Below are 72089 nucleotides of genomic sequence, written 5' to 3'. Positions count from 1 at the left end.
TTATAAAATAATTCTGTGGCATCGAACAGGAAACCAGAGGTGTTGGAAGTCAACCCAATGAACTCAATCAAAGGAAACCAAATTTTGATGTCCAGTGGTCTACAAACGTAAGAAATAGTAACTTAAGTGTTTCTTCCTTGTTGACACTTCCAAAAATATTCTTGACTTTGGTACCTTTTCCGCGGTTGAACCTGAGTCGATCAAACAAGCAGTTTCCTAGTTCAAGGCCAGGCCTGGCTTCATGGATGTGCAGACCATCCAGTAGCCCAGGGCCCATGTTCAAAAGGGTCCCTTGTTTGGCTTAATCCTGTATTGTTGCGTCTTGAAATGTTTAATCATGCTATCTTTGAACTTGTGTTTTGCAAGTGAAATGTGATGGGACAGTGGAGCACACGTGTGAACAGAGAAGTTACATGCTATATGCACATGCACTGCAACTCTTTGTAGGCCTATTTACAAATAGAATGGATGACATTCAACGAGCAAAGAATTCTGGTGGATCCACAAGGCATGGCAGTTCAGTGACTCAGTACAAGTACCAGGCAAGTAAGTTGGGTCTTATAGCTGGGTATGAAGGGTCATTGACAACCCCTTTAGGCCATGCTTTCTGTTTAAAACAGAACTTGCTTCAGACCCGGAGGAAGACAATGACACTCTAATGACCACTAATGAACAAGGAACCCTATCAAGGAACCCATTCTTTACTTGTGTTACTTTCTTGAGTCGGCCAATAATACTGAAAATGGTGACCCAGAAAGAAAGGAAAAGATAGGGTAATGGTTTATTTTCTGTTCAGTCTTTCCTTACTCTTCAGTAAGCTGAAAATAGAGTTGGTAGAATGTGTGCTGTGAAAAGCAGAGTTGCTTTTGTGCAGTGTTTCCACTGTTGGCAATAAAACCACAATAGACATGCAGCTTTGAAATTTGGCTTGTGTAATTTTGAGTATGCTACCTGAGAGACGAATGCTCTTATATTTTCATTTAAAACTAGTATTGCACCCTATAAAGAACAATGGTACATTTCCTGCTAATCACCTAAATATGTTGATTTTTCTGGGGGCGCCTGGGTGGCTCAGTCAGTTGAGCCTCCGACTTCGGCTCAGGTCATGATCTCACGGCTTGTGAGTTCAAGCCTCACGTCGGGCTCTGTGCAGACAGCGTGGAGCCTGGAACCTGCTTCAGATTCTGTCTCCCTCTCTCTCTGACCCTCTCCCACTCACACTTTGTCTCTGTCTCTCTCTCAAAAATAAATAAACATTAAAAAAATTTAAAAATTAAAATGTTGAATTTTTTCTGATTTAGAATGACATTAAATAGCAAAAACCAAATCAAACCAAAACAAACAAAAAAAAAAGAAAAAAACAAACCTAATTACCATGATAAATCAAAAGGAGACTTCAGAAGAAAGGAAAAAGCCTTATGTTTTAATACTTTTTTTTTTTTTTTTAAAGAGAGAAGAGAGAGTGCAAACGGGGAGGAGAGGGGCTGAGGGAGACAGACTCTTAAGCAGGCTCCAGGCTCAGGGTGGAGCCTGACCCCACGACCTTGGGATCAAGACCTGAGACAAAATCAAGTCAGTCGCTCAACCGGCTGAGCCACTCAGGGGCTCCTATTTTATTGCCTTTAAAGGCATTTTCTCTCCTACTTTTTCTTTCTTTTTTTATGGAACGCTTCACGAATTTGCGTGTCATCCTTGTGCAGGTTCCGTGCTAATCTTCTCTGTATGGCTCCAATTTTAATATACAAGCTACCAAAACAAGCCCTCTCTTACTTTTTAAAAAAGAAGCCCCACATTTTCATTCTGTAATGAACCCTGCAAATTATATAGCTGACCCTGCTCAAGGCCTCATACATGCACAGGTCTGTTGTGCAAAACAGAGACTGCTGTAAATGTCTACTCTGGGTGACAATGTCAGAAAAGGACACTGCTCAAGGGCTCAGCCTTCAAAGGGCCAGTGGCTGTAGCCACGGGGTGCACGCATGGTAAGAAGGCTTTCCCGGAGCTGCTCTGTGGTCATAACTGCTCTGCAGAGTTGCTTCTCAGGAGGAGAAGCTTCTAGCACTGGCCTCGGTCTTCACAGGCTCCCACCCTGCTCTGTCCATATGGGAGTCACTGTAGCATGAACACGCTAAAGCATAGCGTGTTGGAAAGTGGTGATGACCGAATGGCAATATTTTCTTTTCAAATAAATATACAATAAAATTACCAAACGTGTCTGTGCTGCTGAAGCGAGCACTGGGTGTATTTATTCAAAGAATATCCCTTGGAGATTTTGGCGATCTGGTCGCCCCTAGTTAGAAATAAAATAAAACAGAAAGGTCAGCTCTGGAGACTCAAAAGGCTTGTAAAACCACAGGACCAGTGATTGGTATGTTTGATGTGGACAGGTGGGTTAGGGAGGACGGCAAAGGCCAGGCACAGACCACTTTTGAAGATGGGATCGAGAGAGGGTGAGTCATCTGTTCTCAAGGTGCAGACTAACAAAACGGAGCATTCCTCAATTACCCCTGGACAGTGTTGAGGATTTCACAAGCATCTGGGTACGGTTTAACTCACAATTGGGATGAAAGCAGGATTTACAGTTAAAGGGGATTAAAACTGTTTTTGCAATTTAACCAGATATCAATCTGGCATAATTAGGAAGGGAGGAACAAGAAATAGCTTAATGATGTCACCTGGCCATCGTACATCAGTGCACATAGCAGAAGGGGCTGACTCCCGAGGACTGTCTGTGGCAAGTTGGAGAAAGAAAGAAACGGCTTCTTTGGCTAAATCACTTGCGTTTTTATTCTTTTCTGAACATGAGCGCTAAGATGAGCCACTCTAAGATTAAACACGATGCTGTCTTCACATCCCATTCCATTTCAACCTCCTCTTATTCACCAGCAGCCCATCCATCATGGACATGAGTGTGTCTGGCTTACTGTTCATCAGGCCCGGGCCAGCTGGAAACTGTTTGGGGTTTCTCACTCAAACCAGATTTCAACTCTGATTTTTCGAAGGTTAACAGGTTAGTACAGTGGTCTGTTGTGTCAACAAGGCCCTAGAAAAAAATTAATCGTGAAAGCAATATCAAAAGGTCAAATGGGAGAAATTGAAAATGCTATCATAAAAAAATTACATAACCCTTTTGTATGTGTTTCTGGGGCATTTAAATTCAAATGCAGAAGCATGACAAAGAAAATAAGATGATGTTGCTCAATGTGGTTGCCGCCAGGGGCAAGTGACATAAGACACTAGCAGGGGAGGGAAAAGAATTTCAACAGCTCATAATGGCCTAATGTTCTCTAAAGAGTCTAGTGAAACAGGAGAAATCCTAACAGAGGTAGGAAGGGAATGGAATCTCTGGTAACAAATTACTTCTTTAGTGTTAGGTGAAGTTAACGCAATCACCATCGGCTGCTATAGAACTTGCAAACGACCGTTACTTTAGCACTGAAGAATTTGAATCTCTGAACTTCCTTTAGAGTGTTAAGTGTGGTTGATGTTCCCTTCACATGGTGAATGGAAAAACGTGGGGATACGGAAGGTATCACCATGCTAAGGAAGAGCGGTGCTGGGACAATTTTCTTCTATTTGCTTCAAACTCTCCATCCTGCGCTGGCTGTTGGTAGCGCCACGGAGGCTCACAAAAGCCACGCATTGCATTATGGGTACCTCAGCAAAGGAGAGAGCATGAAGGTAGGTCTATATGGTGAGCGTCTGTGTGTGTGCACAAGTGGGTGGGAGGAGTTAAGTCTTAGACGTAAAGACAAAGGTAATGTTTGTGTGATATGCTCGTATAGTTAAGCTTCCTTTTCCTGGCGAGAGACTTGGAACAGCCTCCTGAATAAAACAAGAAGATGGCTTAATAAGCCATGGGATTCCAGCCCAATGTTCTTTCCATCACTTCAGAGGTCCAAAGAAGAAAACAAAGAAATAAAACCTGAACCACAAAAGTAAACACTGGAGGATGAAAATCTGAACAAATAATCAAAATATAATATACGCTTAAACATAATGGTATGTAACTAATATAAGACATGTGAAAGGTTAAATATTTAAAGTAACAACAGCAAGCTGGTTCCTTTCAACGAATAGTTTCCTGGGATATCCCCTTTACCTAGTAGAAATTTACTGATAAGATGATTGAACTAGGGGTGCCTGCGTGGCTCAGTCAGTGAAGAGTCTGACTCTTGATTTCAGCTCAGGTCATGATCTCCCAGGTCATGAGTTCAAGCCCCACATCAACGCAGAGTCTGCTTGGGATTCTCTCTTCTTCTCTCTCTCTGCCCCTCCCCTGTTCATCCTCTCTCTCTCTCTCTTAAAAATAAACTAAATAAACATGTTTTAAAAAGATATTTGAACTAAATACCTGCTCAACAGAAAAACTAGTGGATAATTAGGTGTTCTACACATTTGAAATAGCTTTTATTAAACTTCCTTACTCAACCACTTTTAAAAACAATTTTTTTACGTTTATTTATTTTTGAGAGCTAGAGAGACAGAGCACGAGTGGGGAGAAGCAGAGAGAGAGAGGGAGACACAGAATCCAAAGCAAACTCCAGGCTCTGAGCTGTCAGCACAGAGCCTGACGCAGGGCTAGAACTCACGGACCACAAGATCATGACCTGAGCTGAAGTCTGGTGCTTAACCAACTGAACTGTTCAGGCACCCCTCTACTCAACCACTCTTAATGGTTCCCCATTTGTTGTGTAATCAGATATATAGGTACAAATGCATACGCTAAAATGCACAGATTTTAAGTGTACAGTTTAGTAAGTTTGAGCAATGTATTTAGCTCAGTAACCAACACCTTAGTCAAGATACAGGATATTTCCATCAACCTAGAATGTTTTTAGTTGTCCATTCTGGCTAATTCTCCTCCCCTCCCCAAAACAACTATTATTCTAACTTTTATCCTCATAGATTTTTTTTCTTCTCTTCTCTTCTCTTCTTTCTTTGCTTTTCTTTTTTTTTTTTTTTTTTTTTTTTTTGCTTGATGTCAATGTCAATGGAATCACGATGGCATTATACAGAGTGGGTCTCTTCATTTCTGGCTTCTTTTGCTCAACGTAACATTTTTGACATTCACCCACGGTTGCCATCAGCATTCTTTAAAAGTTTTGAAGTGTCTACTTCAAAAATGTATAGTCAAGCTTCAGAAGTGAATCAACTCTGTGCAGTGTGTTTACCTGGAGAACTTTAAAAAAACAAACAAACAAAACAGTACTCATGCCCAACTTCAGAGTTACTGATTTAATTGGTCTGGGGTAGGAGAAAAGTATTGATGTTTCTGAAAGCTCCCCAGCTAATGCCAGTGTTGAAAACCTCTGGATGAGCCTCAGAAATGTTGGCATTTCCTCTTGAGTTCACACAGATCTTCCCCTACCCTCTTTTCTATTTCAGAGGCATTGGTGGCCCTTCCCCTTTCCGTTTGTGCTCTTGACTTAACAATAGCTGCTATTTTATGACAGCTTACACCATGCTAATGACTTCTATATATTACCTCATTTAGGTCTTAGAACAATCATGTTTTATCCCAGTTTGACATATGAACAAAATGAGGTTTAAAGAGAGAATTTGCGCAGCTTGTAAAAGTAGGAGCCAGGAGTCAAACACGGCTATTGTCATACGTCCCCCCTGTGATCCTATCTCCCGTCCATTAATTATCTCTTTCCAATCTTTTCTTCCTTTGGCTTTTAATTTTTTCCTCAGTCTACACGAATGCTTAGGTTATCTTTATCCTAAATAAGGAATAAATAGAGACTTCGCCCTTAAACATGTCAGCCTTCAAACTACACCCTTATTTCTTTCTTTGTGTTTTACTCTTCTGCTCACTTCACAAACTAGCGGCAGCCTCTAGCACATGACTGCAGTGGCTCTCTGGTCACCAGTGATTTCTTATCCCTCCATTCAATCTTTCAATCTCTCCCTATGTTCTTTTTTAAAAATTTTTTTTTAATGTTTATTTATTTTTGACACAGAGAGAGAGAGACAGAGCATGAGCGGGGGAGGGGCAGAGAGAGAGGGAGACACAGTATCTGAAACAGGCTCCAGGCTCCGAGCTGTCAGCACAGAGCCCGACGCGGGCTCGAACTCACGGACCATGAGATCATGACCTGAGCAGAAGTTGGACGCTCAACCGACTGAGCCACCCAGGCGCCCCTCCCTATGTTCTTTTCATACGCTCAACTGATTGGACAGACGCCAGTGGGAAACTGCTTGGTGTCAACGTGTAACCGGAAACCTAAAGAACTTGGTATTAATTAAGGTCAAAAGAGGAATCAGATCCATGGTTATAGTAATAACTGCCCAAACAACAGGCAATTGTCATTGCTTGCTATGTATCTATGTAACATGCTGCTTAAGATCCAAAGAGGAGATATAAGCTCCTCTCCCCTGAAATGGAGAAATCCGGTTGACCCAAGCGAGACTCAAGTTAGTAAAACTATTATAGTTAATAAAATTGTTAAACAATTTAAAAGTGAATAAATGCTGGATAAAATGGTATGGTTTACAAGTACAGCAAGTATCCAGAAAAGAAAAAAGTACTTATGGGTAAAGAGACTCATAAAGTAGTTAGTATTTTATTAGGATGTATCACATCTCTAAGTCTTATATTGTCTTTCTGAGTCACAGAGTAGTTGGTAGGGTCAGAAAACTGGGAGGCAGGGACACTACACCAGTAGAGGCAAAGAGCTCAATTCCTTGATGATGATGCCTTTCTTTCTCTGCTGGCTTTTTTTTTTTTAAAGAGTATTTATTTTAAGAGAGAGAGAGAGAGAGAGAGCATAAGTGGGGAAGGGGCAGAGAGAGAGGGAGAGAGAGAATCCCAACCAGGCTCTGTGCTGTCAAGGCAGAGCCCAATGTGAGGCTTGAACCCACAAAACTATGAGATCATGACCTGAGCTGAAATTGAGAGTTAGACACTTAAAATCAACTGAGCCATCCAGGTGCCCCTTCTCTGGCTTTTCTCTACACCTTTTTTGTACCATATTTTCTTTGTCTATAATCTCCATTTCTCCCTGCTTCCATGGGTCACCATACCTCACATTAAAACTCCTCCTGAGCAGAGTGGCAATCCCATCCTTGGCTGTGGCCAGCAGCCGACCTGTACTAACTGCCTGGCTCTTTATCTTCCCAGAAGACCCTAACCATCTTCCAACTGTTACTGGGATTGAATCTAAAGAGACAATCTAGTCAGTCTCTTTCCCAAGAGTCTCAAATTTCTCAAATTTCCCAGAAAAACCTCTTTTTCAAAGAATCATCAAGATAACGTTCACATAGAAGCATAGCAAATGACTCACATTGGTGCAGCAACATCATACCTACTTTTCTAAGAAACAAAGCTTTGAGCTTCCCCTAGGTTTTCACAACTAAGACCCCTTTAATCTGGAACGGGCCATAGAGAATGTCTTGTCCAAACTCTGCTTTTCCTAGATGGAAACCTACGAAGGGAATGTCTTTTTTCAGCTAACGGAGTTGCTTTCCAAACACTAAAGTTCAGGCTTTAAATGTCTGGGCTTCTCTCCACTCTACCATAATGTCTTCTTCATTGAAGAAACATTGCAGGAATCTGGAAGGCATCACAACAATTCAATTCGTTGGCGAGTAGAGCATAGATCAAAAACTTGCTTTATTTAATAAGTGCATTTTCACTGAGCAATCCATTTTAAAGGCATTAGAAAACAAGTTAATCATTTTCTTTTAAATCAAGACAATTAATCTTATGAGAATACTGCTATCATATCAAGAGATATATCGTGGCTGAAATTACAAAAAAGTCTGACAAGGCTATAAATGGTGTGTCAAAACATAGGTTTGTTATTATTCAAGTATGGCGAGGTCAACAGATCAGGAGATGATTGCCATTGAAAAGACAGTTTGTTATGTTCACAGATCCCAGGAGGAGGGAGCACCCCACACCATGGATGGGGACACACAGGCATGCACTGGGATTGGCCAGGAGGCAGAAGGAAAGGAGGAACTTGATTACAGTTTCTGTGGGAAGGAACAGACAAGGCAGGGGAAGCAGACTTAGGACTGGCTAGTTTGAATAATTTCAGTGGGCTCTGGGGCACAGGCGCTGTCCCTATTTGTCTGGTGACTGGCCTTGGGATGATTAGAGCAGATGGATGGTGGTCCAGAGTGTGACAGTCTGAAAAAGGAGGTGGTTGGGGATAGGAGCTCTGGATTGCTTGGCCTGCATTTGAAAGTACACTCTCTGGTGGGTTTACTATCTCTAGAAATTGGCTAACCCCGAGAAAGGCAGTCTCTCCCAGGTCAGCAAAGTCCCAAACGTCAAAGCATCCGAATATAGACATACAAATGGTCAGCAATGATAACTTCAGCTATAGTTGAGACTATGACCTGGAAACATGATCATTTGACGTTTGCGTCAGGATAATCAGGGGAGAAAGAAATAGAATGGTTCTGCACAGTCACCAACCATTTGTCCCTTTCTCACTCAACTGAGTAAGAGCTAAGACTAGTATTAATATGTTATTCCTTCCCCCCTGCCAGCCCCCAACTCAGTAATTAACGGCTTTCTGGAGAATGCTACTTGAATCTGCCTTCTCTGCAAAGTTTCACGGAGCTTTTTGGAGCAGGAGGCTTTAAGATGTCAGTGCCTCTTTAAAAAATTTTTTTTAATGTTTATTTATTTTTGAGAGAGAGAGAGACAGAGACAGAGACAGAGACAGAGAGTGAGCAGGGGAGGGGCAGAGAGAGAGGGAGACACAGAATCCGAAACAGGTTCCAGGCTCTGAGCGGTCAGCACAGAGCCTGACACGGGGCTCAAACCCATGAATCGTGAGATCATGACCTGAGCTGAAGTTGGATGCTTAAGCGACTGAGCCACCCAGGTGCCCCAAAATTGGAGAATTTCTGAGTATCCAGATTATCCTGGAGATTACCCCATCCTCTGCTTCAAAGGCCCAATTGCAGCACATTGCAGGTGGCACCTGTGTTGCTCAAATAGCTGTGAAAGTAAGTGCTGGAATCCTGTTCTATCGAGTGTTCATTTAAAAGAAGAAAGTGCATTTCTGAATCTGGGCAGGAGACCAATTTTAAATGGAAGTTGAATTTTACCCTATAGGTCTTTGACTTGTGTTGCTAGAAGACCTAAATCTGAAGTTTAAACATAGTCTAAATTATGGACATCATTCGCTAATGCAAGGTTGTTTTAAAGATATAAAAATTGTATCATTCTTTCTATTCAGAGAATGATTAAGGTCTATATTGGTTAGTATTTTTTTTCCTGCAAATGACTACTTCATAGGTGAGAATTTTGAATTGTAGTAAGAAGTTATATTTACAAGTAAACATGAAAAAACAAGATAGTTAGCTCATAATAATCATCTTGTTGAGAGAGCCAATATTGAGTGTCAGATTATAACACATTGTTTTCTGATAAAGTGATGGCTTCAATCAAGTGGCCAGTCACGCCATAGCGCGGAGAGGTAAGAACAGAGGCATTGGCTTCACAGAGACCTTCCTGGCACTCACCTCCGTCTTGTCTCTTGGAGCTCTAGAATTCTCAGTGTCCTCCTGTGTAAAGGGAGGCCATAGGACTCGATGTTCAAATCAAAGTTTTAAAAAATTGTGGTAAGATACATAGAACGTAAAATTTTACTATCCCAACTATCTTTAGTGTACCTTCAGCGGCATTCGGTATATTCATACTGTTATGCAAATCATCATCATCCATCACCAGGACTCTTCGGCTTGTAAAATTGAAACTCTGTATCCACGAAACACACACCGCATTCCTCTCACTCCCAGCCCTGGGGCAACTGCCATTCTACTTTCTGTCTCCGAGAATTTGACTACTCTAAGTATCTCATATAAGCAGAACCATAACTGACTTTTCACTTACCATCGTGTCCTCAAGGTTCATCCATGTTGTAGCACGCGTCAGAAGCTCCTTCCTTTCTAAAGCTGAATAATACTCCATTACCTGTATATACCACATTCGGGTGGCTGCCACATTGTGGTTATTGTGAATGATGTTGCTATGAACACAGGCGTACAAATATCTCTTTGGATCTCTACTTTCAATTCTTTTGGGTGTTTACCCAGAAGGAGAATGGCTGGATCACATAGTAATCTATTTTTAATTTTGGGGGGAATGATTACACCCTTTTTTTACAGTGGCTGCATCATTTTACATTTCTAGAACTGGGTATCTTAAAATGTCTTTTGCACATTTATGATTCTAGGACCTAACGCTTGTCCTTAAATCATTTCTTTCAGCCATTTCCTCTTCACCTGGAAATCCTGCTCATTATGGAAAAATGGTCAAAAGTCTTTTTACTCCAGGAAGCTTTTTCTGACCTCTCTTTCCCTTACACTTGGATCAGGCACCTTATAGTACCCTAACTTACCAGTGTCAACACGAATCACTTTTCAAATCAATAGTTTATTGTTTTCCAGGACATGAGTTCTTAAAAGGCAGAGATCATGCCTTATTCCTCCTTATCTCCTCAGTGCCTGATACAGAATAATCAAGCAGCAAATGTCTGCTGAATGAATGTGGGTGGATTTGCACAAAATAGGGTCAAATACCTCCAAATGAGGGATTGAGGAAGTGATTAAAAACAGTAACACCGGAGAATACTTTTTCTCCTAATGCAGAGTATTTCCCTGGAAAGGCTGGGACTCAAATAATAATAATGAGAAGCATAAAATTTAAAGACCTCTTAATAGTGCTGTCCAACCATCACCTAGGGGGGAATCTTCTCACTTGGGTTCTGGAAAGCCTGGTTCGGCATTCTTGCTGTCGCAGGCCTGCGTGCCAGAGGATGAACTGGTGGTTTTACTGCCCACCAAGACGGAAGTGCAACCAGGGATTCTAGGCTCATCCACAGCAGAACGTGGAGGGGGCTTTCTCTGCTCACCTCTGTTAGACAATACAGAAAACTCGTCTCTAATGCTGGAAGGGACCTTAGAGTCCCATGATTCAGAGCCCTGTTATCTTGGATGGTGTAGCTGAGCTTCAGGGAAAGGAAGAGGCTGTTCGCAAGTCCTATGGCAAGAGGGCTTCACCCTAGATCCGGAGATCCAGACAAATGCTCTTCGCACACCGTTACAAACTATTTTTAAACGACTTTGCAGAGCGGTGGAGGACAGGCCTGTAACTGGATACAGTGAAAAGACACTTCAGTGGAAGTCTTCAATTTAGAGGGTCAGACTGAAGTTGCTTCCATTCCAAGCTAGATGAAAGGCCCTGAACCGTGGGCAAGCAGGTGATAGTTCTGGAGCCAGACAACAGGACCTCAACCCTCCTGGGGCAAGAGGCCACCTCTGCAAATACTCCCTTTGTGCAGTCTTGGGACCAGCCGGCAAGGAGGATGTCCAGAGATCCCTGGGAGTGTAAGCGGCTGTTCCGGGTAGGCCTCCAAAGTGGGCGAGGGAGGACGCTGTCTGCTGTCTGCCAGGGCGGGACGCTGAGCACGCACCTGCTCCGGCCTGGGAGGGGGGAGGGCTGGGAGGGGCAGGGGCGGCGCACCGGCCTCTGCTCCTAGTGTCCCGCCACCAGGGCGCAGCCGCGCTCCGAGGGCCACGCGGGGCGCACGGCAGCCGCATACCCGGTGCCAGGTGAGCGGAGACCGGATCCGGGAGCGGCCCGAGGGCCGGAGGGAGCCGGGTGCGGGGGTCCCGCGCCGATCCGGGAGGGACGCGGGGCGCCCTGAGCCTGGGGAACAGAGCCCCGGCAAGTCCCTGTGACAGGACAGGGGCGGACAGAGCGGGGTCCCTGACTTCTCTCAGCAGCAGCAGGCGTACCCCGCACCCTGGCAGCGAAGACGAAAGCCTAAGATGGCCAGAGGTTTATCTCAGGGGAGCCTGAATAGGTTCCGGACTGTCAATCCCATCTTGTGCCTTTTTCACGACCAAGCGACCAAGCGTAGGTGTCTATGGGGGGTATTTTGGGGGCAGAGAGTTCATCTCTGACACTGTTTGATTTCGCTTTCTGGGTGCGTTCTCGGCCCCTTGCTGCCTCTTCCCGGGGTCAGCAAAGTCCAAAGACATTGCCCCACAGCCTCCCCAAGTAAAGGAACAAAACCTTACCCTCTCCCCAAAATGCCTTTCTTTACCGTCTTATCTTATGTTTTCTTGTTGTTGTTGTTGTTGTTGTTGCTATGGATTTAATGAACAAGTTTGCTACTGTCTCTAAATATCCAAACTGTATGTAAAATTTCTGTGTGCCCATATTTGCACATTTCCCAGGAGAGATATCCATAGATTGTATTTGAAGATCAAATAGCTAAAATCCTAGTTTTGAGCCCCATCGACTGGGCCAGTGCTAACAGTCTTTAGCAACAGAATTGCAGATTCTTTTTTTTTTTAAGTTTATTTATCTTGAGAGAAAGAGAGAGAGAGAGAGAGAGAGAGAATGAACAGGGGAGGGACAGAGAGAGAGGGAGAGAGAATCCGCAGCAGACTCTTCACTGTCAGCTCAAAGCCCGACGTGGGGCTCTAACTCATAAACCTGAAATCAAGAGCCCTACCCTTAATGGACTGAGCCACCCAGGCATCCCCCCCACCCTGAGTTGCAGATTCTTTCTTTTTCTTAATTTTTTAACGTTTATTTATTATTGAGAGACAGAGAAAGACAGAGCATGAGCATGGGAGGGGCAGAGAGAGGGGGAGATGCAGAATCCGAAGCAGGCTCCAGGCTCTGAGCTGTCAGCACAGAGCCCGATGCAGGGCTCGAACCCACAAACTGTAAGATCATGACATGAGCTGAAGTTGGATGCTTAACGGACTGAGCCAGCCAGGTGCCATGAGTTGCAGATTCTTAACTGAAAGCTGGAATTGAGGGAAAGGTTGGGGAGAAGGAGTCCTTCAAACTCAGGAAGGACAGCATTCATGCATCTCTCAAATTTGCCTGGATGAAGAACTGGTCTGTTTTCAACTAGTACCAAGTCAAATTAGTTTACAGATATGTAGAGGAAGAAAGGAAAATGAATCTTTGTGAGTAAAATGTCTACCCATGGTTCCTCTTGGTACAACCCCAGCCATAGTTTCCAAGGACTCTGAAGGAATGTGAGAGGCACAGGGTTACAAGTTTATGCCTCCCCGGTCCACTGGCAGCTTGAGAAGAGGAAAGAATGAATGTTAACTCAGCTTTGGAACAGCACCAGAAAAACCCAGGGTGTGTGTGGAGGGAAGGGAACTCTAACGGGGTGGGGTGGGGTATTGTTGGATTAAGAGTTTACTACAAAATTAGCAGATACCCTAGAAAAATCACATTTCATCATGAATCCTACTTGTTTCCCCCCTCCCCCCACCCCCCGGCAGGCAAGAGGGTGCCATGGACATAAAATAGTTTATGCTGCCATTTTTTGGTCCTGTCTTCCATATCAGAAGCTTGGAATCCTTGTCTATGAGGTTCATTGGCAAATTGACATTTAGGATAGCGGTTCTCAAACTGCTTGTTTCCAAAACACTGATAGCCTGCAGCTAGCCTCAAAGAATCACAATCTCTTCCCCATTTCTGAGAAAAAAAAATGAGCCAAAATGATGTGATTTTTTTCCTTTGTAAAAATATCCCCAAATCTTTGGTGTTTGCTTTTATTTGTGTGTTATCTAGTTTAGTTCAAACATATGCATCTGTTTATGTTGAAACTTAATAGATCATTATTTCTAGTTTGTAAAGAGTCTGTTAGTTCTAGGTAGTCTATAACCTCCCTTTGATTGAGGTCCGCTGTTGGAGCAAAATGTAGGGAGCATGTCATATCATTCTTGAGTGTCCCCTGAATGTAAATGAGTCCTTTGTGGACATCTGGCTCTCGGGATAGTAGCAGTGAATTGCACGAGATTGTGGGACGACTGAGGAAAGAAACCTGACCTCACATCCCTGACCGGTTTTGTCTGTTGTTCTAAACCTGACACATATTTTGTAAACTCAAACCATTCTTTTGCTGAGGTTTGTGGAAGAGGGGTTAAACTTCTTGGCCAACCCCTCCTCCCTTCCAGTTGGTCTGTCAGTCTTCATTAAATCCCCAGTTGAACTGTTGTTTTTCAAAACAATAAAGTGGTTGTTTCTACCTACAACCTGTCTTTTCCTGATATGATTATTGTTTAAAATGGCCCCATGACATGGCCAGGGGTTCATTTGGCAATGACAGAAATTATAATTTTGCTTCTTACTGTATTTATTTTGTTTAAAATTTTTTTAATGTTTATTTATTTTTGAGACAGAGAGAGACAGAGCATGAACAGAGGAGGGTCAGAGAGAGAGGGAGACACAGAATCCGAAGCAGGCTCCAGGCTCTGAGCTGTCAGCACAGAGCCTGATGCGGGGCTCGAACTCACAGACCGCGAGATCATGACCTGAGCCAAAGTCGGAAGCTCAACCCACTGAGCCACCCAGGAGCCCCACTTCTTACTTTAAAAGTCGTTAAAGAAGCAAACTTAAAAAACGAACAAAAAAAAGTTGCCATTTCATTAACCCTTCAGCCCCAGATAAAATTTTGCTGAAATTACTCATTGTTCTTTTCTTCAGCAAATATGTATTGAGAACCTTCGCTGTGTTGGCCCTTAGGGTATGAGGTGATTCCGTGTTTCTGGTTTCAGGGAGTTGACAGATAAGCAGTGTGGACCTGACTAAGTAAGGACTTGCTACGAACTGGCTTCTGGAAGTGCTGCCTCAGGGACTCTTTGACCGTGACCATTTTCTTTCAGGTACAAATTACTGCTCCCATCTGGGCATGAGCCCATTTAAAGAGTCTGGCCAAGGAAAAAGCTGTCTGCTGTAGTTTCCTGGCCTCAGAGAACCCTTGCTGGTCAGCAGTACCTGACTCAGATCACCTTCACTGCTGTGTAGGTAATAGTTCTAGGAATAGTGTGTCCAGCGAGAGTAAATTAACTTGACAAGGAAGGAAACATTTGCTCTCCATCTGTGATACACGGTCCCAAGGAGCACTGGCGTCTCCCCTGGAGGATCCTAACAGCTGCCCAGTGGCATGCTTCACATCCCGAGGCTAGTCTTTCCCCAATTCGTATGGAATAGAAGTCATAAATGTTTAAGGCCATCCTGATCTGCACCCTAAGTGAGATCCGGAAGAGTATATTCAAGGCCAATGAACTGGGGAGGAGTCTACTAGTTTCGATTAGTTAAGCTGGGCCAGTCTGAAATCTACCTCTTTCCTGCACTGGGGGAAAGCTTGAAAGTGTCGATTTTAGTATCAGATAATAGTAATAATGATGGCAGACGATGATATAACACGTATGTCTTTCAAAACACATACATAAAGTATGTTTCAAAATGTACTTAACTCATTTAACCTCTCTCAACCCAAAGAGGTGGATGCCGTTACTGTTGACAGGTTAGCCCTGGATCACACAATTTAGGATGTTTGATATACTTAGCCCATCTGGGATACAGTCTAATTCAACCTTGTTATTTTAGAGCATTTATTTGCCTCTTGCCTACTCACTGTGAGAGGCATCCCAGCTCTGCAGACTGACTGCCCTAGTCCGCATCTTATGGCTCACTACTAACTAGCAGTGTGACCTTGAGCAACTCATTGTCTTCTTGGTGCCTCAGTTTCCTCTGTAAAATGGGCATGATCACAGAGCTACCTTGCCAGACTGCTGGGAGGATAAAATGAATGCATACTAGAGTAGTAGTGCTTTGTACCTAGGACGCGCTATTATTTTTATTATCAGCTATTATTTTCTTTCCAGCTTCATCTCCCACTGGTCCTTAATATAGCAGCCATGTTGAGCAGAGCTCCCTTGAATATCTCCGTCTGTCATATCTCAGTGCCTTTGCACATGCTATTCCTTTTGCCTAGAATGCCTTTCCCTTCCTCTCGCTACTTTCCGCTTAAATGTTCCTTCCTAATGACCTTGCTTCGTGCCCTCCCCTGTTCTCCAGGCAACTGTTCCCTTCCTTCTCATGCCATTCATCTATCAAAGGACTTAGTGATTAACAACTACCCAACATTTATTGAGCACTTATTATGTGCCCAATAGTGTTCCAAGTGTTTTTCCTGCCTTTTTAAAAAAATATATTGACAGCTCCATGTGGTAGGGTTACATTTCTTCAAAATTATGTCCATGTCTATCTCCCCCAGTAGACTGTGATAGTGGCTTGTACATCTGTGTGTGTTATTCATTTTGTATCTCTAGGAGCTGGCAGACTGCCTAATTAATACACAGTGGGCATTCCATAAATGTGTAAGTGGATACATTTTACCAACATCTATTTACATCTGAATAATAAGCTAATTGTAAGTGATTCTTCTTTTAAATAATCTTCATGCTTTTCTCGTTGCAGAAATTCACTGTCAAAATTTTAGAAAACCCTGATAAGTAAGAAGAAGGAAATTAAAACGCCACTGCTCCCAGTCCTGGAGAGCTTCAGCAACGTGCTTAGGGACACACAAGTGTTCTCAATAGCCAAACTGAGAATCAAGGTCAGGCAAGCTGGCGACAGAGCGCAAAGCTTTAACGCTGCATGAATCTGCTCTTCCTTCTCCCCTGGCAAACACACACACACACACCCTCCCGTGAACAAATTATATTAGCTATTAAAATAGGTTGGAAGAGCCGACATTGGAAAATGAAATCTACCGTATGTATGATGGTGCAACATGTGAAATCTACATTTAAAAAACGGGCAGTATTCTGTCTTTTCATGCCTTCACACTTCCTGTTCCACCACGTACGTGGGGGAATCTGGACTGGGAGGCAGCGTAGTGAGGGAAGCAAGAATCGAGGATGGCCTCTAAATCAGAGAGACACAGGTTCGAGCCCCGGCTGTGCCACCAGATGCCTTCCAGGGACGTGTTGCAAAACCTCCCTCAGTCTTTATTTCTCCTGTAAAATAGAGATAATAAGAAACACTTCACAGCGTCTTGTGAAGTTTAGAGGTTACATGATGGTGAAGTGCCTTGCGCTTGATTAATGGTAGGTCTTGTTAAGTCTCTAATGGTGACGTTCTGTGGCTTCCCCAAACAGCAACCTTGCCAACTTGATGTCCACTGCCACTACATGTATTTGTTTATTTGCAATCCTTCGTTTTCATTCTGGTGGTAACTTAACTTTCATATTATTATTAGATGCCTTGCCTCACAATCGTTTTCTTAGAAATTCAATCTCTTCTCCACAGGGTCTCTTTGAGATTAAAGAGAAAGAAGTGGCACATTTAGGATCTGAGAGCAATTTTCATTTAAAAGAAGATCATTGTCTTCATTACCCTATCATTAATGTTTTCTATTTTCCTTTATCAGGGAGTTAGTTTGAAGTGATTTGTGTTGCCAAACCGAACGCTTGTTTTCCTGCAAGATGAAAGGAGACAGCCATGAATGAGCCACTGGACAGTTTTGCAAATGCTTCTTCCGACTTCCCCGATTTTGCAGCGCCTTTTGGAAATTGCACTGATGAAAAAATCCCACTCAAGAGGCACTACCTCCCTGTAATATATAGCATCATCTTCCTGGTGGGCTTTCCAGGGAACGCAGTAGCGATTTCCACTTACATTTTCAAAATGCGGCCGTGGAAAGGCAGCACCGTCATTATGCTGAACCTGGCCTGCACAGACCTGCTGTATCTAACCAGCTTCCCTTTCCTGATTCACTACTATGCCAGTGGCGAAAACTGGATCTTTGGGGATTTCATGTGCAAGTTCATCCGCTTCGGCTTCCATTTCAACCTGTACGGCAGCATCCTCTTCCTCACCTGTTACAGCATCTTCCGATACTTCGTGATCATTCACCCCATGAGCTGCTTTTCCTTTCACAAGACTCGATGGGCCGTGGTGGCCTGTGCTGTGGTGTGGATCATTTCCCTGGTGGCCGTCATTCCCATGACCTTCCTGATCACTTCAACCACCGGGCCCAATAGATCGGCCTGCCTCGACCTCACCAGTTCGGATGACCTCGCCACTATCAAATGGTACAATCTAGTCTTGACTGCAACTACTTTCTGCCTTCCCCTGGTGATAGTGACACTGTGCTATACAATGATTATCTGCACCCTAACCCAAGGACCTCAGAATCACAGCTGCCTTAAGCAGAAAGCTAGAAGGCTAACCATTCTGCTACTCCTCGTGTTTTACATATGTTTTTTACCCTTCCACATCTTGAGGGTCATTCGGATCGAATCTCGACTGCTTTCAATCAGCTGCCCCATCGAGAATCAGATCCATGAAGCGTACATCGTTTCTAGGCCGTTAGCTGCCCTGAACACCTTCGGTAACCTGTTACTGTATGTGGTGGTCAGTGACAACTTCCAGCAGGCCCTCTGCTCGATGGTGAGATGCAAAGCCAGTGGGGACCTGGAACGAGCAAAAAAAATCAGTTACTCAAACAACCCTTGACATACTTCATTTAGTCAACCAAGAAGAAAAGCCTGCTGATATTTTAACTTCTAAGTCCAGAACGGCTCCCTCAGTGGCTCTCAGGAAATATTGTATGTTCAGGTAATCACGTGCCAAAGCCAAGACGGGGCTACCGGGAGTTCTTGGTAACCTGTTTATTGAGATCTTCCCTAGGGTAGAGGTAAGAATGGGATACATGCATATCAGCAGAAGATTCACATGTAGAATCCAAACTATTAGAAATCAGGGACATCTTGCAAAACATCTAGTCTTGGGGCACCTGCATGGCTCAGTTGGTTAAGCCTCCAAATCTTGATTTCGATTCAGGTCATGATCTCGAAGTTCATGAGTTCGAGCCCCTCACTGGGGCCTGCACTGGCACTGAGGAGCCTGCTTGGGATTCTCTCTCACCCTTTCTCTCTCTGTCCTCCTCAGCTCTCACTTTCTCTCTCTCTCCTCTTTCTCCAAACAAAAAAATAGATAAACTTAAAAAAAAGAAAAACATGCCCTAGATCTGTCAGGAAGTTAGTGCCAAGATTGGGGAAAACCAAGCTACTCACTCATGGTTTCATGCCCCCTTCATACTGGGGCCTGTTTGTGTTGAACCCCCAGACTATCCAAGGCATTATTTATCTCTTTTTCAGTATTCTTTTTGTTTTCATTTCATAGCTTTAAAACTTACTCTTTCAAACTTTGCTTTGAGGCCATTAAACTGCGTTTCTCACAAGGCTTTAGTCAAGTAGATTCAAGGTGGTCAGTACAATTCACCTGAGACACCCCAAAGATGTCAGTGCAAATAACAACATATGTGGGTCATTATGTCTGTATTGTTGTAGGTCGTTTTAAAAGTTGCTGCTGATTTATAAAAATGATCAACTAATACTAGTTATTATCACCACATCCTGGGGAAGGAGGAGCCACTTCTTGGGGAAACAGAAGTCCTTTTAAATACCTTGTATATAGGGGCGCCTGGGTGGCTCAATCGGTTGGGTGTCCAACTTCGGCTCAGGTCATGGTCTCACTGTTTGCGGGTTCGAGCCCCGCGTCGGGCTCTGTGCTGACCACTTGGAGACTGGAACCTGCTTCGGATTCTGTGTCTCCCCCTCTCTCTGCCCCTCCCATGCTCATGCTCTGTCTCTCTCTGTCTCTCAATAATGAATAAATGTTAAAAAATTTTTTTAAATATCGTGTATATATTGGATGTTAAGTAAAATCTAACGTCGTCATGATTTCTGTGGAAAACGATTCTCGGAAACACCGATTCCCTTTAGATAACGTTCTCTTTTGTGACTCTCTTGAAAATATGTTATCTATTTATTTTAACAGCTAAAGCTATTTTTGATTTATGTGTGTGCCTAATTATCACAATATAAGTTGAAATAATTTGAGAAAAATGCTCAGTCTGGACATTTAAAACCTTAGTAAATGTGTCGATACAATTAATAAACTAATTTATAAATTTTTTATGTTTGCTTTTGAGAGAGAGACAGAGCATGAGCAGGGGAGGGGCAGAGAGAGAGAGGGAGACACAGAATCTGAAGCAGGCTCCAGGTTCCGAGCTGTCAGCACAGAGCCCGACGCAGGGCTCGAACTCACAAACCGCGAGATTGTGACCTGAGCCAAAGTCGGATGCTTAAGCAACTGAGCCACCCAAGTGCCCCAATAAACTAATTTAAAGACACTGGATAAATACTGAATAAGCTGGTAGTATTTTTCTGTGAAAGTGCAGCTTTACCACCATTATATATATTTACATGAAGCTTACGTTCTCCATGTGTAGAGAGCAAAACTGTTTGTGACTTTCAGGTTCTTCTAGAACATTACATCTGACTTAGACCTAAGTAAAGATGTGCTCTGGGAGCCTCTGCCAGGCTTGCAGGGGGAAGAAAGAGGCAGGCCGAAGGCTCCGCACATGGATGTTTCTGGATGATGACACTGTCTCCACCACCCACCTTCTGAGCCATCGTCTCCAGGGCCTTTCCAGAGCATAAGGAACGAGTTGTTTGACTGGAGGGCTTGACTTCCTCATGCGCGTTGGCTGCACAGCATGAAACAGCATTCAGAGGCCCGCTGGGAACCTGAAGGCCGGGTAGCTCTCCTTCCCATCTACCCAGTGTCCCGCCCTCACCAAAGTGTGGACAGGTCAGCCTCTGTACCACAGCTGTTATTATTCTAGCCCGGGACGCAAACCCCTTTCTGTCTCTATTCTTTCTTATTTCAAAGATTTTACCCACCAGAAAAAAAGCCACCCGAATCTCCTTTATGTCTGTCTCAACTGTCTCTGTAGAATCTTTTTTATCCTTTTCCTTCTTCCCACAAACGTACAGAACAGTAAATCATTTCTCTTTCTGATTCCAATTCTTCCACTGTGTCTTTGGTCCTTACTCTGCTGTCTTAGGGATTTTACTCTGCCACTGAATCCTATTTTCTCAAATTTTTAACATTTCTATTACCTTGGATAACCGACCTTAGTTTGGGAACATGCATAATATTCCTTTATCCTCAAAATACCTTCGCTCACTCAGCTGTGTTATTCTTTTATTGGCCTTGCTCCCTGCAGGTATGGGTCAGGTGCAGATGACAGTCTGTCCTCCAGGGTTCTGCTGATAGAATATAATCGCAAAGATCCGAGCTAAATTAGACTCAAAGGGTCAGTCTTATTTTCCAAAGTAAAGAGTTCTGGGCTAATTGTGTTTGGAACTGAGGCCAAAAGAAGAGATTGATGATACTCCCAAGACTAGAATAGGACCCGAATGACCTTGTCTCATAGTTGTAGGCCAAGAAAGTACGGGGACAAAAGAGCAGAGCTCTGACTGTCTGCCAGAGAGGGAGCTGCTGGGTCTTCTCACCATATGAGGAATCTAAGTTCAAGTCAGGCCCAATGTGCTTGAGTGCAGGGAATCTAGAAAAAACTGTTCCAAACTTTAGCGACGCGATAACCCCTCCACTTTGTTTTTAACTGTCGATCATAGAATTTTTAAAAAAATGTTTTCTTTTTAATTTTTATTTTAGAGAGAGAGAGAGTGTGAGCGGGGGAAAGGGACAGAGGGAAAGAGAGAGTGCACAAGAGAGCATCTCAAGCAGACTCCATGCTCAGCATGGATCCTGACATGGGGCTCAATCCCCCGACCCTGGGATCATGACCTGAGCTGAAATCAAGATTCAGACGCTCAACCGACTGAACCACCCAGGAGCCCCTATCATGGAAATTTAAATGGTCAAAGAAGTAGAAAAAGTAACAAAATGACCTCCCATATCCATGACTGAATGTCACCAGTAACCAACATCCTGCCATTCTTGTTTCATCCATTCCCCCCACCCTTTTGGTTTTTTTTGCTAGAATATTTAAAAGCAAATCCTAGGAAACATAGTAGTTTCACCTATAAATGCTTCAACATTGATCTCTTTCAAAAAGCAGAAAACCAAACAAAATAAAAAATTATTTCTTAATATTATCTAATATCCAATCCTTATTTTCCTTCCCTTGGTTACCCCAAACATGTCTTTATACAGTTGGCTTTTTCAAATTAGGGTCCAGGCAAGGTCTATGCACTACATGTGGTTGATAGGTCTATCAAATTTCTGTTCATCTATTAGAGTTCCCCTTTCCTTTATTTATTGTCATCTATTTACTGAAGGGATTGAGTCATTTGCCCTGTGGAATCTTCCTCATTGCGTTTTAATTCCGTTCGGCTGTTTGTCATGTGGCTCCATGCCCTGCATTTGGTGTAAATTAGAAAGAACTGGAGTTTAGATTAGATGTAGATTCTTTTCTCCCACCCTCGCACCCTCCCTCCTCTCCCTTTCTTTCCCTCCCTCCCTCTTTCCCTGCCTCCTCTCCTTCCTCCTTTGTTTTCTTTTCACAGAAACAGGACTCCACCTCAGGAGGTATAGGGCCTGACTGCTCTCCATTTAACGATTGAGCAGGGGTTTCAGGATGTATCAGCCTGATCCTTGTATCATAAGGATCCTTTGCCCTTCATAGTTTTTCCGTCATTACTTATTGTCTGGACCCACTAGGGTGTTCACAGTGGTGACTTTTAAAAGTCTAACACCCTTCTGCTTTCATTTGTTAAGACTTTTCTGTAAAGATCTTTAACCCATCAACTGTCTCTTCCCCTGCTACTCTGAGCACAGACCCACCGATTACATTTAGCTCCTCCTCCTCCTTTGGGAAGGCACAAATAAGGCATGAAAAGACAGAGTGTAAGTACTGGCAGAGTATCCTTTCTGTATGGGCCACATTTTTGTTCTTTAACTCTTCAGGGTTAACGGCCATGCCTGTGACCCACAGGGTTAGAGCTGCAGCCTTGGGGACCGAGCTGGCCTTGTTGTGCCATGCTTCTACAAACCCACCTTAGTGCCTCTGTGTATCTTCTTGGACTACGGCAGGGCATTTTCACTTTCCCCTAGAGAGCTCTGAGAAGAGGGAGAACAAGGCATTAATAATGACAAGGCCACGTAGCACTTGAGGCCAAATGCTCACTTCCTGTGCTAATTTCATTCTTAAATTCCACCCAGCGAACACCGTTCAATACAATCTACCTGATACTATACAATGAGTCCAGATGATATCAGATGATACAAGGCCAGCAAGGCAAAAATCCCTGAAGGGTGAGAGCCCTGTTCATTACTGAGTTCCTGGGAAGAAACTACATTTGTTATGCACATTGATCTGTCTTCTTTCAATTCTATTTCCTTTTCTGCACTTTCTTCTGAATATTCTCTATTTATCTTTCATTAATCCTGGCTTGTACTATAGATAATTTGCTATGAAACTCATGCATCGAATTCCTGATTTCAGATATTGTATTTTTTTTTTAATTTATACAATGTACTTTTGGTTCTCTTTATTCTACCACTTCTGTGAAGTAGTTTTTGTTGTTGTTGTTGTTGTTGTTGTTGTTGTTTTTGTCTTTTGATCTGTTTTGTCCCTTTCCCTATATTTTCTAGAACTGAATAATCAGTTATTTTAAAGTCCCAATCTATTTGCTCCAATGTCATATCACCATTGGGTCTGCTTCTCTTGTCTGCCATTTTGCCTGTGTTTATGGGTCATGGGATCCTGTCTCCTTGAATGTCTATTAGTTTTTGCTTGACTGATAAAAATTGCCCATAAGAGAATCAAAGGGACTCCCCTGAGAGGTTTTTATTTCAGTTATTTTACTTTTTGATTATAAAGTTTTTATTTAATTCCACTTCTGAAATTTCCTCTCACTCACTAAATAAGTGAGAGAGTTAAAAGAAACTCTTCAAGCATATTTACATAGCTCCTTTATTATCTTTGTCTATTAAATCTAGCAGGACTGGCTGTCTTGTCTTACTTCTGGTGGCTCCAGAAGGAAGCCATTTCCTGGCATTTTCCAGGTTCTAGAAGCCACCTCATTCCTTGGTTTATGGCTGCTCTTTCCATCTTCAAAGCCAACATCTTCAATTCTCTCTGATTTGTGCTTCTAGGTGACTATCTCCTCTGCCCAACTCTGATTCTCCTACTTCTTTTTATTGTATCTCTTGCAATTACCTTGGGCCCACCTGGGTAACTCAGGATAATCTCTTCATCTCAAAATCCATAATTGAATCACATCCTCAAATCCCTTTTCCTGTGTAATGTAGGATATTTACAGGTTCCTGGGATTAGGACAAGGACATTTTTGGAAGGCTGTTACACAGCTGACCACAGTGGTTTCTTAAAGAGCAACTGACTCAAGTAACAATAATAACAATGTAAAGTGACCTTGAGGCTGGTTTCTGATTGCTTTTTTTTTTTCTTGGCTGTGAGACACATCTTTCTGTTTTTCATGTGTAATCATTTTTTACTGAATACGGGATATTGTGAGTACATCATTGTAGAGATTCTAGATTCTATTATTGTCCTCTGAAGATTGGTGACTTTTCTCTAGTAGACACAGCATTTACTTGCTAATCACTTTAAAATTATGTTGACTCGGTTCTACAAATTTTTAAAGAACAGATTTGTGAAAAGTCCACGATGTTTTCCATACCCTTCTAACACAGCAGGACCCAAAAGCCAAATTCTGTTTCTCCTTTGGTCTTGTCCAGATTTGGCTTTAGGCTTTTTTTGTCAAAGCATGTCTAGAATAGACCTTACTCTAGGGCATGGTCTTTACAGCTAAGACACAGCTTTCTGCCGTCTCAGCAAGATGCGTTAATGGAGTGTTAGTGAGATTTTTCTTCCCTGGTTGGGCCAGATGCCCTCGCACTGCTTGACCACTGGTGTCTCTGATGCCATAACAGCATCTTACTGGTGAATATCAAGTAGTCTCTCCTTGCAAACAAGAATCACAGGAAATCTGCATATATTTCTGCCCCTAAGCTCCCCATGATTTCTTTGTCCTTGGTGCTCTGCTCCAAATATTTCAAATGATTCAACAATGCCAAACTCTGGCCTCTGTCTCCTTAGATCAACGGGACCACAGGACTGCTGTCTTCCGCTTAGACTTCAGATTTCTGCACCACAGTCAGGAAATTATTTCCGGACAGAGAGCCCGGGTGACCGTGGTGCTTATAGCATTACCTCGTCTATAGTCCCAGCCTGAAAACATTGGATCCTGTGTTTCGCCCGGTCCTAGTGTTGCTAACAGTGGGAGAGCCTCTCCCTGACGTTCTACTGTACCGTGTACCAGGTGGGGGAGCGGTATCCGTGTGGAGGATTCCTGCCTTTCTCATTAATGCTTTCCACAAAACATGGGAGATTTTAGGGGCTCCTGGGTGGCTCGGTCAGTTGAGCGTCCGACTTCGGCTCAGGTCATGATCTCACAGTCCGTGAGTTCGAGCCCCGCGTCGGCTCTATGCTGACAGCCTAGAGCCTGCTTCGGATTCTGTGTCTCCCTCTCTCTTTCTCTCTGCCCTTCCCCCCTCATGCTCTGTCTGTCTGTCTCTCTCTCTGTCAAGTACAAATAAACATTAAAAGATAGTTAAAATGTGGGAGATTTTAATTTAAACATGGAGGTGAGTCGCCTCCTCTCCTCAAGTGACACTAGAGCAATGACAGGAGCATAAGTATAAAGATATTGGAAGGTATGGAAGCTGAGAACCCATGGTTGAGTGGTGAAGCCAGACAAAAACAGGGCTGGTAATGCGGGGAATCTGTAGGTAGGCTGACGTACTCCGGTTAACTGCAAAATGCTTAGGAGTTACAACTACCACTAGCTCCCTCTCGGGGACGGTTGTAAATGGGACTGACAACAGGATGTTTGGTTTAAAGCCTGAATAAGAAACAACGGCATCTCCAGAGACTCTCCCTTCTCCTGTGCAAACCGACGACTGTCCCTTTCCCACACCAGAATTCAAGGCTCTTCATTCTGGGGAGGTTGAAGCAAGAAGTTTCTTGGGGACAATAGACAAAACCGAAGGCAGCAGAAAAGCGAGGTGCCAAGTACTGGATAAAAAGACGTGGCTCTGCTACCAAGGGCAACTCGTGCTTGCACTTCCTAGCAGAAGATTGGTGCGTTCTTCTCTATGGAAATGAAAATACAGCAATAACCGATACAAATTCCTGATGTGGAAGAACGGCTTTCTTCATGCACCCAGGTGATCTGACTTCAGAGCCTGTGTGCAGAACTACTACACTCTCCTGACTTACATAAAAGGAGAGAAAATACTCGATGCTAACAGCTGGGGAACGGCTCAGCCTGCTCACCCACGGGGCTGCCTACGAGTTGACCCCCTCGTCAACCCTGCTTCTCAGTGCCTTCCTCTTCAGAATGAGCGGTCAGCCACAAATAACAAGGCGACCGATGAAAGCCTGGAGTAGGGATCAGAGACTCCAAAATGAACACACAGGGAAAAAGCACTCAGGGAAACAGAAACACCGTAGGGAGCATAAGAAAATTTCAAAAAAAAAAACCCTATAAATTAATACTCTCAGAGACATCTTTGAAACAGACCAGGAGGTTTTAAAAGAATGACTGTTCAAAAGACAACAAAGAACTCTTGGCTACTGAGCAGGGGGAGGTTAGTGGGGTTATTCCACATGCCCTCCGCTACCTGCCCACGTCTTGGCATGTGCTCTGCACTGGGGAGCCGAGAGTTCTCCTGGCATCTTCTTTCAATTTATTGTAAATGTTTCATAACTAGAAGAAAGTCTCCGAGGCTGGTAGTATGATGCCAGAGTTATTTCCTGATATCAGTGCAGGTAAAGCATTCTCTGATTTTTGTAATCTTGAGTGCCTCTGTGAGGTTTTAGGAAAGTGGGATGTCTTTAAGTGTACCTAAACACTGAGTTCCTTGAAGTTGCCCTATTTCCTTCTTATTTTACCTGTGTGATCACATACGAAATAAGAGTATATGTTACGTGATTATATAGTAGCATATCATTTTTTTTTCCTGTGATTTGAAAACATGCTCATAGCCTGAACATTGTTTTTCTTTCTAGAAATGCTCGCTGACACTACCTTAATGCTTCTAAATGATTTTTGGGGGGTTAGTCACAAGACCTTGCAGGAACATTAACAGAAAAATAAAACATACGTGCAAAGATTCTTTTTTAGTCTTTATTTATATTGCTGCTGGTTAAGTAAAGGGATTTATAGAATGGAGGAATGCCTTCATGTTTAGGACTCGATATCAGTTTTAAATGCAATCAGGTTAACTAACACCAGCATCTTCTAAACCTCTATACCATGTGCAAAGTTCTGTGCTACACCCTGGAGACAGAAACCTGAGTAAATAAGCAAGTCTGCTTCCAAAGATAGACAATCGTGCAAACTAGCTGCATGATTGATATGTACCTTTTAGGGTGATTATTTATGCTACTCTGCATTTACTTACCAAATCTCAGCGAAATGTTTATCCAGTTCATTTTGCATTTTAGTTTATTATTACCCTAGTTATGTTCTAAGGAGCTTAATCCAAAGGGACTATTTCAGGAACATATATAATTATCTAAATCTCTCTCACTGATAACTCTGAAGGGTGTTCTAAATGGCAAAGCCACAGAAATATCCTAGGGTGCTGATTGTATATGGTTAAATGCCCTATTTATCTGTTTAAATCCACATAAGAGATAATCAATACCACAGTTAATACTTAGTATTATTTCATTATCAGAGGCAACACTATAAATATCTGAATCATACACCATGAAAGCCAAAAAAAAAAAAAATCTACGTGTGCATCACAAATGATGCTCTCTGGATCAAAAAACAAAGTACCTTCTTGCAAAACATTTTCTGATTCACATAGTCCATTTTAACTAATAGTGCTTCCCCCTTCCCCAAACCCAGATGTTATTCATACTAAAGAATTAAAACACAGCCAATGTTAAGGCCTCTATTCAATTTTTAGCCATCCACAAAAGCACTGTTGAAGTTTAGTTTTTGAGAACTTTTCTCCAACCATCCAGCCTAGGAAAACAAGCTTCCCACCTCTCTTTTCTATTCATGAGGCATTTTGTGCACTTTATTACACAGGATTTGGATTACCAGTCTTCCATGTCCATGCATTCTTTTTGTCTCTGGTGAGATTTTAATTCCTCCAACACACAGTCACATTTACTTGTGTTTCCAGCTCCTAGCAATGTGCTAGAAGGTATGATATATGGAACAAAAACACAAAGGAGCCTCTTTGAGAATAAGAAATATCTACTTATAATCCCACTTCTTATTTGACCAATTTCTGGATATGGAAAATTCATGCTTAAACTGAGTCTTTGTATTGCCTTTGAAGAAGAGGGGAAAGACTTGTTTTTAGTAACATGCTAAATTAAATCTACTGTGCAAACTTCCAATTGGAAACGACAAAAATGGCTAAACAAAGTATTGTCGTAAGCACCTATAAAAATGCTCACTGAGCTGGTAAGAAACTAAAAAATCCACAAAGGACAAAATACAATATATAGCTAGGGAACTAGAGGTCAGCAAGCAACAAAAACAGCAATTTTCCAAACAGTATCTGGTGCTTTTGAGCCTAAGTTTTGATATCTGTGTTTGGATAAGTAGGGTGATCGTATATCTTGGTTAATGCCAGTTGCCTTGGTGTAATTATTAGTAGCACCTACTCTTATTCTTAAAAGTATCTTGAGTGGTACATGGTCATCCTAATTATAAGAGACAGGACATAATGTAGGAAACTTGAAAAAGTAAGGATTCTAATAGGAGATCTCACGAAAACCAGCGTGTTAATGGGCTCCATTCTCCACGTTAGGAAGAATGATAAATAAGGACACAAAGCTGAAGGAAGCAGCGTGTGACATAGCCTGTATTTACTTTGACACCGGGCAGAAGGAAAATGAATCTGCCCCTGAGAAATCATAGTCAGCATCAAGCCCTCATGTACATTTGTTGTTATCTGCATGTTTAAATTGAAGTTCAAGCAGAGAATTGCATTTAAAGTGATTTCCAGATGGGTAGTACCACCAGGCAACTGGCAGAGCATATGCAAAACCTCTCTGAGGGGACACAGCTTTCACCTAGGTCTCCAAGAATTCCTGGTGGTAAAGTTTCCAAGGAAATGAGAAACACATTTAAAAAGAAAGCACAAGAAACGCCAACCAAAAGGCACAATGGGTGAAGTACATCAGAGTTGGAGGATAGAAGAATCAGAGTGTCAGACTTTCCTACGTGAGAAATGTTAGGCATGGATTATAAAATGGAATGTTTATTTTGTTCAAAAAATTAAGAAAGTTCTAAGAAGTGGACTGATAAAGATAAGACAATAAAATGATTAAACAAATTTAGGAAAACAAGACTTCCAGAAATAACAAATGTAAGTCGCTATAAAAAAATATTAATGGATTGGTAAAATAGAGGATTAGATACAGCAAAAAAGACCATTAAGGAGTTGGAAATGAGATAAGAAAGAAACTACCTGGAATGATACTAAAGAAACCCAAAGAAACCAGAAAATGAAAAGTGTAAAAGGGCCCTGGATTGAAGACTGAGGAGGCTTCACATATACATGAGCAGATTTTCAGAAGGAGATGGAAAAGAGAATGGGGGAAAAAGCAAAAACAGTCGCACAATTAGGTCACACGTGTTTATCGTAGTACTTAGCATGCAAACAAACGGATCATACGAAGGAAGGCTTTGCATAGAATGGTGATGAGAATCTGTCGTAGGCCAAGGATTGTGATGAATCCAATTCTGTCACATGGCAGGTATAAAAGATAAGTCAGTCAACCAGCCAGTAAATAAATAAATAAATAAATAAAATTTAAATGAAATCAAGAAAGAAGAGGGAAAAAGAAACAGAAAAGTGGAACAAACAGAAGCCATACAATGAGATGGAAAAACAAACACAAACATGTCAGTAATCACACTAAATGTGAAAAGACTAAATATCCCAGTTAAAAAGAGCAAGGCTTTCAGACGACCCTTTAATTTAATGTAACGTATGGCCTTTTAAAGAGACACATCTAAGACATAAAAACAAGTTACGAACTTGTGAAAAAATGAAAAATGCAACAGATTATAACCATGAAGGAAATAGAACTAGAAATTGTCTTAAGACAATACAAGTTTGATACCCATTAAAAAAATCAGTGTAGATGTTCCTGGTCAGAAGGCAGCTTTTGTCCATGCAGTGATTCATGGACCGAAAGACTTTTCACCTCCTGAGGCCTCCACTGCCCAGGGCCTCAGAATCTTCTTCTCTTTTAATGTTTATTTATTTATTTTGAGGGAGGGAGGGAGAGAGAGAGAGAAAGAGAGAGAGAGAGAAAGAAAGAGTGTGCGTGTGAACGGGTGGAGGGACAGAGAGAGGGAGAGAGAGAATCCCAAGCAGGCTCTGTGCTGAGAGCCTGCTCAGTCCCACAAAATGTAGGCTCATGACCTGAGCCCAAATCGAGAGTCTGATGCTTAACCAACTGCCACCCCACTGCCACTTGCGTGCCCCCCGAATCTTCTCACCTTTCTCACATTCCATCAGCAATAACCGATCACAGTTCTCTCCAAATGGTTTGGTTGTAAGAGCCTCATTATCTGGCTATTTAGGAATTAAAAGACTGGTTTTCTGCCGACCATACCCACCTCAATACAGAACAAAGTAAAGATAATATCAATGTAAAAGCTCCTTCAGAGAAAAGAAACGGAAGAAGACAATAGTCATGGAAATGTTGAACCCCTGCCATGTAGACATTGTGAAAACCCTCTTCCCTGGCTGTAATGTTCCGGATTAGACTCAATTCTGTTCTCTAGAAGAAACTTCCTTTTCACTGTTCCCCATCCTCCGGGAGATTTTTCCTGATTCTTTCTCCTCTAAGGCAGGGGTTTTAAGATTTAGCAAGCATCAGAATTCCCCGGAGGGCTTGTTACAATACAAATTGCTAGGCACCATTCTTAGAACCTCTGATTCGGTGAGTCGGGATAATTTACATTTCTAACAGATTCCTGGGTGACGATGAAACTGTTGGTTTGGGGACCACACTTTGGGAGAACCACAGTCCTAAGGCCCCATCTAAAATGCGCTGGAGGAATATGTACTCCTTGAGGGTGCTTCATGTTCACTGCCAGCTTCTTACTGGGGCAAGTTTGGAGGCGTGAGAGCCGTTTTATAGTTGCAGGCTTTTTAATTTTTTTTTTTAACGTTTATTTATTTTTGAGACAGAGAGAGACAGAGCATGAACAGGGGAGGGGCAGAGAGAGAGGGAGACACAGAATCTGAAACTGGCTCTAGGCTCTGAACTGTCAGCACAGAGCCCGACGCGGGGCTCGAACTTACGGACCATGAGATCATGACCTGAGCCGAAGTCGGACGCTTAACCGACCAAGCCACCCAGGTGCCCCGTTGCAGGCTTTTTAAAACCAGGCTTCAGTTTATTTAGCAAGATATTCCCACAGATACTTCCTAGATTCCTCATCTATTTGCTTCCAGTAAATTCCATGTATGAATAACCACATTAGTTCTTCCCTGGATAGAATTCTTTGATGTGTATCTTTACTTTCTGCTCCGCACGCCCCACGGTTGACTCTCTCAAATGCAATGACAGGTATCTCGAGGCCATGTTACAAAGTAACCTCGAAGTGGAAAGAAAGAACCTTAATGCAAACTTGGCCACAGAGCAGAACCCCTTCGTGTAACTGAGAACCCCTGCGGGACCTTTGCTGCTCAAAAAGTCCTTTGTTATAGCTTCTAATTCTGCTTTACAGCATAGATACAGTTTTGCCAATCCTCAAACGTGCAAGTTCCTGGACTCTCTCCATTCCCGTTCATCTCTGCCTTTGAGCCAGCCACTTCTTGTGGGGACTCACCTTTTTGTTTTTTGCACTTCACTATAAGAAGAAACCAACACACCAACATTTCTAGCTCCTTCCAATTACTGCTTGCAAATCCACACATTTACTAGGCATCAGATACGCTTTCGAGATTACAGCAGGCCACGTTTTATGCTACCAGGGAATAGAGCTCTCCGTATTTCAGTCTGGTTTTATCGTTTTCCTTGCTGCCTGCCACCCACCTATTACCTCAATGCTACAAATTTTACAGTTTATTAAGGGGCGGGGGGGGGGGGATTCCCACTTCAAGATAGCAATTTCCATACTGGTTAGGGTAATAAATGTTAGCTGATGAAACAAAATAGTCCCCAAATATAGTGATTCACGCAACAGAGGTCCTTTTCTTGCACAAGTGACTGCCCAACATAGGTGTTCCTGGCTGGCAGGCTATTTACCTACGTGCAGGCATTCAAGCGTTTCTGTGCCTTCTATCTGTGGCCTCACCAAGTCCCAGGATCCCAGAGTCCCTGCATCTGAGTGGATAAGGAAAGAGAGAAGGCATGCACTTCTTGCAACAGTGCCATATCACTTCTACACATATTCCGTCGTCAAGAGTGGGTCATGTGGCCCCATCTCCGTGCAAAGGTGGGTCAACTAATAGCCGACTGAGCAGACGCTTTCCCACGGTAGCTACCCTCGGGAAGGGGGGAGGGGTATGAGTTAGGGGGAGCTTTCTTTGCGACAAGTATCAAAGATAATACGGTAACACTTTCGAAGGTAAAGGAGCCTGTCTTTAAATACCCGAAAAGGAAAGGATTTTTACACAAGCCACGAAAAGTTACAAACCGTAAATATATTGATAAATTCAACTATGTAAAAAATTAAGAGCTTCTATTCATCCAAATACACCATGAAGAGAGCAAAACGACAAGCCTCAACTGTCTTTCGAGGCTGTCTCTGAAGATATTTGCTGTAGAAACAGCTGGCCCTACATACCCAGAATATGCGCAAAACTCTTCCAAGTGAATAAAAAAGATAATTCGGTAGAAACAGTAAGTAAAACCACGTAGGTAGCGACTTCCTGGAAGTAGCACGAAAGGCCACCAGGTATGTGGAAAGCTGTTTCCACTCATTGGAATTTAGGGAAATGCAAAATGGAAGTGCAAAGAGCTGCCCTCTCGCACCCGTCAGGTTGGGTGTTTAAAGGTTGGGCAAAGCGAAGTATCAGTGAGGAGATGGAGAGAAGTGAATCCTCTTACGGTGCTGTTAGGGACAAACATTTACACACTGATTTATCAAACAGACTGACATTGCCTCGTAAGGGTAGTGGGTGCCAGGGTTCTTGTTTTCTCATTATCCAATAGTAAACTGTGTGTGTGTGTGTGTGTGTGTGTGTGTGTGTGAGATCTATCTCACAGTACAAACATTTAAAACAGCACTCTTTGGAAAATATGGTGTAAGAACTATGGAAAAGAGAACGGCCACACCTCGGTTGCCCTGGACACGTTTGTGACGTCCCGTACTGCCTCCCTGTTTAGAACTGGCCCTTTCTTCCACCCCTGGATCAGCGGCGGATGGCATTTCTTCTCAGACTGATGAGAAATTCCAGCCCGAACAAATCCACCTCGTCATTTTAGTCTCAGTACTGGCGAATGGGGGATGAGAAAGCCGAGCCATGGAATCTTCTCCATCCCAACGCGCAGCCCTCTGCAGGAAATTCACGGAGGAAGAACACCTTCTGTTTATGTCAGAGGGGTTAATTAAGAAGAGTTGGTGTCATTTCCAATAATTACCAGAGATCGAAATTTACAGAAGGCGCAATGAGGGCCCGGAGGCTCTAGTAAAATAAATCTGCCTCTGACCACAGGGCTGCAGCTGTTACATCTCAGAACGTATTTTTCAAATCACCTTGGCTTTTTGAAAGCTGGAGTCTGAGAATAGCGTGATTCCAACCACGTGGACTGGACCAGAAAACAAGAAGGCCCCACAAAATGCCACGTAGCTGTCCTCGGTGGCCTTAGAAAGGGACACAATTCATTTTCCATTTCTCAGAGGAGTGAATTTTAAAGCTTCTTCTCCAGGATCCAGAATTTAAGGACAGAAATAGGCTCTTCTCTGTCAACTTTCAGACTGAAATAACCAGTTCTTATAATAAACTATCAAATGTAGTCTAAGTGAGGCAGAATTTCACACAGCCCTGTGTTGGGGAGCACAGGAAAAGAGGTTGGAAAGATAAATTGGAAGTTTGCAACCTGTCTTTGTGGAAGGTGAGGTGAAGCCTAGAATTCAAGAATCTCCCGTTCTCTGAAGGTGCTCCAGAAACCACTTCAAATCCTACAATGAGTGCACAGCAGTTTCTCCTTTATTCCCCACAGGCGAAATTTTGCTCCCTAATTGCACATTGCCTTGCCTCAAACACCAGAAACAAAACATCCACTAGAGGGCAGAGAAAAGCTTATTAGAAATAAAAGTGCCTCCGAGAAAACCCTCAATATTGGACAAAATGAAAGGCTTAAAATGCGATCTCAGCCAAATGCAGCTGGGAAAGGCAAAGTGAGGATGCATTTTAAAAATACAGTCTCTTTCTATAAAATAAGATCCTCCTTTTGGAACGTGAACTAAATAGACAAAATTAGTAAATGGGCACCTTTTCCTACTGATGTGAAACAACTAACAATTTCTAACTTACCTTACAATTTAGATTAGCCCACAGATATCGGTGGTTTTCATCCAGAAAGGTCTTTCAAAAGAAAAGTACTGTAGTGGCTATTAAGCATCACAGCACTATTGGCTTACAAAGCCAATACTTTCTTAACTCACTGTGCTTAGAAGCTTCCAAGGGACCCCTGACCCATAAGAGATGGGGTCTAATGAATGGAGATTTTGTTTGGGAGAGAGTAGGATCATCTGTTTTAGGAATCTGTGCCTTGAACTCACTGGGAAATAAAGTCATGATCATTTAGCTGGCTAATCCTTCATCTGGTTGGTTTATGGCCTTTGTGTTGTTGTTGTTGGTGGTGGTGGTGGTGTTTATCTTGGGTCTATGGGTCTCTCTCCGGAATGTAAGAAATGCATATCAGCTTTGGAATCCTGCTTTGCGATAAAAATGAATTGCTAAGTCATGCTATGACTTCATTTGCCAACCACATTCCTTCTGCCTCTGCCGAATCACCAAATATCTCCACGTTGCTGAAATCAGTTGAGCTACAAGTGAACTCTTAATAAGTATTGATGCATAAGGAAGATGAGGACATACCTGGAGACGAGATGCTGAGGGAAATTTTGTTGATCCCAACAGATAATCATTTGTTTTAAACTTGCAAGAAAATGGAAGTCAAAGGAGAAGTTGCCAAGAAATATAAAAAATTATGCTGTGGGTTACTTGGTTCCACGGAGCTTGTGGCAGAAGAGAAAAAAGGGGGAATGAAAAATGCAACAAAGGAGATAACACACTATAACAGAGCATATGTTGGTAATATTTCAACATGGAGACTGCTGTTATCTTTTGTCTTCCGGGATGGAAACATGGAAGAAGAGCTGAGGAGCTTTTGGAAGAGACTCTCATCTTTTAGTGACAGGTACGGTTTCCAGACCAAAGAATTCAGTGGAACCTCATCTAAAATTCCCTTGGGTGTCAGAAGCATCTCAAGTGAGCAGAAATTTTGAGGATTACGTTTTCTCCTGTAAAGGCAGTCTGTTTGCTTAAATTTTTACTGTGTGCTTGGCTTGGCGTGTACTATAGAGGAGACACTTCAAATCAGAATTAAGAAGAACCATTAGACTACAGAATAATGATGGTGGTATCGATTATGACGATGACAGCAAATTCTTCAGAGTGCTTGGTTGTAAGCGCTTTGCGTATACTAACTCATCAAATCCTCACAACGACCCTATAAATTAGAAATTACTATTATTATTCCCATTTATAGATGGAACTGAAGCGCAGAGAGATTAGGGAACTCACCCAAGGTCACGGGAGTAATAAACAGCGGAAATGGAATTGAACTCAAGGGATCTGTCTCAGGGCCTATGATTTTAACTGCTGGCCAAACTGCTCTCTAATAAATAAATATTGTCTGTTATCATATGATGTTATGGCAAAACTTTGGTTTGTGAGCATAACTCGTTCCAGAAACATGCTTGTAATCCAAAGCACTTGTATATCAAAGTGAATTTCAAGAACCGTTGGCTCCGTTGTGATCACGTACTATTCGCTTTGCAAGACATCCTTTGTTTATCAAGTTAAAATTTATTAGAAACGTTGGCTTGTTTTGGGGAACACTCACAGAACAAGTTCCTCACAATCCAAGGTATTATGGTATTGTATATTACTTTATTGTCTATTAGCCCTCGTCGTGTGAATGAAAGGTAGTAATCTGTAAGTTCAAGTGTCCTGTACCAGTTGACAGATCCCTGCACAAGTTAAGAAGAACGAATGCTATTATTTGCACACAGTCTCATCTCGATTTTGTATCTCGAAATGTACAGTGGTATCTCAAATAATAAACTCTAAAGAAGCAGATCTCAACAATGTTCTTCATGTTAGATAGAATGTGCCAAAAATGTTTATATTCCTAGTCGCCTGGAAGGAATGGTTTGGGGCAATCGGAAGGCAAGTTCAGACACCGGTGTCATCCACTCGGCATCTTAGTCCCTCCACTACCTTATTCCCACGTCTCCCTCTTCATTTTCCAGGCCTTTCCACATACTCATGACTATAAAATTTGCTCTCGCCCAGCAGTTTAGAAACTTTCATAAGACTGGTATCACACAGCATTGGGGCTTTCTCTGAAGGTATGTTTCCCTCCCATCAGTCATTTTTAAGTAGAGCTTAATTTAAAATTCTATGACTTTGATCAAACCTAAGGGAATTCCTCGACCAGAAAAGATTGAGGAAGTGCCCATGAGGCACGGTTTTTATGGGTTTAGTTGGCCTATTCCTGTACTTACTCCCACCAAAGTAGAAGACTTTAAAATATAGGTTTTATATTTAGTCCAATCATATGATCTCAGGCATTTTGCTTACCAAGTTTATCTGAGCATCTGCCTGAACTTTTCTAATCATTTCTTTCAGCTAATATTTTAGACATTAGTAGGTTTGAAAAACCATAAAACAATGCCACTCTTTTCACAAATATCTTTTGCTTTGGTAAATACAGTTATCTTTCAGAAATATGCATTATTTATGTTAATACATGATAGGTTTATTGTCATTTTAAGTTAATAAATAAATTTAAAACTTATTCTTAAAAATTTTAAAGTTTATTTATTTTGAGAGAGACAGAGAGAGAGAGCATGCACACAGCAGGGGAGGAGCAGAAAGAGAGGGGAGAGAGAGTCACAAGCAGGCCCTGCACTGTCAGCACAGAGTCTGACATGGGGCTCAATCCCATGAACAGTGGGATCATGACCTGAAAGAAATCAAGAGTCAGATGCTTAACTGAACGAGCCACCCATGTGCCCCTAACACTTTTTTTTTGCTTTGATATCTAATATCACATTGATAGATATAATCCACATTAACCAAATCTCTTTGAGGTCCTCATCACTTTTTTCATGAGTGTAGAGTGGTCCTGAGAACAGAGTCTAAAGACTTGTGCTTCACACACCTGGCCTCAGCAGTCCCAACCTCCACGCCATCAAAGGACCTGCCATGCTCCAGTGCCAAAACCACAATGGTAGAGTCTATAGCCCTGAGTCTGGTCGTGACTGCCCATTTACTAAGAGGTGAGTCCTCCATGCTTTCATCCGTAAGGTGGAGACAATAATAACTAGTTCTAGGGATGTTAGAAAGCTTGCATAAGTTGCCAGAGGTTAATGTGCATAGCCCAGGGTCCAGAATAAAGTAGACAAGAAATACATAGTAGCTCCCTTCTAGTTTCCCGGGTGCCTCGTATGCACCATACCATTACATCATATTGTCTTTAAATCCTTAATTTTTAGCCCAATAGATCACCGAGAACACCTGCTTATCTCTTTCCTAAATAATGTTCTTTCTAAATCTCTCCTCATGACAAAATCTTGTAACCAGAACCACAGCTTACATTTATATAGTGCTTGCTGTGTGCTAGGCACGGATCTACATATTTCATCTGTATTAATTCATTCAATCCTAACGACAAACTCAAGAGTTAGGAGCTATTACATATAGATTGGTTTTACACAATAAAAAACTGAAGGACAGATAGAAGCAACTAATATCATATAACCAGCAAGTGTTGGAGTCAGCACTAGAACTCAGGCTGTTTTCAGATTCTATGGGCTTCACTTCGGCTGATGGTGCTAAACATTTTATAAATGGCTCCTAAGGAACTCTGCACCGGACCCCACAGGTTCTGTGTGCAGCCAGTTAAAATATGACTAATGGCAAATTGACTTCATCACATCGATATCTGCTTGGTTGAGAAATTGCAACAGTGTCTTCTCTCTCCTTGCTTTGGTATCTCCATTGCAAAACAGGCCGACTTGTCAGCACTTAAGTAGGGTGGACCAACAAACCCAAGCTCGTTCTTCCGTGCAGTGGCTCTTTGGGACTGTTGCTGCTTAAACGCAATCAGATAATTGCCTCTGGAAGATAAACAAAAACAATTTAATATTTTCCTTCCAAATAATTGCACTGTAATCCATCGATTGGACTAAGGCCTCAGCATCAATGGCTACTTGACAGCCCATGTTAAACATCTTTAAGTTGCCAGGGTTGGACAGAATGGGACATTGATACTTTTGTTGATGTGGGCACATTTGCATCCACACATACTGGAGACTTTTTAAAAATTTTAATAACATAATTACATAAATACATGACATACATTGTGTATGCACTCAAGCAGTAATTTCAAAACACGTTGTAATTTTTAGAACAGACGCTACATTGCTGCCAGAAGGATCTGAACAAGCCATTGTTTGGTGCCATGAGAATACTTCTCTTAATTTGTTTTTTTCCCCCTCACCTAGGTGTTAAACGACTGTCATTATTTTGTCATCTCCAGTGCCTAATCAAGTTAATTCGGAGCACCAAACATTTTTCTACAATAGGACATAACTTCTATTAGTTTTCCCAAGCTCAGTGGAAGGTTGAGACTCACAGAATATTAAAGCTGGAGGGGCCCTGAGGGACCACCTAGTTTCTCCCTCTGATTTTGCAGGTGGGGAAATAACTCGGTATATGGTTCATGTGGGGTACATTGTTCAGACAGGGACGTAGAATGGGGGAAGGATGGTATTTCTATTTCTATTTCTTTTTCTAAATTTCCTTGCTAACTCTGGTGACCTAGTTTCTTCGGAGTTCTTTTTTCTCTTTGATCTCTGTGCTTTTCTCTCCGTCTTGGTCACATGATGGGTCACATCTGTCTCCTTCACACACCAAAAGTTCCACTCACCTGATGAAGTCACAGAAAGGAAACTTTCACTGGACGTAGGTAGGAGTAACAGCATGGGGGCACTGCATCTCCTGACCACATGGTAGATGAATTTAAATTGAACATTAGATCCTTCTTTTTGTAAAAGTCTCTGCTTCGTCTGGTGACATATGTTTTCTGCCACATTCTCTGGATCTCTTCTGCCCATCCCCCCATCTCTCCCCCTTCTCTTCTCTCCCAGCTCCATACTGCTTTTTGTGGGTCTCAGGTTTTTAATCTGTCTCTGTGTTGTTCCTGCTTTCTCTCAAGGCCTTGTTTTCTGTTAGCTGTAGCTTTTCAGTGTGTTTTCCTAAACAAAAATGGTTCCTTCCCTAACCAGAACTCTGGTGCCAACAGCAAAACAATACTCTTCTTTTTACCCAGTTATATCATAGCTGAGATATATGCCAGAGCATTTTGGACAACTGGGCAAAAATGCTTCATCCTATTATAGGAAAGGTCATGCATGGCACCATTTGCTGTGGGAAATGAAGGAGGCAAGTTGGGGGAGGAAGTCGGGTCAGGCCAGAAGAGCCACGTGGAGGTGAACGTAGAACAAGCAGCAGTCTGCAGGGCACGGAGGGGCCTGAAGTTCACAGTTCCTCTGGCGGTGGGAGGCGGTGATAGTCAGATGGATGTAGGGGCAGATAGCAAAGGGTCTTTCTTGTCATGGTGGAAACCATGCACATGGGGAACACCAGGCACCAGGATCTGCTCCCCTGGATCTTTAACTTCTCTACTAACATACTCTCCATCTGCCCTGCTGTGACCGTGGTCCAGCCTGCCATATCTTTTGCTTGGACTACTACCGTGCTTTGAGGTACAGAGACAAATAAGGACATGATACATGAGGCACACAGACTGTTAACTCAGGAGAGTTAGAGGAACAACGTGGAGGAGTAGATAGATGAGGGGAAGACAAGCAGGGCCTCGTCTCTTTCCAAAGCCGACTCTCCATCCACTCAACTCTCGAAGATCCCGGCAATCTATCTACCCAAATCTGCTTATTCAACCTCCAGGAGGAAGTGTTCTCACCATCCAAACCTTTCTACCCACTGTCCTCTGGAAAAAAACAAAACAAAAACAAAAACATGAACAATTTATGATTCTAGCGGATTTCTAGTGTCGCATAAAAGTTTCTTATAAAAATGAATATTAGAGTAACAATATTTTATTGATAAAGATCAATGAAATTAGTAGAGACGCTCCACGTTTACAAGAACTGGTTGTAATAATGTTTAGTTATTCTAGGCCATCTGTGCACACACAGAGATAGTCTCATTATATGTAAACACATAATAATACTAGTTATTAAAATTTGATTCTCTTTGTAGTCTATTCAAACAAAATGAGAAGCAGAGAGGCTAAGGTACATATTCTTTTTTTTTAATTTTTAAATGTTTATTTATTTTTGAGAGAGAGAGACAGAGAGACAGAGCTTGAGTGGGGGGAGGGGCAGACAGAGAGGAAGACACAGAATCGGAAGCAGGCTCCAGGCTCTGAGTCATCACCACAGAGACCGACGTAGGGCTCGAACCCACAAACCGTGAGATCGTGACCCAAGCTGAAGTGGGACACTTAACCGACTGAGCCTCCCAGGTGCCCCACTAAGGTACATTTTCTATGAATGTGGAATCAGGAAAATAATTAGATGTGAAAAGAACTGTAGAGTTAAAACATTTTTTTTCCCCTGGGATATTTATAGTTTTCATGAGAAAATCCAAGATGCCCTATAGGTTATCCTAGCTACTGACTAACCTTAATCACCCAGAGCTGGCAATGTTCGTATGTGGAAGTTCAGAGTCATCGAAAGCAGCAGGCTGCCTTGGGGAGTGTTCTCTGTCACACTATGTCATGCTGTCGTGCTGACCACGATTTCTGTCAAAGTCCCTGACGTTGACGAAGCCCATAATAAATGGTAGCTTCCTGGGGCGCCTGGGTGGCTCAGTCGGTTGAGCGGCCGACTTCGGCTCAGGTCATGATCTCGTGGTCCGTGAGTTCGAGCCCCGTGTCGGGCTCTGTGCTGACAGCTCAGAGCCTGGAGCCTGTTTCAGATTCTGTGTCTCCCTCTCTCTGACCCTCCTCCGTTCATGCTCTGTCTCTCTCTGTCTCAAAATAAATAAATAAATAAATAAATAAACGTTAAAAAAAGTAAATGGTAGCTTCCTTCCTTATTGGGTGAGGAAGGGGCTCCACCATCCCCACTGGAGTTTTACTTTCATAATTTATGTTTTGATTCTTTTTGAAGAAAAGAGAAAACAAGGCAACAGTTTATGGGTTTCTAGTATCTGCTAAACACTATGCACAATAGTTCTTCGTATGTGTATACACACATACGTATTTTTTTTATATGCAGAACTGTCTTGTAATGTTGGTTTTACCATCTTCGTTTTACCGATGAGGCAAAAGTCTCAGCTATCGAATGGACACTGCAGACTGTAGACTAGATGAGCCAAAAAGCCAATATTTAGTTCAAGTTCTTGGTTCTCCAAAGCTCATCCTCTTCTTGAGCTTTCTTATTCTCCTGCCATCAGCTTTTTCCCCATGGGACTTGGGAGCCGATTAAAGAAACTTAAAGCCTTTTCTCCGACATATATCGAAAAAAGATGTCCAACATTCTGCATCAGCTAAGTTTGGGTTTTACGGTTGAAGCACACTTACTATTCACCCACTAGCTTTTGAAATTCCTTTGAATACAGGTAGCCCTCACTGCAGATGCAAACTGAAACCACGCAAAGTGGTTTGAATAATCAATAGGAAAAATCACGAGTGTTCCTTGGCCTTTAAAATTTTATATTGAGACATTAAAAACTCCCTTATGTCTGTTGTAAAACATTAGAAGCACTGAGAATGAAAGTGTTTTCTTTGTAAAAAAAAAAAAAAAAGTATCAAGAGTAGTTTGAAGTGTGCTCACTTTCTTCTGATTGTAGAACTTAGGACACGGAGCAAGCATCTTTTCTATGCCTTGTTGAATTGTTGTACTCCTTTCTAAACTTGGATCAGCTCTCGACGTTGTGTTCTCTGGGCCTTCAATGTCATGAAACACCTCTGAGAATTCCTTTCATGTGAAGGTTTTCTTTGCCAGCTTTGCTTCCTCTGGGACATCTTTATTTATTTATTTCTTTTATTGCAACCACTTTCTTCATTTATGTTGATGAGTTCACTTCCAATAAGTTCCTTCTGCTGCACATCCAGACTCTCTCAAAAGGAGGCAGACTCAACATTCTTGACACCTGCTATTGCTTCTATAGTTCTTTTATGTTTGATTTGCATTTTACTTACATGGTTATCAGTTTTCACTTTTCTTTTTCTTTACTTTCTTTCTTTCTTTTTTTTTGGCCGTCTTTGTTTCAATTTCCTCTTTATTTCCTAAAAAATGTTTATTTATTTATTTTGAGAGAGAGAGAGAGAGAGAGAGAGAGAGAGAGAGAGAGAATGAGAGCAGGGGAGGGGCAGAAAGAAAGAGAATCCCAAGCAGGCTCCATGCTGCCAGCACAGAGCCCAGCGCGGGGCGTAATCCTGAAAACCATGATACCATGACCTGAGCTGAAATCAAGAGTCGGACACTTAACTGACCGAGCCACTCAGTTTCCTCTTTAGATCACCCTCACTGGTAAAGGCAAATATAACGATCCATACAAAACTATAATGGGGACAGTTAAACCACTTTTAACCCTAATACATAAGTTAAAAGATAAAAAAAAAATTAAGAAGAGCTACAACTACAGAAATTTGCCGGTGGATGTATAGCATAAAACATGTTAAGTATGGGGGATAAAGGGAAAGCATAGGGAATATGGTCAACAGTATTGTAACAGTGTTGCATGGTAACGGATGGCGGCTACATTTGTGGTACATGCCTGTTGAATCACTCTGTTGTATGCCTGAGATGAATATGATATTATGTTTCAATTATACTTCAATTAAAAAAAAGATGTAAGTATGACATCAATAACATAAAGGGTTAAAGGGGGAGGGGTAAACATGGGGAGACTTTGTATGCGATTGAAGTTCAGTTATCAGCTTAAAATAAACAGTTGTAACTATGAGATGTTTAATGAAAGCTTCATGGTAACTACAAAGAAAATACCAACTGTAGACACACAAAAGAAAAAGAGAAAGGAATCAAAGCATAAGACTACATTAAAAAAAAAATCAACAAATCACAAAGGAAGATGTCAGGAAAGGAAAAGAGGGAAGGACGAAAGAACCACACATCAGACAAAAAAATAACAGAAGGGTAATAGTGACTTTTTACCTGACAATAATTTCTTTGAACGTAAATGGATACAGCTCTCCAATTCAAAGATACAAAATAAAATCAGGAAGTGTGATGACTACAGCTTTGCTTTTCTTGTCCAAAATTGCTTTCTCTATCCAGGGTATTTTGTGATTCCACATGAATTTTAGGATTGTTTTTTCTCTTTCTTTGAAAAATGTTATAGGAATTTTCATAGGGATTGCATTCATTCTGTAGATTGGGGGAGGGGGGGTGGCATGGACATTTCAACATTATTCATTTTCCCAACCCATTAGTATGAGATATCTTTCCATTCATTTGTGTCTTCAATTTCTTTAATCAATGTTTTATGGTGCTCACTGTATCGATCTTCTACCTCCCTGGTTAAATTTATTCCTAAGCATTTTAGTCTCATTGATGCTACTGAAAATTATTTCAAATAATATTACAAAGCTACAGAAATAGGAAAGGTATGGTGCTGGCCTAAAAATAGACACAAGAGTAATGGAACATAATAGAAAACCCAGAAATAAATCCAACTGATCTTCGACAAAGGTGCTAAGAATACACAACGGAGCAGGATAGTGTCTTTAAGAAATGGTGCTGGAAAAGCTGCATATCTAAATGCAAAAGAATGAAATTGGGTCTTTATTCTACACCATGCACAAAACTCAACTCAAAACGGATTGAAGACTTAAACCTAATATCCAAATATGTGAAAATTTTAGGAGAAAATATAGGGGGAAAGCTCTTTAAATATTGGTTATGGCAATGATTTCTTATATATGGTGACAAAAAACACAAGCAACAAACACAAAAATGACAAAAAAAAATCCAGCGGAAAAGCTTTGTATAACAATGGAAACAATCAACATAATGAAACACCAACTTTTGGAATGAGAGAAAATACCCACAAACCATATAGGTCATGATGGTTTATTATCCAAAACATATAAGGAACTCATACAAGTCAATAGCAAAAAAAAAAAAAAAAAAAAAAAAAAAAAAAAAAAAAAAGTAACCCAGTTTAAAAATGGGTAAAGGATTGAACAGACATTTTTCCAAAGAAGACAAATGATGGCCAGTGAAAAGATGCTCATTATCTAGGAAACGCAAATCAAAACTGCAATGAGATATCACCCCACACCAGTTAGGATGGTTATTATTAAAAAAAAAATACAAGTTTTGATAACGATGTGGAGAAAAGGGAACCCTTATACACTCTTTTTGGGAACGTAAAATGGTTAAGCCACTATGGAAAACAACAAAATTAAAAACAATAAATTAAAAATGGAACTACCATATGATCTGACAGTCCCGCTCCTGAGTATACACCCCAAAGAATGTAAATCAGGGCCTCTAAGTGATATCTGAATAATATCTTCACTCCCATGCCATGACAGTACTATCCACAATAGGCAAGTTATGGAAACAGCCCAAGCGATCATTGACAAACTAATAGATAAGGAAAATGTGGAATATTAGTCAGCCTTAAAAATAAAGGAAATATGGGGTGCCTGGGTGGCTCAGTTGGTTAAGCATGTGACTTCGGTTCAGGTCATGATCTTGCAGTTTGTGAGTTCAAGCCCCGCGTCGGGCTCTGTGCTGACAGCTCGGAGCCTGGGGCCTGCTTTGGATTCTGTGTCTCCCTCTCTCTCTGCCCCTCCCCTTTTCACACTCTGTCTCTCAATAATAAATAAATGTTAAAAAAATTTTTTTTAAATAAATAAAGGAAATACAGCCATTTGTGACAACATGAATGAACTTGGAGGACATTTTGCTAAATGAAATAATCCAATCACAGAAGGACACATACTGTATGATTCCACTCACATAAACTACCTAAACTAACCAAACTCGAAGCACAGACTGGAATGGTGGTTATCAGGTGCCAGGAACAAGGGGCACCTTGCCAGGGGAGAGGGGCAAATGAGGAGTTGTTCAACTGTTCTAAAGTTTCAGTTATGCAAGATGGATAGTTCTAATGATCTGATGTCCAGCATAGCACCTAAGTCATCACTATGTATTATGCACTTAAAAATTTTGAAGTGTGGCTCTCGTGTTAAGTATTCTTATGAAAAAAATCCACAAAGAGATAGAAGGAAACTTCAGAGGTGTTAGATACATCTATTACCTTGGTTGTGGTGACGGTTTCATGGGTATATACATATGTTGAAACTCGTCAAATTATATACATTAAATATGTGCAATTTATTGTATGTTGATTATACTTTAATAAAGCCATTTTTTTATTTGTTTTTAACAACAAGCTAAGTGCATAAAAGGAAGAGTGAATTTCCTGGACAACTTCAGAAGCTTGTTCCTGCTTTAGGCACCACGTGAAAGAGTTGTCCTCAGTCTTTGTAACACCAATTTTTAACTCTGCTCTTTGGAGAATTATTTCCATGACCATGTATTTACCCAGCTCTTGGAGTCAATGAAGAAACTGCTTTCACTAATATTTACTTACTGCTGTTAACATATCTAAATGTTGAACGGCAGCTGGCCACCCCAGTTTCCATTGGGAGCTTTTATCTTCTTTTAGAGACGATTTTGTTTGACTATGTATCCCAGACTTTCTTCATGGTAAGTCAAGATATTTGCTCATATAAATATTTCAGGAAGGAATACAAAGAGCCTCGGAAAGAATCCTTGAAGAGGATACAGATTTAAGTCCAGATTCTCTTCCTGTGACACTTAAATTCTTTCTTCTTGTTTTCTAAACACAGTTCCAGAAATACTTCACCAGTGCAATCTCTCCAGATTTGAAGCGTCTCCCAGAGAGGGTCTAAAACAGGTCCAACCAGGGGCTGGCAGAGAGCTGCTCTTAGTCTGTGGTATGTGTCAGGCACCATGCTCTCATTACAGTGCAGGGCTCTGTTGTGATGGAAGGAAGGACAAAGCATTCAAAATAAATATCTTGGTATTTTAAAGAGCCTTAATTATGAAAAAAGTGGCATTTTCACAATTCTTTCAACACTGTGGAAGGAAAAGCCTTTGTGCTCAAATGGCTTATTTCCTTGATTATTTAAAGGTTCTCTGCCTGTGCAGAAGGTCTTCTCCCAGAGGGAGGCAGAACACTTGGGTCTCAGGGGGAAGGAGGTGAATCTGAATTCCACACAGTGGGTTAGTCTCAAGGATGAGCTTTGATGAAAGGAACAATGAGGATCGAATTGCATAGTAGTGATCGTAAACTTCATGTTTCCAAATCCCTCTAAGCTTTGGAGTAGATGAAGTTCAGGGTCTGCTGTCTACAGAACAGACAGTCATGATTCCAGCTGTGTCCACTCCTATACTATCCACTTACTCCTTCAACGAACTGATGTTAGAGTCAAATTTCAAATAAAGGACACATGCCCTCTTTCGGTAGGCCAGAGAAGACATCTTGGTGAGAAGGAGTGAGTTGTGTGCCTTCCCAAATGAAGTTATATTGCAAGCCTGAGTTTGTTGTTTGGAAATATGGTAGTTCAATCATCTTCAGAGAAACTAATTATTCAAGAATGTTCTAAGACAGTAAAGAGAAAGTTTTTAAAGAAAAAGGGGATTAGCAATAAAGCTATTGATGAGCAAATATTGAAACTAGAGATAATTAAAATTAATTCACCAGATATTTATTGAGCAAATACGTTATGCCAGGCAGGTCTGCCATGTGCGATTGTGTAGTATGTAGACTGTGCAAAAGCATCTGGCTACTCACAAAGAAACCATGTGAATTAGTGGAGACCCTAAAGTGAAAAAGATATTTCAGCTCTGGGGATAGAATGGTGAACCCAACAGACAAAATGCCTCTCCTAATAGAGCTTATATTTCAGTGGAAGATGCAGACACATTGGCAAGCACTTCTATAACAGAGTGTGGGATGTTGCATATGTGGAATGCCATGGGCACAGTCAAGAGGACTCTGATCCAGGTAGAGGCTGGAGAGGGCAGAAAATATAAACTAACACCAGAGGGTGAGTAGGATCTAGACAGACTCACACACAGAATGTGGGCAAAGGGAGTGTTTCAGACTGAGAGAAGGAAATCGGTAAAAACTCAAAAGTGTTCCTGAGCTTGGGATTTCCAAGACTCTGAGTGAATTCCATTTTAGCTGGAGCATCAGAAGGAAGGCTGGAGAATGAGGCTGGGGGTGGGGGTGGGGTGTAGGCCAGGCAGGGCTCCCTACTGCAGAGCTCAGCTGACCATAGCAAAGTGGTTGGAGCAGTGAGTAAATGTTTTTGAGCAGGAAGGGAGGGAAGCAGGGGTGACAGGATCTTTTTTTTTTTAATGTTTATTTTTGAGAGAGAGACAGAGCACGAGTGGGAAAGGGGCAGAGAGAGAGGGAGATACAGAATCTGAAGCAGGCCCCAGGCTCTGAGCTGTCAGCACACAGCCCAACACAGGCCTCCAACCCACAAACTGCGAGATCGTGACCTGAGCTGAAGTTGGACACTTACCCGACTGAGCCACCAGGCGCCCCAGGATCTGCTTTTTGAAAAGACCATAATGAATGCAAGGTCCAGACTGGTTTAAGGGGAGCAAGAGATGAGTGTGCTTTGAACACACCCAGTATTGATTTTACTTTGGAACCATATACATTACTTCAACCACATTTAAATAAATTAAGAAGTAATTACTTAAAATTGAAAGTAAAATTAAATGGATGACCTTAACTACATATCTATTTGGAGACAAAACCATACAGAAAAGAGTTATTCTCAGTGACTTTAAAAAAACAATCACTTGATTGACCCTAGTGGGATAGACCTTGAGGAAAAAAGCACTGTAAAAAAAATCCCTTAAGATTTTAGAAAAATCCCTTAAGATTTAGCAATTATTTTGTTGGAAGAAATGTTAATATAAGTTTTCTGATATTTTTCTGTATGTGTCATGAACAATATCAAACAAGTAATTAAGTGAGCTTTTCAGCAGTCTTGAAAGAAGATACAAGTATCAGAGCAAGGAGGTTAAAGGAAAACTCTATAGGCCTGAATTTGAATGGCAAGTATTACTATAAATTTATGCTCTATTTTTTATTTAAGAAAAATTATATTATTATTAGACACAATGAGCAACCCATCTGCCGTGACACCATTAGTGCCCAGAGTGTCATCCATAAAGAGTGAAAGGAATCAGAGATCTTGTGAGAAGTATATTATCCTAGGTCTTGGCCCAGAATATGCACAAACTGAGTCTGGAATATCTCTTTGCACCAAAAGACACGATCTGAATTAGTTCCTGCTGGCCAAACATGAGCAAATGCGACCGTTAATAAGTACGATGGATTAAAAGACAATGTCTTCATATGTTTGGGCTACCATAACAGAAGTACCATAGAGAAGGGGGCTTATAAACAATAGAAATTTCTCACAGCTCTGGAGGCTCAAAGTCAATGTGCCTGCATGGGTCTGCTGAGAACCCTCTTCCTTCCGGGTTGCACATCACTGACCCCTCACTGTGCCTCACACGGAGGAGAACAGAGGAAGCAAGCTCTGTCTCCTGAGTCTTAAACCCACCCTCATGACCTTATCTAATGCCGATCACCTCCCACGGGCCCCACCTCCTAATACCAATGTGCGAGTGGGTAGAATTTCATGTGAATTTGAGGGGAGGACACGTTTATTCTAGAACACACAGCAAATGATATTTAAATGCCTGACCTCATAGATACCACAACAAACCAATAAATAAACAAAACCAAACCCTTACTGGTCAGTATGGGAGGATGAAAATGACTGACCAAAGGTCCTTGAAGTCTTTAGACATATCTGAACCCTTGGGGCAAGACAGCCAGTACTGGGATCAGGGTTAGACCTAAGATTTAAGCAGAGTCACCCATGTTTGTGGGGTTTCTGTTTCACAGTGTTTAAAAATCCCATTTATGCTCTGGGTCCGAGAGAAAGCCCATTATTACTTAGAGCAACAGGTCTCACTCACCGAGACAATACTACCTTCCCCATTGTAAATGAAAGTACAGCTCTTTTTGGGCTGAAACCAAAATTTTTCTAAGTGATCTATGTGATCATCCATCACATAAATGAGATTTCCTAATCGTATAAGCACAAGAATTTTCCAGCATTCTAAAGAAATTTATTCCTCTCAGTTTAAATTAAAAAAAAAATGTGTCTCTCTTTTAAGATATAAATGGTGGAAGCTACAGAAGAACTATATCCAACACAAAAAAGAATTTCTTCCATTAACTAATTTCCAGAGACTGTCATTTTCTTAAAGACAAAAAAACAAAACAACAACAACAAAAAAACGCTAATACAAATTTAGCTGGTTGGGAAAATCTTGACCTTTGCTAAATATGTCACTGTTATTTCTTTGTTTTCCCTGTAACAACGGCAGCAAAAAATAACTATTATTGGAAAGCTTTGCAAGTTAAAATGAAGCTACCCTGGGGAACCAAATAGAGTTGCTAATCCTGTATACTTAGCTGGTTAGTTGATATTTTAGACTATATTTTTCAATGTACAATGAAGGGCACCTGGGTGGCTCAGCTGGTTAAGCGTCCGACTCCTGATTTTGGTTCAGGTCATGATCTCATGGTTCATGGTATGGAGCCCCCATAGGGCCCTTCGCTGACAGCACGGAGCCTGTTTGGGATTCTCTCTCTCTTCTTGTCTCCGCTCCTCCCCTGCTTGCATGCTTTCTCTCTCTTTCTTTCTCTCAAAATAAATTAATAAACTTAATAGATAGATAGTTGCATGTCAAGAGACATCCACTTAGGGAAAGTAAGAAACTGAGGGCTAAGCTAAGAAGGGACCCAGTTTGTATCGAGCACCCCAGCACACATCTCCCAGGCCTGGGCCCTCTCCAGTTTGAGAGAGTTACTTGCAATCTAAACAGAAAAAGGACATTAACTTGCATTCCTAGTGCTCTTAATTCGTCTCCCTACAAATCGATAAGAAAAAACAAATAGGAAAGTGTGTGTGAAGGATGCAAAGCTGCTTCTCACAGGACAGGAAGGCCGCTGGTCAATAAGCACATCCCACTCGTAAAGGGAGAAAAGCAGACGAAGCAGCAGTCCATTGCCATTTCCCACCTGCCTGACACGTTGGCCAAAAATTAGAAGTCTGACCAGCCGTGCCCGGGTGAGATGCGGGGCAATGGGAGCCCCACTCACTGCTTGTGGGATGAGACACCAGTCCACACATTCTGAAGGAGAATTTTGTATCATCTGGAAGTCCTGGATATTTGTTTCTTCTTTATGATGAAATATTTTGAGTATTAAAAAAAAAAGCGGGGGAAAATATGCAAACATCCATGTATCTGCCACCCAGAAGGAAGCATGCACGTGAAAGAAGCTCTAAATATTTCTCCTTCTCATCCCTTTCTCCTCTTTTCAGATGAAGCCACCGTCTTGAAGGTGGTGTTTGCCGTTCTGATGCTTACTTACCCGTGTATGCGTCCACACGCCAAGTCCTCAAACTCCACTCAAATGATCTTGTATATTTCTTCCCGGAACTTGGTTATTTTTATTTTTGTTCTTGGTTGCACGCACCATTATCTTTTCAGGAGTGACCCATATATCCACTTATCTATACATCCATGATAGATGTAGCTGGAGTTTTTTCCTTTTAACTTCTTGCGGTGTTCCTTTGATAAATACACTGCAACTTATTTTTCAATCCACTACAGATGATCAATTATTTTTTTCCAGGTTTTTTGTGCTTTCTGTTTGGTTAGGGGTTTGCTATTATAAGCAATATTTCAATAGGCTTTCCTGTGTAGATAGCTCCTGTGAAAATGTGCGCGAGTTATCCTGGGTGTGATTTGTACTCTCCTGTGGAGTAGTCTAGTTGAAAACCTCCCCAACTTGTAATGTGCATTGGAATCTTTTTCAAATGCAGATTCTGGTTCAGTGATGTCTGGGGTGGGAAGAGAAACCTCATTCTCAAAAACTCCAAGGTGATGCCAGGGTTGCTGGTCTGTGGACCACTTGGGGAGTTATGAGATATTAAGTAGCCTTTTGCTTCTTAGGACACTCCCATGCCCTTACATCAGTGAGCTCATGGTGTCCTTAGGTACGCCTTAAATGCAATTGGCCTGCTTTAACTCTTTAGTGCGGAAGGGACCACTTATCTCAGTATACCTTCTCCGATCAATTCAATACACCATAACGGCGTTTTTAAGAGATGTGATAGAGTTTCTTTACGATGTCTTAACGTTGCCATAAGGCTCCCCTTGATTTTCAAGTACAGAAGAGGTGATATGCAAGCCTTGGCTCAGCACTGGTGCTGAGCTGTCTCCAAACACAAACAGTGCTGGAGCCTGGGGTTACGAGGACGATTGCCAAGTGAAAACATGTTTTGTCCCTGGTCTTATATTTTATTCTCTTTACTGATTAGTGAAATTGTGTGTGTGTGTATGTGTGTGTGTGTGTGTGTGCATGCATGTGTTTATTTTAATAAAAAAGTAATAAATGCACTTGGAAAAAACTAAACTGTGAAAAAATGAAACTGGATCCAACCCAATTGTGTGGTAAGTTACATGAGATTGTAGCGCTCATCTTGCTTGAGTTCCTTGCTACCTTGAGGGCTATGTGGGTCCCGTGTGACATCCTTTAGGCACCAAGGGGGGGCCTCAGCTTCTGCAACAACCATGTGAGTTTGAAAGCAGATCCATTCCAGGGCACCTGGGTGGCTCAGTCGGTTAAGCATCAGACTTTGGCTCAGGTCATGATCTCACAGGTCATGAGTTCGAGCCCCACCTCGGGCTGTGTGCTGACAGCTTAGAGCCTGGAGCTGCTTTGGATTCTGTCTTCCTGTCTCTCTGCCCCTGCCCCACTCTCACTCTGTCTCTCTCTCTCTCAAAAATATATAAATATTAAAAAAAAAAAAGAAAGCAGATCCATCCTAGTCAAAGCTTCAGGTGAGGGCACAGTCCACCTGCTGCTGTGACTGTGCCCTCGGAGGGAGTCCAGCCAAGCCATTCCCTGACTCCTGACACAGAAACCAGGAGATAATGAGTGCGTATTGTCCTAACCATTGTAACAACATGGATACACAGTAATAGAAAATGAATACACTACTTCCATAAATGATAAACATATACAAAAGATTTATACATTTCTCTCTCTTTTTTTTTTTGCTCCAAATTTGGAAATTATTTAACATGGCCATATACACATGTACTCTCTTAATTTCTAAGGCTGTCTTGTATTTCAGAGATTGAGGCTCCACATTTTCCTATTTAATGTACTTTTAGGTTGTTTCCCTTGGCTTTCAAAAGATCCCATTCTGTCGTCAGGGAATATATGAAAGTGGCTTCCAATGCCTAGGGACAGTAAACCATTTTTAAACATCTATCTGCTTTACTTCCTGCTTCCCAGTCTTGTCTTTCTAGCCTTTCTTCCACTTGAGGTTTGAACTAAGATTAGTAACCATTTGGTTTACTCAGGACTAGGGTTTTTCTGGAATGCAGGATTTTTGGTGCTAACACTGGGGCAGTCCCCTCTCCCCCAAAGGGACAGTCGCTAGTCCTGCAACCCCTTTAAAAGTTCAAACAAGAGGAAAAGGAGGCATTCTAAAGACTGCAGGTGATTTCCTCTACGCTCAGCCAACAGTGAAGGAATAACAGTCCCCACGTCTGGTCTCTGCGTTGCGGCCACGCTTGCATACCCAGCTTGGGGTTCCCTGCGAGGCCTCTGCTAAAAGTGAATATGCAAGTGTCTTTACCTAATGCAAGAATGAATAAAAGACTTTGGATTTTCAGAGCAATCATCTACCTCTTTTTATAGGAGGGATAAACCTCTCAACCTAAAAGAATAGTTATCCACACAGGGCTTGGATTACGCCTCATAAAACAGCAAGCCTTCTATTATCACCTAAATAAAGCTGCCATCAAGCTGGAACAAAGAGGCCAGGCAGAGAAAGTCTCTGAAAACAAGAGGCTTGGCATTTTATTTTTTTTATTTTTTATTTTTCTCTCAATATATGAAATTTATCGTCAAATTGGTTTCCATACAACACCCAGTGCTCATCCCAAAAGGTGCCCTCCTCAATACCCATCACCCACCCTCCCCTCCCTCCCACCCCCCATCAGCCCTCAGTTTGTTCTCAGTTTTTAAGAGTCTCTTATGCTTTGGCTCTCTCCCACTCTAACCTCTTTTTTTTTCCTTCCCCTCCCCCATGGGTTTCTGTTAAGTTTCTCAGGATCCACATAAGAGTGAAAACACATGGTATCAGTCTTTCTCTGTATGGCTTATTTCACTTAGCATAACACTCTCCAGTTCCATCCATGTTGCTACAAAGGGCCATATAGTATCGAAAATCTATAAAGAGCTCACCAAACTCCACACCCAAAAAACAAATAACCCAGCGAAGAAATGGGCAGAAAACATGAATAGACACTTCTCTAAAGAAGACATCCGGATGGCCAACAGGCACATGAAAAGATGCTCAACGTCGCTCCTCATCAGGGAAATACAAATTCAGACCACACTCAGATATCACCTCACGCCAGTCAGAGTGGCCAAAATGAACAAATCAGGAGACTATAGATGCTGGCGAGGATGTGGAGAAACGGGAACCCTCTTGCACTGTTGGTGGGAATGCAAATTGGTGCAGCCACTCTGGAAAACAATGTGGAGGTTCCTCAAGAAATTAAAAATAGACCTACCCTATGACCCAGCAATAGCACTGCTAGGAATTTACCCAAGGGATACAGGAGTACTGATGCATAGGGGCACTTGTACCCCAATGTTTATAGCAGCACTCTCGACAATAGCCAAATTATGGAAAGAGGTTCGGCATTTTAAAGGCTTCGGAAATGCACAGTAGGGTGGTGATGCCGGGGTCTGGAGTCTGACTGGCTAGAGGCCTGGAGGAGATTACTTCCTGCCTCCGCTTCTCTGTTTTCTCATCTGCAGGGCCTAATACATGGCAGACGTTTTGTAAATCTACATCCCACCCTCTCCCTTTTCCAGAAGAGGACACAGAGGTCGTGCCGGGTGGTCTGAGGTGAACGCTTGTTTCAGAAGGGCAGATAAGCCCATTCGACCTTGATGACACCCGCGTCCAAGTGCACTTGGGAAGAGGCACTGAGAGGAGGCTCCAGAGCCTGGGGCCCCACTTCCTGCCCTCAGAAAGGTGACGCCCCAGGTTTACGGCCCACACGTGAACTATATCCAGAGACAGACATTGCAAATCTGCTCAGTAGCACATTTGAGAGTCTCCACGAGGACAGATGGTTAGGGGATGTTTCCTTGTGCCCAATGGCAGGATTTCTGGCTTTGTGTTTATGACTTCATGCTTCCTTGTCAGCGTTCAAAGCTATGGTTCTAAGGAATGTAAAAAAACAAAACCTAAAAACCTACACTTTCATATACTGGAAGCCCATAAATGAAGCACCTTTTAGTCTTTTCTTTCTTGGACTCCAAAAACCCAATCCACATACCATTTCCTGGGGAGCCGGAGGTGCATTTGTGTGACAGCTCGGAGCCTTCCATCCACAGCTGTCATTCTGCAGTCACGGTGCTCGGAGACCCTGGGACAAAGCTGTTACCTGCGCTTGCCAGCTCAGTAGTCAGGCTAAGTGGAATAAAAAGGGGCCCCAGGCAATGAGCACCCTCCTTTCACTCATGATGCTTCTAAATAGAGGCACAGGTGCCTGTGTGTTTGCTATTTTTATTTGCAAGTGTCCCATCTGCGGAAGGGCCTTTAAAACAACAACAACAAATGGGCTTTCGTTGGGGAAGGAAAACAAAATTGTCCGTTGAGAGTAATGAAAGTTTACTGATGACGACAGAAGCCATTAAAGATTTTTCAATGTTTATTTATTTCTTTATTTGAGAGAGACAGAGAGTGCATGAGTGGGGGAGGGGCAGAGAGGGAGGGAGGGGGGAGACAGAATCCTAAGCAGGTTCCATGCTTAGCACAGAGCCTGACTCAGGGCTCAATCTCACCACCAACTGTGAGATCATGACCTGAGTCCAGTTCCAGAGTCAGATGTTTAACCAACTGCACCACCAGGTGCCCCTGTTAAAGACTTTTAGAATAGACAGGAATCTGGGGTCTCCCATGTGTGACACCACAAGGTGTGTTATCAAAGAGAGAGATGTGGTTAAATGACTGTTCCTGGGCCACGGGGACAGGAAAGGAGCCAGAGAACCTTCGAGGAACGGCCGACAGACTTCCCTTTGTCTGGGGGCTCAGAGGGCAGAAGAAACAAAGGGGGGTGGTAGCCCATGCGGATTCCTTCTGTACATTTTATCTTCTTACCTCCCTTTTTGCCCCACTCCCACCCCCTGGCCCTGAGACCTTTTAGTGACGGGCCTTCTGAGCCCGCAAACCTATCATGTATAGGTTTATATAGCCCCCTTAAGAGGAAGCTAGGATTGCATCCCTGAAAATGTCACTCAAGGTTTTTGCAGGAATCATTTCGGTCTCCTTGGTTACTCGAAGCCATCCAGGTGACGTGTGTGTCTTTCACAAGCACGTGCTGCGAGGAAGCAGTTGAGAACCCAAGTGTCACAAGCACCAGGGTGTGCACTGCCCACGTTCAGCAGCAATGGCAGAAGAGGCAAACTGATATAGAGTTGATACGTGACTCAATAATGATGCATATTTCCGCTCTGGAATTTTTCACTGTCCTCAGTCATTCGTCCATTTACCAGATATTTATTTGGCCCTAGCCATCATGCCCCTCATGTTCCCACTTTCTCTGCAAACACCTTTAATTCCCTTGCTCTCTACCTGTCTGGTCGATACCAATACTAGAGAAACCAAATATCCACTTATTCCATTCCTGCAGCGGAGTAGCCAAACATTGGCTTAGCAAAGCACACAGTTTCATGTGTTTGTCTCACTTTGAGTCATGTTCATACATTTCAAACAGGCATACAATGCTGCTTGCTAATCTTATCACAGATCCCTAGTGGTCTCTTTCCCATTCCCTAAAGTGACTTTTTAACACATTGCCCTCTCTCCTCAAACATCTTGCTTCCCCTCCTCCCCCTTCACTCTCAACAAATGACCTTGCTCTAAAGTTCTAAGAGAAATTAGAAACAGTGAAATAGGAATTTCCTGTGCTTCCCTCCACTAGATTCACCATGAGCCTAAGGTTTGCACCTGCGCTCCAAGGGTGGTGAATAAAGTATCTCTTCAGACGTCAACCACATGTCTTCCACCTTCTCTCCCCTTTTCAAGAACATCACTCGTGTAAGTATCCCTTCTTTCTCCGGGATCATTAGTTTCCTCTTTGTACCAGATCATTCTAATGTGAAACAAAAGTGCCTCCAATCCTTAATAAAATATAAGATAGAACCACAGAATCCTCTCTCGACAATCTACCAATCTATTAGTGTTCCTTACCTCCCCAAGCAAACATTCTTGCAAGGGCTGTCCAGAGTTCCTGTCTTTACTACACATTGGGACTCTGCTAACACTGCTAATTAAAATTCCTGAGGATCCTGACTTTGCCACATTCTTTCTCTATTTTTGCCTTACCTGATTTCTACGGAATAGTTGCTGTGATCAGACATTCTATCCTTCTTCAAACACTTTTTCCCCTTGGCCTCTGTGATAGCACACTCTCCTGATTTTTCTTTTACTTAGTTGTGGCCATTTATTCAGAGTCACTCATTCTTAGTCTCCTTTGTTGACTGATGCTCTTCTGCTTGGCCTTAAATATTGGAATATTCCAAGGGATATGTCTGGGACTCCTCCTCCTAAATGATACTCTCTTTAGGTGGTTTCAAATGTCTCATTTCAATGTCATTTATAAGATAAAAAGTCTCACCTTTGTGCATATACAGATCTTTTACACACCAGACTCTTGCATCTAATTGATTACTAGATGGCTTTACTTAGTAACGTATCCCCCAGTCTTTCCTATATCAGTGACACTTGCAACTGAAAGTCAAAAAACAGGATGAAGTCTCTTTTTCCCTTACCCATCATATTGAATTAATTAGAAGGCTCTGAAAATTCTTCCTCCAGAACACATCCTGAATCTCTCCATTTCTAATGCTACAACCTGAAAGAAAGCCAACATCATTACTTCTCTAGATTATTCCATTAAGCCCTCAATGATCTCTCTTCTTCCAGGTAGGTATTATCTGTATTTAACATATGAGGACACTAAAGCTCCACAAGGTCAAATGACTTCATACATTCATTCAGAAATATTTCTGAGCACCTGTTTTGTGCTGCCAGATGCTTGTCTAAGTTGCAGGATATAATGGCAGTGCCAGTTCTATCTGACGCTAAAGCCCTGTTCTCAGTCTCACATACCATATTGGTATCGGATCAGGAATGTGCCAGAACATTCCTTCTAGTACAAGAAACAAATACATAGAAAATACACTGGTATGTAAGGACATCACATGCTTTATAATAGCAGAAATATACTAACTCAACCTGAGGGCTTTGGGAAGTTTACCTAAGGGAACCAAACTGATCTATTTCTATTGGAAATTTCTCCCAAGGATCCTGACATCTTTTCCTTTACCAAAGTGGCTTTCTCTACCTGGCCTACCTTGTAGATCATTAGCCTGGCTAATGACTACTTAACTCTGCAAAAGCATTGCCTTATCTAGGAATGGTCTACCCTTGGCCTATCCATGTCAACAAAAGTTCTCTTCCTCTGTGTTCCTTAGTTGATGCTTATTATATTGTATTGCAATTTGGGGTTTATACCTACAAATAACTTTGTGAAATCCTTTAAAAAATATTAGGTGCAGTTGGTAAATCTAGATGGAAATACTTGGAAAATGCATAGGGAACATCTAACTATCTAACTTTCCTTTGCAAAACCTGACACTCATCACCATGTTCTCTCTTACTAGCCTACATGTCTTGAAAACTAAAGAAGTTTAAAATGTGTATTCAGTACAGGGTTGAATGGAAATGTCATCCATATCAGTCACTACACAAGCCTGGAAAACAAATACAAGCCCTTCTCTTTGATCTTTCCAATGAATCACAAGACTCATTTGCCTTTCTTAGTAGAATGGTGCTACAGTGGTGGTGCTGACACTTCCGAGGGCAAAACAGAATCTGAACCAACTTTCCCCCGCACTCCAGGAAGTGGAGACTCTGTAAGGATGTTGCTGAAGATTGAGCCATCCCAGCCATCAAAGAAAGTGGGAGCTAGGTACTTTGTTTGCACGTGTATGTATTTTTTTATTCCGAATGACTCGGGTTTTAGTTTTAATAGTTACTGCATCTCTCATTCAAGGCTTTTCATCTGGAATTCATCTCTATTCAAACAAAGTTGGGTTTATGGATGCTTGGCGCAGCAAGCAAGACCACACATCATGGGGAAACGCCCGGTATTTCAGTAGGAGAGTGTCTGAAAGGATAATTAGTAGGGATGTGGGCTCTACTGAACATCAGGATGTTCTGGCACATTCCTGATCCGATACCAATATGGTATGTGAGGGGGTTTGGGGGGGAAATTTAAGGAAGCAGGAATGCTCTCTGCATAGGTCACTGTCAGAAGGCAGGGGTAATTCTATAATCGAGCATGTCTCTTAAAATTTATTTATTTATTTATTTATTTATTTATTTATTTATTTATTTATGAGAGAGAGAAAGCGAGAATGAGCAGGGGAGGGGCAGAGGGAGAGGGAGAGAGAATCCAAACAGGCTCCAGGCTGTCAGAGCAGAACCCTATGTGGGGCTCAAACTCGTGAACCATGAGACCATGACCTGAGCCAAAATCAAGAGTTAGATGCTTAACAGTATGAGCCACCCAGGCACCCATATATAATTGGGTATCTTAATAAATCTTATATCTAGAACCAACCAAACAAACAAACAAACAAAAACAAAAAACCCACACAAACAAACCAAAGAGTGAGGTTAAAGCATTAATTGGTAAAGGTGAGGTAGTCACTCAAGTTTGCCAGGAGAAGGGGATTGAGATATTATGAATTATAAGAAATGTACATATCTGATCTTCACCCACGTCTTTTGGGTGGCTCACATTTGGGGCCATTGCCTGAGTAATACCCATAGGGTATGCAGGGCAAAACCAGGTGTACATCTTTGTTCAAGTTTCTAGAACTGCTAAGTCAGCCCTTGCTAGCAAACCACCAAATCATCACCTGGCTGGACAGCAGAAACCAGCTGGCTTTTGGAGGGGTAACGTGGTACCAATGCCATCTCTGGGGTCCACCCCAGACTCTGAAGCTGGAATGCTTGGGTTTGAAGGCTGACGTTCCCACCCATTTCCTAGCTTTGCACATCTATGCTCTGTTTCCTCCACTAAAATAGTATATACCTTGTAGGATCATTGTAAAGATTGAATACTTCCATGCATGTGAAGTTTCTAGACCACTGAATGGCATATTGCCATCTGTGTTACTTTTCAACCCCACCACGCACACACATTCCTGGAATCCTTGGACCCCATACCTGAACTCAGTGGTTAGACAAACCCAGTTAGAGCTCCCAGGGCTGCATGGTTAGACAAACTGGATTAGCGCTTTCCAGTGAGGGGCAGAGGTCGTGGTGAGTAGGCAGGCCTGTCATGTGGTATTTGTGGAGCTGCAGAGATCAGAGTCTGAATCTGGCATGAGGAGTCTGAATTGATTCTGCCAGTCCCCTGGGTCCTACACAGGGTGCCTGTAAGGCAGGGGTCATGGACCATGTGCAGATAAACACACTCTTGAGTGCAGTGGGCCAGAAGTGCCATTTTTCCAGGCCTCTTTCTTTCCAACGTGCATTTTCACACACAATAGATCCCAATAAAGCCTGTAAAACTGCCACAATTTCCCCATTTTAGGAAAGGCCAGCCTCCCATTATAGGGAGGGGCTGTGTGCAGCAAGCATTAGTGCTGTAAATCACAAGGATGGGCTCTGCACACAGCGACTCCTTGCTTATAAGCCTTTTAATGTCTTCTTCCGTCACTGGGGCGTATGTTATTTACTCTCTGCCGGAGCTTTGGCTTCTGCCCTTCTGCTGACCATAAAAGTAATAGCCTATGTTTGTGCACAATGACAAATCAGAGAAAGCAAATATTATACCTGTGGAGTACAAATCCACCTGAACTCCTTTTGATCCCTATCACAAGGTTAGGTTATTTGGATGTGTCAGAGTAAGAGGATTTGGCTCTGTTTCCTTATGAGGGTAGATCTTACGAGCAAGCAGAGCAAATAGGCAAATACAGTTTGATTTGAGGGGTACAGACAAGGGCCTCTGTCCAGCTCGCCATCCTCCACAAAATGTGCAAGTATACTTTTAATCTATGTGCAATTGACTGCTTTACTCAAGAGTGTACAGTCTGAGGGCGGTCAGCTGGTCTTTCCTATTGATCTATTGCCAGATTTCAGACCTAGGGGCATTTGAATTTCAAGGAATGCCAAGAGTTTAAGTTGAAGGAATACATCTCCAGTTGTGTAATTCAACCAACAGTTAGTCTGTGGTGGAGGTATTTGCTGGAGCATGGCAGGTTGAGGTCCAAGGTTTTGGGCTACAATTTGCTATGCATGTGAACGTGGGTTCGTGCCCAGATTCTAAAAGATATAGACAATTCTTTTTAGACCATTGAGGGACCATTAGTCCCATTGTGGCCACTACATTCTGTTTTGGTTCAGTTGTATGCTTATTATTCTAAATCATAAGCAAAATCTCCCAGTATGGATCATGATGAAAATAATTTAATTGCCAGCTTGATGGAAACTCAGAAATTCCAACATCCCACCTCCTAAGAACCTATGCTAATTTCTAGGAGAAAATTCCCAATCGGTTAGACTATGAGCGTGGAGAAGGCTTTCCTGGGGCTGTGTTCTAAGGGAGGCCCATGTTCTGACCCTGGGGAAAGAAACTATAGACCCAGGTCAACTAGTAACCACAGCTGAACAACCATAGAAACAGAGGAATGGAACAAGACATGCCCTGGAAGGATTGCGTTGAGAAGACATGACCCTGGGCAGGAGATTCAACCCTGTCATGAAGTCTGAAACGTCCATTAAAGTACTCTACCTACAGTAACAAGGACTTATGAATGTGCAAGTATAGTTTTAATCTATGTGCAATTGACTGCTTTACTCAAGAGTGTACAGTCTGAGGGAGGTCAGCTGGCATTATATTGGAAAATAACACATTTCAGGGGCAACTACAACATGTATTTCTGATAGCTAAATTTTAATCAACCCACAGTGTTCATTTGTATACCAAATGTCAGAAAGGGTCTTATTGGTGAAAAAATATTGATCTATTGACTAGTATGAGGACTTAGAAATGGGATCTGATTGGTAAAATTCAAGGTTTCCAAGATATGTAGGTGCGCTAAGATATTTTGGAGACATCCCTGCGTTCCCTGCATCCCCCACATCTCACATGGCAAGGGTATAAAACCCAGCGAGGTCGGTAATCTGCTTATGCATGCATAACCCCTGAGATCCCCAAATGGTCCTTCATCCAGCCATCAGGAGGATTTCTGAACATCTGACTAATTTTACATCCCAGAGTACTATGTCTGCAATGTTATGTTTGGCTCAAGAGAATATTTCATGCAAAGTAAAGCCAGAACATTTAGAAGGACCAAGAACCGGACCCTCATTGAACTTACTGAATGCTAATTATTTTTGCCTGCTTGCTTAATGTTGATTTAATAAATGTCTGACATGTGGATTGGCATTTTGACCTGCTCTCTTTAGAGTATGGTAGTGAGGTTATGGATAAAAAGCCACTCTCATCTAACTTAGTCATTTTGGGGTAGCTTCTAGTCTCTACCAAACAAACTAAAACAAAAAAACACAAAGAGTTGGACATTACTATTTTTTCACCTGTTCAAGATGTAGTCTGAAACCTTTTTTTAGAAGGATAATTATACTATGTGGTTTTTAAATACTTTTCTAAATATAAGAATCTGTGGGAACATTTCTCTAGAGACATGGGGAAAGGGAAGGGATAACGGGATGGGGTCAGAAAAAGCTTCAAGTCTTTAGAGGGCATTAAACAGAAACACAGCACTGAAGGGAGTCAGAGGAACAGGTTTTCCCTTGGTTCTGCCACCAAACAGTTCTTTGTGGTTGGCTTTTCCTCTTGGACTCCATTACTCTCAGCTGTGTAAAATAAGGAAGATGAATAGAAAAAGCTCAAAGGTTCCCTCTGGCTCTCAAGTTCTAGGTGTTCCAAGGGGTACAAGCAAATGGATCTCTCCACCTTCTGGGTAAGTCACCAGGAAGGTAATTCTATCCCAACAGATGAGCCCCCTGCCTGACGTTCAGGTAATAACTGGAACCACACTTTGGTGAACACTCCTCCTTTTCAATAAAGTATTATTAGAGGACAGTGGAAAATTACAAACATTTACAATTCATTGAAAATGAATTTCATTGATAGCTTTCTGATAGCTGTTAACACTTCATGAACTAGAATGTTGATCATTCTTCCATGACTGGAAGGGGAGGTAAGAAGGAAAAGAAGCAAGGGGTCATTTTCATCAGTGGTACAGCACTGAGGACAGGAATAGGGGAGGAGGTATGTTGAGGGGTGTTCAGGACACGTGTAAGCACAAGTGGTGGTTAGTCAAAACCTGGACATCCAAGATTCCTAGGTTGCCTGGGGAGTGAGAAAGGGAAATTGGGAAAGGAGGGACAAAAAAGGCACAGGTGATTACTAAGCAGATTTGCCTATGGGTTACCTCTCCCCCAACAGGCCCTGTGCCATTACAGAAGCCACTGATGAACCCTGAATTTAGATTTGAGAGCAGAGAACACTATCCAGAAGGGGAGAAGGCACTGCCGTCTTGGGATTCCCCAACTTTCCAGCTCTCTGCCACCTTTCCTCCAGAAGCTAATGCTTTCTCCTTCTCTTTGCTTTGTGAGCTGACTCAATGGGAATGCCCAGGTTAACAGGGCCCACCCAGTTAACAGGTGTGTGTGTGCAGAGCCATTTTTGGTTGAAATCTGCTTCCCCTGTCGGCAGTTCAGAAGGAGACTCCTGGTCTCATCTGGGCCCCCAACAGAAGCTGACATGGCATCAGCCTTCTGGTGCTCGAGGTAAGATGGCAACATTCCAAACACACTTCACAAATCTTGCTCGGGGAGCATGGGCACAAACTGCCTCAGGAGCCTACCGTTGGAGCACCTATCAGTCCCAGAGAGGGCAGCAGCCATCCTGCTTTCTTAGTGATCATCCAGCCCTATCTCTTCTGACAAGAATATCTTCCAGAAGCTTTCTAAGATGGGGGGAGTGAGAGGGAAATTAGAACTTTTGCATATCCGAGCTCACTTTCATAGTCCCTACTCACACTTTATTGATCACTTGGTGGGTATAGATTTCTGGATTGAAAATGATTTCTCATTTTAACTTTGAAGGTGATGCTCCATGATCTGCTAAGCTTGTAATGGTAGCCTTGAGAAGTCTAAAGACATTCTGGCCCCTTACCCTTTGCTTTTTGTCCCTGGAGCATTTAGGGATATTTCATCACACTGCAGTATTTTGGCATTTGGCAAAGATATAACTTGGTATTGCTGTCCTTGCTTTAATTATTCTGGGGACTCATTTTCCTCATTTCTCAGAAATCTTATCATATTTCATTGATAATGTCTCTATTTTCTCTGCTATTCCTTTCTTGATTGCAATTTTAGCTGAATGTTGTATGCCCTAACTTGATGACCTAAATCGCTTATATTTTCTCTTCCATTTTCCCAACTTGGTTTTGCTGTTATTCTGTTTGATGTTTTGTAAAGTGTATGTTTTCAATCACTTTGATTAAGTTATATTTTCATTCCCCACAAAGTGCTCAGTTTAGAGTTTATCCCTTACTTTCCTATTTCAGTCTATGCACGTTTTCTTTTTAGTAGTGTCCTTTCAGTCAAAAGATTCTCCAAAAGGATAAAGACACACACCAGACAAAACCCGCAAGACTACAGAAGTGTCTTGACACTTGTGAAATACACATGATACTCTTCTACTTCAATGTCCCTTTTGTGGCCACATGAGTTGAGACACTCATGTTGTTCTTGTGGCCTGCCCTGAAGCTTCTATCCTACCTCTAAAATGCTGTTTCCACCAGAAGTTTCAGGAAACAACCGAGTTGTCACCAAATCCATAAATGGAAGGGTTATGCAATCACTGTAGTCAAATGGATGAGCAAAGCCCTAACTAGCAGCTGCTTTAAAACATTGATTCAGAGTATGGCAAATCAGTACTCCAGAGTGGGGAAAGTATAGTCATGATCCTTCTGCTGAGTTTCATAGTTATAATCCAGAACGTATCACTTTTATCGACTCCAGAGGATCAGAAAAGCCACTGAAATGATCATGGTTGTTGTAAATTTTTTCTTACTGGGTAACACAAGCTCAACGTTTAATTGTAACCATGTCCATGTACTTATACTCTGTTGAGATTCATTTTCACAAGGAAATATATTTTTTTCTGGTTTTTGTTCTTTGGGGTGTTGAGATCTGGAATTCATAACTGCAGATCTAAGAATGCTAAAGCCCTTTTCAGCCACAGGCAGTTCCCTATGTAAAAGATAGATTCCAAATTGGCATTTATCTCCAGTTCCAGAGTTGGAAAGTGGGTAGCAGCCTATAAGTGCCTCCCTGCTAGGAAAAAAGAGTTCCCGGGGTCAAGGAGACCAGGAGAAAGCAAAGACAGAGGTTGGCAGGTTGTCTGAGAATTACGGAGTTTCAAATATGCACCTTTCTGTCTCTATAGACACAAAAGTAAAAGAAAAAGTGTTGTAAAGGCCCTATTCTCTCTGAGTATGAGGGGTATTTCTGTACTGTGAGTCTGTCCACTGGGAAATCTGATTTCAGCCAGTAAATCATGTAGAATGTGGCTCAACAACTCTTCCTTATCCTTTTCTTAGCTTCACTCCAGAGAAGCAAACTTCCTAATTCCATGAAGACCAAATATTTCCATTAGGATAATAATACAGATCCCATAACTGTGTTATCACACTACTGGGCATTAATTCCACAGAAATAATTCTAGAAAAGAAAATACAGTTTTACCTGTTCTTCACAGAAAAATTATTTATAATTGCAGAACTACTGCGGTGAGCATTTGTGTCACACAGGGGAATGGTATGTAAACGATGCTATTTCCTTAATGGGTCATTAACAGTAATAACTATTAAAACCATGTAACTATTAAAACCATGCAACAGTAAGAAAAGAGATTTGCAGTTAAGTTTTAGTGAGAAAGGAACACAAAATATCACCTATGTGATGATTGCCAATTTTTAAAATGTATTTATATGGACTACAATGAGAAATAAAAAACAAAAATAAAGAATATTTACCAACAGTTGCTGGTGGAAGTTTGGTCGGTGTCTCTTTGGTGTTATTTGTCAAATAGTGGTCACTGTGGAATCTCATTCTGGAACAGCCGTTCTGCAGAGAAGCAATTGGGAATCCCTGGCCTCTGATAATACTTCCTGGGTATGTTTCATGGTATACTAGTTAGGTCTAGGATACTAAGATATTCCATGAAAACAATACAAAGCAAAACAACAAAGAAAATACTTTTGACCAAATGAATGTTAAATCCATTTGCTCTCAAAAATGTTACTGTAGGGCTCCTTAGAGACTTAGATATGTTAATATAGAACATGAAGTTCCCAGAAGGGAAATAAATATGCAGTCTTTTCAAGACACTTCAGGCTACACAGATTCCCACCCTCTCCCCCAGCCCCACCTCCGTCTCTCCTCCCTCCCCTCCACCTGCCTCACACACACACACACACACACGCACACACAGGCATTCTGCAGGACTAGTGTCTTGCTGAGCAAGCTGTGGGTCATTTCTGATTGGGTTGGCACATTTCCTTGGCTGTGCCAGAACTAAACAAACACTTCTCCAGGGTTCATCGTCTAACATAGTAGCTGAGCAATTTCTTTTCATCTTTCAAGGTCTCCCTCGAGTGTCACATCCTCTATGAGAACCTTCCCAATCCCTCCAGGCAGAACTAATGTTCCTTCCTCTCACTCCCCTTCCACTTTGCCTTTGTTATTGCACACTTTATTCTTTGGCAATTATTTGTGTTTGTTCTTCAGCTAGAAGGGCTGTTTTCAGTCCTCCCTGTGCTTCAGAATCCACTGGGGACCTTAACATAGTACAGATGCCCAGGAACCACCCCCAGAGATTCGGGTTCTTTGGGTCTGGAGTGAGACCTTGGCAAGGTCTGATGAGGACCACTGGGAGAAAGAATCAGCTCCTTAAGGCCAGGTGTGAGTTTCATTGATCTTTGTATTACTACTGCCTGTCACTAATGGATAGGCACAAACTTCTGCTAAATCAATGTGCCCTAGTGAGAAAAGAGGAAATGCTTACTTAAACACTGGTTGTTAAATTCCTCTTAGTGAAATAACGTGTTTTGAGTAGCGAGGTTCCTTCGTTTGCCATTTTAGTTATGGAAAGACAGCTGTGGAAGCGTCCAGGAGATGAGGAGAGAAAGGACACAAAAGGTCAGCATGTGAGAGACCAAGAGGAGTGAGTGGTCCTCTGGTGAGAACCAAGATGCCCGATGTTCAATGTTAAGTTTTCAGTTTTGCCTCATTGCCATACCCTGCTGTTGCTCTCAAACCTTAAGGAAAGAGCATTCCAGCATAACGCTCTGAAGTTCAACCAGTCAGGGCCTGGGCTGGGCTATCCCTTGAGTTTTGTCTGAAAAGAAGAGAGGCCAGAGCCTGCATTAGGGTGAGGTGAGTGTGGTGCTTAGGGCACCAAAAACTGCAATCAAGATAAATACTATTTTGATGCAGTATTAAAAAAAATCAAAATGGAAACAAAAATAAGTCCATGATCAACCAAATACCAACATTTTATTATTTATTTAATTATTTATTTAATTTTTTTTTTTATTTGAGAGAGAGAGAGAGAGAGAGAGAGAGAGATTGAGAGAAATGCCAGCAGGGGAGAGGGACAGAGGGAGAGAGATAGAATCCCAAGCAGACTCCATGCTTGGAGTGGAGCCCAATGCAGGGCTCAATCCCACAACCCTGCCATCATGAACTGAGCCAAAATCAAAAGTCGGACATCAACCGACTGAGTCCCACAGACACCCCCCAAAATTTTAAATAAAGACAGAATCAATCATAGCTGTGTCCCTAAACATAGTAGAGCCTGAGGAAAGGAAAAATCAGTAATACTAATCCTGTCTTTATCTAAAACTTTGGTATTACGTTCATGATGGATTTGGGGGTTCATTTTGATTGTTTAGTATATTGCACTAAATAGTATTTATCAAAAGCTTTACTGATCTTGATCACTGAAGCATCTGGTGCCCCCACCGGTTTTATGTCTGAAGCAAGTACCCTCACTTGCTTTACTCTAGTCCCAACCCTGAGATGGACACTTGGAAACTCCTCTGAAACTAGTCTTCCAGCTTTGCAAAGGATGCTGTGTTTGAGAATACAGGATGCCCAATTAAATTCCAAGAAAGGAGGCTAACCAAAAAATTGCTCAGATGACACAGTATAACCCAACATCTATAGTCACAGAATGTCTTAAAGAAAAGAATATTGCTTTTTGATAGTAGGAGGCTTCAGACTGATCTGGAGAAGGATCCCCACTGGACTAGCCCATTGATGCAAACTGCATGCAATCCTGGTCTGGGGATTTTCTTGGGACTGACAGAAATTGGAAAGGATAATATTGAAACATGGCAAGGATACACCAACAATCTGCTACAACATTGGCATGTGTATGACACAGAAAAGCAAGGAATCCTCCCTATGCTAGAATCAATGTCTTGGGCACAGAACTTCAAATCCCTCAGTGCAGGAGACTTCTGTCCCTGAGCCCACGAGTGTTGGTTAGGTGAAATGCAACCAGGACTTGCGGTCTAGTCTATAAAACATGGATGATGCACCTGCATTGCTTGATGTATGTAAACCATTTTCTCTTGGGGATCAGTGTAAACAATTATTCAAGTTCTACAAAGAAATGATGTGTTTCTTTCTGCCATCCTCACTCATCACTTCAGGGTGAAAATTTGAGGGGTAGGTACCCTTATGGGGACTGCAAAGATTTTGCTGAGAGGAAAATGTAACAGAACCACCACAACACCCCCGCCCCCCCTCACCTGCAAAAACCAGCTATGGTTGGCATATCAGCTGGTGGCAGGATTCCTTTCTGTGGGGTGAAGAAGTTTTTCTGTCTGTAGTGAGATACCTTGATGGGTCCTTTCCGTTGGAGTGAGTGAGCACCCAGTCATGACTCAGGTCATCAGGGCAAAGCAGAGGGAGCCACGTTGCCCTGCCTTGTAAAGTGGGAGAAGCTGTAAGTTTCAGGACATCGCCATGATGCATGGGGTGCCCTGCTGGAGAATGGACATGAAAGGGAATGAGTGCCTTTGGGGCTTGGGGAGGCTATCCAAAGCTCTGTTTGAAGATACTTGCTACACTGTGCTTTGCTGTCATTTATAGCCTCACCCTCACTCACTCCACCACCAAATTCATCAATAAAAATCTCTCTAAATATAAGCGGTTTTTGCAAACGGTGTTTTGAGAGAAAAGCACAACAAAAGCAAAACGGGTTAGCATTCTGTGCTTGGGTTGATGGGGGGCGGGGAGTGAAGAAGTGAAATGAATAGTCAGAGAATGGGAACTTCAGGGGAACTGAAATAAAGTATAGAAGCAAAATAGAAAAAAAGAAGCAAAAGCCCTTGAAACTCCTTGGCCTGTGTTAGGTGGGGGATGGAGAAACTGGGAATGAGGGTCCTTCCTCGTGGGGGAGTGAGGCTCCAGCCACCTCCTCTCACTATTACGAGAAAAGGTGACCCCATAAGACAGGCTAGGGTGAAGACTTCCAGGTGACTGACATAGAAATGAGAGCTTAAATGCCACCACGTGTCACATAATGGCATAATAGAGCTTCTTTTCCCAGAATAATAATAATGCACTTGACAAAAGGCTTTTACATGAGTAAAGAGAACATAATTTCTGAATATTTAATGCAAATTGCCATAGAATAAAATGATCATTAAATATGTAAATGCTATTTACACGTGCTTATTGCTACCATAACTCATCTCTTATATAATGCGATCTCTGTGCCCTAATTTGTTACTTGGTCATGGGTTCCACAAATCAAAATCTGGGGCAGCTTCTCACAAAGAAGCAAGTTGATGAAATGCACAAAAAATATCTCCTTTCAGCGCTAACAGGAGGTTTCTGAATTTGGCCTTTGTGCTCTTGATCCGAGGAGGAAAGATGGAGACCAGCACCCTACTGGGAACTGATGTGATGCCAGGTGCTGAAGGGCCATTCAGATCAAAGAGAAGCCCAAATGTCCTGTCTCAAGTACACACCGTGGGTCTCCTTAGTCTCCTTTAATGTAATACTAAGCAAAAGATTAAGAAAGTTTAAAAAATTGTCCTTTGATGATCACAAGTGAGCCAAATTTCTACTTTCTCTTGAGGGCTGCTTGGGTGCTATTTATTATTTTAAAAAGAAAATAAAGCGAAGCTGGTGAGAGCATCCTCCCTCATTCTGACCCTCATTATTGTGCAGTTTTTGGATTTTCGTCAAAGGGCCCAAGGCCTGCTTACTCAAAGTGCATCTGGGCCAGCACTGGCGTCACCAGGAGCATCTTCGTTAGAATCCACATCTTAACAGATTCCCCAGGTGGACTGTATACACATCTGTGGTGGGTTGTTTTTAAGTTTATTTACTTATCTGGAGAGAGACACAGCACGAATGGGAGAGGGGCAGAGAGAGAGAGAGGGAGACAAAGAATGCCAAGCAGGCTCTGCACTGTCAGCGTGGAGCCCGAGACTCAAGAAACCATGAGGTCATGACCTCAGCTGAAACTAAGAGTCAGAGGCTTAACCAACTGAGCCACCCAGGCTCCCCCCGTGGTGGTTTTATAACAGTGTCAGTTTGGATAAGACTCCCCCGAAATTAGGGTTGGCCAAAAGAAAACTTTTGCAGGAGATTGACAAGATGGACTTAAAGCAGCCTCGGTCCTGCTCTGGGGCCCTCCTAGCCAGGGTCCCTGTAAACAGGTGGCTGGGTTCCAGCTTTTCCCTGCTGTCCCCCCTCTACCTGCACACCCAGCTCTTCTATCCGACCGTCAGCCCAGTGAATCAAGGGAACTCCAGACAGGGGGCAACAGCCTTCCATAGGCTCTAGCATCCCTTCCCTTTCCCACTGGCCTCCTAGATTTCCCAGAAAGTTCCAACTTGTTCATGCATGCAAAAGCTTCAGGTCAGTTTCCTTAGTGACCTTTCTGATTCCCCAGTTCCACTTACGGGAACTTCCCAGCTCATTCCACAACTATAATAGGTGCAGTTTGTATAATAAACCCCTTCCTCTATATTACTCAGAGCAGCTTTGCTTTCTTGGTAGAATTCTTAACTAGAAACGCATTGAAGTTCAGAAGGCACTGGTCTAGGTTACAGTCGTGATTAGCAAGCAACATTGCAAGTTATCCATTTTGAGCAAGTCCACTGGCCCCATCCCTTACAGGGTTTATCCGAATGAAGTATGTGCTTTCCAAGCAGTGGTGGAGGGAGATTCGGAGGTCTCTGGTAATTTCTGGTGAGTGCCCCTTATTTATATGAGAACTAGTTTGGTGGAGACAGTTCATCTGGGAAGGCTATTGAGTCCTTTCAGCCACATTGATTGGATGTTTCAGCTCGGAAGAGGAAAAGGTGAGCTGTTCCTTTGGACTTTGGATACCTTATCCTGGTCCTTGAAAGTTTTCCTGGTGCATTTTTGAGTGATTTTTTTGAACTCTTTGAAGTTCTGTGCTGATCAGCTCTCTGTCATTTGAAAGTGATAGAAACCAACTCAAAAACAGCCCAAAGTGATTAGAAGTGCTGTTTTTGTTTTTTGTTTGTTTGTTTGTTTTGTTTTGTTTCTCCCTTAACTTTTTTCTTTTTTTTTGGCTGGGAGGCGGGGTCAGCAAGTTTTAGGCTGAATTTGATCCAAGACCTAGGTGATGTCCTGAGGACTGAGTTTCCATCCCTCTGTCCTGGATCTTCCTCTTTGGGGAAAGATTTTTTTTCAGTGGCTGCTGGAGACAATTCAGGGATCCAAAGTCCAGTGGCACAAAAAAGGTAATATCTTCTTTCTGGTCATGCAGGTGGAAATTCTGGGACGAGCCTTATAGGATCTGATGGACTGACCTATGCCACCTGCTCATCCATGATCCAGCCACCTGGCTAGGAGACGGTCATAGGCCGAGGTCCACCCTGACAGCTGCGATTGGCATAGTCTCTACCTGAGGCACCCTGAAGTCCTGGGACTGAGAACCAGTATGGCAGGAGGTGGTGTTTTTACAGGAAGAATAGGGAATTGCTGCAGGCAGACACAAATCACCACAACCACCATGATGAAATGAACAGATGGCCACTTGAGGATCATAGTATAATATACTTTGGATTTCACTGTTCAGATTCTAGAAAGGAAGTAAGATCATGGCCTCTTAGTTTAAAACTCATCAAATGTTCATTGTTGAAATTTTAGAAAGTGCAGGAAAGCATAAAAAGGAGGAAGAAAAAAAAGTCACAGCAATCTTATCACCAAGGGAAAATCATTGTTATTGTGTAGGCAAGTAAACTTTTTTTCCAACTAATTTACTGAAGAGTATTTTCCATATCATTAAATATACTTCTATACTGTGCTTTTCAGTAAAGGCATAGTTTTTCACTGTATGTTTGTGCTACACACCTGGTCCCATATTGTAGACCTTTTTATTGTTTCTAAATTATGAATCCAATGTGTAAAATGCTTACCCATCAATCTTTGTGAATATTTATAATAATTTCCACAGGATAAATGCCTAGCAGAGAACTCGCTCAGTTAAAAGACATGGACATTTCCCCTAATTTCCAACATCTTGCTATCCATAAATGTATCAATTTATGTTTCTATCGGATGTTCATTTTGCTACTTCCTCAACAGTGATTATTAAGAGTATATTTTAAGCTTGCCAACTCCATAAGCAAAAATGTCATTGTTGTTTGCCCTTATATAACTTTGCGATGTTAACACACTTGCGTGTGTGAATATCGGGGCTTGTATATTTGTATGTGTGTGTGTACTTCCTCTTCAGGTTGTTTGCCC

The 72089-nt window shown here is 42.1% G+C and overlaps 1 protein-coding gene and 1 non-coding gene across 3 annotated transcripts; one reads left to right on the top strand and one right to left on the bottom strand.

The window, feature by feature from the left end:
• Positions 1–1655: 1655 nt before the first annotated feature.
• On the bottom strand, positions 1656–1762 carry LOC113601188 (U6 spliceosomal RNA). The gene has a single exon (XR_003422344.1). It is a non-coding gene; the product is annotated as a U6 spliceosomal RNA (small nuclear RNA).
• Positions 1763–11518: 9756 nt separating this feature from the next.
• On the top strand, positions 11519–26802 carry OXGR1 (oxoglutarate receptor 1). Of its 2 annotated transcripts, none has more exons than XM_053217239.1 (2): positions 11519–11580; positions 17226–26802. In XM_053217239.1, exon 2 carries the CDS (start codon positions 17297–17299, stop codon positions 18311–18313), a length of 1017 nt encoding a protein of 338 aa, XP_053073214.1. In that variant the 5' UTR covers positions 11519–11580; positions 17226–17296; the 3' UTR covers positions 18314–26802. The 2 variants fall into 2 exon arrangements, with proteins under 2 accessions (XP_053073214.1, XP_053073219.1); XM_053217244.1 differs by lacking the exon at positions 11519–11580 and adding an exon at positions 14174–14670.
• Positions 26803–72089: the final 45287 nt, after the last annotated feature.

This window comes from Acinonyx jubatus, chromosome A1, assembly GCF_027475565.1.
Source record: "Acinonyx jubatus isolate Ajub_Pintada_27869175 chromosome A1, VMU_Ajub_asm_v1.0, whole genome shotgun sequence".
Lineage (NCBI taxonomy): Eukaryota > Metazoa > Chordata > Mammalia > Carnivora > Felidae > Acinonyx > Acinonyx jubatus.
The sequence above is the reverse complement of the archived record's forward strand: the minus strand, read 5'-3'. Positions and strand labels throughout refer to the sequence as shown.

Coding starts and splice junctions, on each gene's coding strand:
- OXGR1 (XM_053217239.1), top strand. CDS start 17,297: ATGAATGAGCCACTGGACAGTTTTGCAAATGCTTCTTCCGACTTCCCC.